Source organism: Tiliqua scincoides, chromosome 5 (genome assembly GCF_035046505.1).
Source record: "Tiliqua scincoides isolate rTilSci1 chromosome 5, rTilSci1.hap2, whole genome shotgun sequence".
In the NCBI taxonomy this organism is placed as follows: Eukaryota; Metazoa; Chordata; class Lepidosauria; order Squamata; family Scincidae; genus Tiliqua; species Tiliqua scincoides.
Genome location: NC_089825.1, coordinates 93,674,754 through 93,745,755, shown reverse-complemented (window position 1 = coordinate 93,745,755; position 71,002 = coordinate 93,674,754). Strand labels below are relative to the sequence as shown.

General features: G+C 46.4%; 3 protein-coding genes and 1 long non-coding RNA gene across 6 annotated transcripts; 1 reads left to right on the top strand and 3 right to left on the bottom strand.

The window, feature by feature from the left end:
* Positions 1-6,173: 6,173 nt before the first annotated feature.
* On the bottom strand, positions 6,174-11,709 carry LOC136652163 (uncharacterized). 2 transcript variants are annotated; one of them, XR_010794561.1, is made up of 4 exons: positions 11,575-11,709; positions 10,916-10,980; positions 6,642-6,717; positions 6,174-6,196 (listed from the first exon to the last, which is right to left on the bottom strand). It is a non-coding gene; the product is annotated as an uncharacterized lncRNA (long non-coding RNA). The 2 variants fall into 2 exon arrangements; XR_010794562.1 differs by having other exon boundaries at positions 6,196-6,215.
* A 9,043-nt stretch (positions 11,710-20,752) lies between these two features.
* On the top strand, positions 20,753-41,580 carry LOC136654321 (cytochrome c oxidase copper chaperone-like). The gene is made up of 3 exons (XM_066631283.1): positions 20,753-20,936; positions 39,939-40,044; positions 41,411-41,580. The coding sequence occupies exons 1-3, from the start codon at positions 20,827-20,829 to the stop codon at positions 41,423-41,425; spliced, it is 231 nt and encodes a 76-aa protein (XP_066487380.1). The 5' UTR covers positions 20,753-20,826; the 3' UTR covers positions 41,426-41,580.
* A 1,332-nt stretch (positions 41,581-42,912) lies between these two features.
* On the bottom strand, positions 42,913-49,222 carry CHMP2A (charged multivesicular body protein 2A). Of its 2 annotated transcripts, none has more exons than XM_066628400.1 (6): positions 49,064-49,222; positions 46,619-46,839; positions 46,353-46,532; positions 44,393-44,523; positions 43,750-43,811; positions 42,913-43,573 (listed from the first exon to the last, which is right to left on the bottom strand). In XM_066628400.1, exons 2-6 carry the CDS (start codon positions 46,784-46,786, stop codon positions 43,452-43,454), a joined length of 663 nt encoding a protein of 220 aa, XP_066484497.1. In that variant the 5' UTR covers positions 46,787-46,839; positions 49,064-49,222; the 3' UTR covers positions 42,913-43,451. The 2 variants fall into 2 exon arrangements, with proteins under 2 accessions (XP_066484497.1, XP_066484498.1); XM_066628401.1 differs by having other exon boundaries at positions 46,619-46,807.
* Positions 49,223-53,379: 4,157 nt separating this feature from the next.
* On the bottom strand, positions 53,380-67,097 carry UBE2M (ubiquitin conjugating enzyme E2 M). The gene is made up of 6 exons (XM_066628175.1): positions 66,640-67,097; positions 64,574-64,668; positions 63,754-63,792; positions 62,269-62,372; positions 61,603-61,666; positions 53,380-54,427 (listed from the first exon to the last, which is right to left on the bottom strand). Exons 1-6 carry the CDS (start codon positions 67,082-67,084, stop codon positions 54,287-54,289), a joined length of 888 nt encoding a protein of 295 aa, XP_066484272.1. The 5' UTR covers positions 67,085-67,097; the 3' UTR covers positions 53,380-54,286.
* Positions 67,098-71,002: the final 3,905 nt, after the last annotated feature.

The window sequence follows — 71,002 nt, the reverse complement described above, 5'->3', positions numbered from 1 at the left end:
TCTCAGTGACACAGAAATACCTCCGCTCATCTGCAGAACATAACACTACGTAAATGAATCAGTGGTCGAATCAGTGGTCAGTCGAAATGGCAGCCAGAATTTGACAAGTGTTCTCATCTCTGTTCTTGCCAGCTAATACACAAAGTACTTTTTTCAGCTGAGTTGCAAGATGATAAGACATGGCCTGTATTATGGTAATACAGGCCTCAAGGCAAGTGTTTTGCCTTGATTCCCTGGGTGTGATTGCCAAACCAACAATTGTAGGTAATTCTGAAAATCATTAGCATGCAACAAAAGAATCCTGTTTATCATGGTGATGGTTTATCATGTTTATCATGGTTTATCATTGGTGATGCTGCAAATGACTTGTCTCCTATCTGGGCAACCTGGGAACTCCCCTCCCACACACACTACTTTCTGTGAATAAGGATTGCATCTTCCCTGCCTGAAGCTCTTAAACTACATAAAGAAACCTCTATCTCCCTACCCCTGCAATGCATCTTCAATGCATCTGCAATGCAGGTTATTTCACTCTGCTAGCTGAAGGCGAGAAGAGAGACATCCCTTGGGAGCTGTGACCCATTCAGTGATACTGTGACATGACAACGTGATGGCCAATTACTGCGTCTGTGTAAGAGGTTAAAGATGGTGGTGGCCACTGTTCATCAATGGCCTGGACAATGCGCTGGTGAAGGCCTGGAAATTTTTATGCACCGTAATGAAGTTAAGAGTCTGGTACACTGAAAAATCTGAAGTTACGTTGTACTTAATGCATGCAGTCATAGAGGATTCAGGAGATGGTATGAAAGTAGCACCATCTGACAGGCATGGACCCAGAAGAAGGGCTGCCATCTCAGTTGCACCTGCAGCAGACATTGGCTATGATGGGAGGAGACATGCATTGATTAGAGAACAGAGCAGTTAGAGAAGGAGGTGCTGCCGCTGTAGAACACACTCGGTGTTTAGGTGCAAGAAATGTGGAATCCCCTTGCACCACAAGCGCTTTGAGGCATATTATTCACACTAACAGGTAGGTGTCCATAGAAGCCTTTTTCATAGTGGTCTTCAGTCAACATGGCCCAGTTTGATCTCTGCATTTGTCTGGTGGGTTTACCGCGGTTGCAGTTTCAAAAAATCTCCCCCAATGTAGTTGAGATTTCTACTGTTAACAATGCAAAGATGGGCCTTCATACTGTATGTATGTATGTATGTATGTATGTCAAAGTCCGTATGTCAAGGTCTTCATAGTGTATGTATAGGTTTTGTCTTAGGTAACATTCTTCTCTGGTTACTCTGATTACTTCTCTGGTTCAAATGTTGTGTTTGTGCTAAATAAGTATTGATTTCTGAACCTATAATCTGCAGTCTCTTCTGTTTTACTATTATTTTCAACAGGTGTGCAAACAAACCAGTATAGAAAACAGCTCTAAGACTGAGTGGCAGAAAAATGCACCATTCAGGTATATTTAAATGCCTGGAAGTTCTTCTGAAGGCATAAGCCTGTCCTCTGAAGTTCCCTGATAAGGATTTCAAAAGCAAACAAGACTATTTTAAATCAAACTTTTCCTGGTTTCTGTGCCACTTCATGGAGCATTTGGGTTCTGTTTCTGCACTTCTTCCTCTTTGTGATTGCATAATAGTTAAACCTAAGCTCGCTGACCACATGTGCCACAATAGCTGCTCAGAGCGTGACCTGCTTCCAGTGAAAAGTGTCATTTGAAGCAACACCAAAACCCCATCACTGTAAAACTTGGCAAAAGGTGCACAAACAAGAAGGTGGGTGGAGAGGCAAGCACAGCGAGGAGACAGAATTGGTGCTTTGCAGGGAACGGCAGCAGCAGAACAGGAAAGGGGTAGGTGGGAACCAGGACAATTTTTGTTGTTGGTAGCAAGAGGGGAGTGAACATATGCAGCTACCTCGCTGAATCAGAACATGAACCCATCTACCTCGATGTTCTTAACTCAAGGGTGTCCAAACCCCAGCCCAGGGGCCATTTGCAGCCCTCGGGGACCCCCAGTTCAGCCCACAGGGAGCCTCCAGTCTCCAATGAGCCTCTGGCCCTCCGGAGACTGCTCTCAGCATGAGGGTGACTGACCTCTTGCATGAGCTGTGGGCTCCTTCCACTGCTTGCTGTTTCACATCTGTGAAGCAGCAGAGGCAGTGAAGGAAAGGCCAGCCTTGCTTCATACAAGATCTTTTCTAGGCCTTGATCTATTGCGAGACCGTCATTCATTCATATAAGTTCCATCTCCAATATATTCATTTTTGTAAATTTATTCAAATTTGAAATTTTCCTGGCCCCCAACCCAGTGTCAGAGAGATGATGTGGCCCACCTGGCAAAAGGTTTGGACACCCCTGTCTTAACTGGATGGCAGGATCCGCTCAAGGTTACAGCCAGGGGTCCTTCTCATTCCTGTATGGATGGGGATGTCAGATATCAACAAGGGGCTTTTAGCACAGAGGGCAGCTGCTCTACCACTGAGCTCTGGCCCATCCCCATAAGCAAAGCAACAGGAGTCCACAGTGAGACATGTGAACATTCCGTTTCTTTTCATTAACCTCATGCATTCACTAGAAGTAGATAAAGAACCCGCAGGCCTTTTGCACTTGAAGGTTTGCTGCTCTCTCCACACCTCTTCACTTGAAAGGTGTTTGCTCTGTGAGGCCTAAAACTCTCTGCCTTTACAGATTACCTGGAACTCTGTAAGAGGTGATGATGCAATAGCCGATCAATTGGTTTCTGTGCCAACTCAGGGATAAGGCAGGGCATTGGCTGTCAGCCAGTGTGGTTTCTGTGGCTAGAGCACCACTTTTACTGGAAAGCCTCTACCACTTCCTCAACAAACCCAGCTCTGAAGCCTTGCAGAGTAGCATGAGTAGTGTTGTAACAGCAGGCAGCAGAGAAGGGCTTCAAGGGCTTAGCTTTCTCTTGATTAAAGATGGAGATGTGCTACACACTTGAACTTATGAACTGGGTTCACTTGTCCTGGTGTCTTAAAAGGCCATAGGATTGGGCGGTAAACCAACAATTCTCACCTCGATTACAGCCGCAAACAGTTCCTATGGAAAGGGGGAGAACCGTTGAATAGGAAACTAGACTATTTTGGTAAGATCATTCCTCCTGGTAGGAGGACAACCAGTGTGCCAAGTGACTCCAAGTGTGCTGTGAAAAGTTACCTCTTATCAAATGTTTGTCAATTTTCATCTGATCGTGAGAATCTGTCTGCAAAAGTCTCTGCCCTGAGTGACAGAAATGTTGTGGTTCCAAGCCCCTCTTCTCCCACCCAGTTAACTGAAGGATGGGACCCAGGAACCCTCCCTGTGTATACCATCTACATGTCTTAACTATTGACTAGAAAAGTGGTCACCAAACTCGCGATCGCTATGTGCCGGAAACCAGTTCCTGTTTGGACCAGAGCTTACCATTCCACCAGGTTGCCATGTGTATTCCTAGTAGATTGGGGAACAGGGATGCACCGCCCCCTGCCCCCCAATCTACTAGGAGTACCTGTGGTGACCCAGTAGAACAGTAAGCGCCAGTCACAGGCTGGAAAGATTACTCCAAACCCCAGATCTGGCCCCCTGGCTGGGGTTTGGAAGGCCCTGGACTAGAAGGAAGCACACTGTAATTAACACCAGAAGAAGCAAAAACAAAAAACAAAATCGGAAGCTATCATGGTATGCTCTCAAGGAGGATTGATTCAAAAGCCCAACAGAGAACAAGAAAGCTCCTATGTAGAGCTGAAGAAACTAGAGGTGGAGAGAAAGCGTGGGGAAGATGTCTGAATTTTGATTCCCGTCTAGCCCAAGAGGACAGAGGGCAAACAGTAGGTGCTGCAACTGCCCTCATGGTATATGCCACTACAGTTTGGGCTCTCTCCCCTTGACCAAGTACTTGGCATCATCTCGGTAGTGGAGGTCCGAACATTTGATGCAGATCTGTTCAGGCCCATAACGATAAAATGGGGAGTGCATTTCAGATGCATCTCCAAGCTTTAGGTTGCTTGCTAGCATTGTGTTTTTTTGGGTGGGGGAAAGAACAGGAAACTTGAAGGTAAATGTCTTGTGATAGCATCCACAGTTCTCATTCCTCCAAATCACAGCCTCTTCCTCCAAAACAAAGAAACTGTGGATGCTACCCTTGGAATCTTCACTGTAATTGTCTGGTAGCTCACCTCCGTTTTTTGTTATTCCCCTTGAAACACATCTAAACAGGGTGATTGTTCAGTGAAGAACTGCAAATATTTTCATTCACTTTGGCTTTTATCCTTCCTAGATTGAAAATTTGGCCTCCCGTCAGTCGTTGCCACTGAGCATGCACTGAGCATATTACTGTCAGCCTGGCTGCTGGTCATACAGGTCACCGATCTCCTGAATCAGCAATTAGGGAAAAGGGAGTTTCCACACCACATCATGTGCCTTCATCTGGAGAAGGTATTTTCTGTTTCCATCTTACTAAGACACCCTAGGAAAAGGGAAGCAGCATGAGACCAAAGTAGAAGACCAAAGCTTCAGTTGAACATATGACCTTTTAATTTGTTAAATTCACAGAAGCAAAATAAGGAACATGCAAGGAAGGGAAGCTGCACTTGAGGTTGTTCCGCCTCTGGCATTCTCTTGACCTAACAGGTGCTTGTTCATTTATGTCTAAGGACACACCCCTGTGTGGTTTCTTGACCTTAAGGAGTATCTTAAAAAAAAAAAAGCATGGTATCTTTTTCATCAAATCTAAAGACAATGCAGTCTCTAAGTTGGTCTACTTAAGTTCTCTTTTGTTATAAGTCTTACAGCTGCAACATTATGATTAATTACAGTATTGTTAGAAAAACCAAAAGAAAGAGGAGAACAAGTGATGTTCGGTGAGTGAAAACAAATACAGGGGGCCCTCCTTATTCACCGGTTCAGCATCCACTGACTTGAATATCTGTGGATGCCCTCAGAGGATCTCCTAGACACAACTAGGTGGCTTCCAGTTGCACTCGAGAGGTGTTCTGAGCCATGGGGAGGCTGTGTGTTGCCTCCCTGCGTCTCAGAAGGCCATCCAGATACATCCAGGCACTTCCTTTGGAAGGCACCTCCAGTTTGCCAGAGAAACCAGATGTGCCTTCCAGTCGCATTCTGAGGTGAGGGCAGGTGCACACAGCCCCCCCCCCCACACACACACACACACACACACTTCAGAAATCTTCCTGTACACATTTGGAAGGCACTACCAGTTTTCCAACAAACAGGAAGTGCCTTCCAACCCCATCTGGGAAGCTTCTGAGGAGGTCATGCGTGACCTCCAGAGGGCCAGGCGCAGCCCCCAGGTAAGGAATTGTAGCACCACATGGGGCCCCCACAGATTTCATTATCCACAAAATTTGGTATCCACAGAAGTTCTGGAACTGTGGATACTGAGAGCCCACTGTACTTTATTTTCTACACTAGGCTTCTTCCAGGGGTTCACATGGACTTGCCAGTTGGTTGCCATAATCCTGATTACTGTCTCCATTGAAAAGCATTGTTAGGCTGAAGGATGGTGTGATGATGGCCCATTTACAGATATAAACCTTCAGACTGCAAGACTGAACAGTCCTCAAGTGCAAATGCATGGATCAAGATGGGTTCATTCTGCGACCTTGAAAAACCACAGAGACACCAGATCAGGACCACCCATTGTATGGAACTGGAGAAAGGAAAGAGCAGAAGACTGTGGCCTGAGGGGCACTTTGCTGCATCTGTTGTTCTTTAGCCTGCAATGGTCAGGACCTCATAGTGTTTATACCAGTACTCTTTCCCATCACATGCAATAAAGAATGCATTGTTGCGGCGATCAACTTTCCCAAGGCCATAGCAATTTCTCCCTACAAAAAACCTGTCTCCTGAGCAGGTACTGACACCCCTGAATGGCACACTGCCCCAAGAATCACTTTGCCATTCCAATTTTTCCCTAAAATTCTCATTCACCAAAATCCAAAATTCTGAGGACTTTAACTCTTTCTCTGCAAAAGGGTAGAAACAGAAAGGGCCGCGGTTTGGGGAATACGTCCCAATATGACCATTTGAGATGCAAGCAGGATATTCCTCTCTGTTCGCATACTTGTTCCAGAAGGACACTGCTCCGTTCGGTAAAGATCCTTGGAATCGGACCCAATTCAGGCTTGTACCAGCAAATGAACTTGGATTCATGGTTGTTCTGTGGCCGCCTTTGCCTGGAACAGAAAGAAGAAACTGAAAGAGAAAAGGGGAAATTGCATGAAAAGGGAGGGTGGAGGATGTAGTCTTCTTGACTGCCTGAACTTTGGTTGTTTGCTGTTCTTGCTTTGGCTCAAGCCACCCACACACTACCTCCTACGAAAAAGGACTATCCATCCAAAATTCACCCTATTCTGCCATTGGCATCACTCCTATCATGTATGCATGCCAAATGGAGCAGCCTGCAAGAAATGAGGCCTTCTTGCATTGAATTGTCCTTGCGGGAACCGAGCATACCCCCCTATTCCTCCTTTGTGTAGCCCATTCATGATTGAGGGACCCCAAACACAAAAAGCGCATTATGGACAAAGTTTATCTATATTTGTTTTGGAAGCAGAATTGTGCACTTGGGTCAACGTCAATCAACTCCAGGGCCAGATGCTACCATACCTTGGACCTCACCTGCAATGTCCTCCTCCTTTTGTCCAATGATTCTTCGGCAAGTTCTGACACAACAAAGGCCTCTGATTGGCCCAGCCTGAAGAATTAAAATTGGTTGATTATTCAAGGGACATCTTGATTGGTTACAGCAACTTTGATTCAATATGAGTTAAGGCTGGAATCCTATCCACACTTTCTTGGGAGTAAGTTCCATTGACTATAATGAGACTTACTTCTGAGTAGACATGCATAGGATTGGGCTCTAAGATACACTGACTTTTCTTGAGGAGGGGTTACATATTTTTTGTTGTGGTGTGTTAGTGACAGTCAAAGAATTAAAAGCAAACTAGTAGAGCTGCCTTTTTCTTCAAACCTTTGTTTGAAATAAATACTTTTAAGGAAATACTTGATGGCAGGTATTACTTGATGCAGTAGCATAGCAAGTGGGGGTCAGAGGGCGATCTACTCTAGGTGACATGCCCAGGGCAGTGACAGCCATGCCATCTGAGCCTCCACTGAGTAGAGGCCCATGCTGCATTTGGCTGTGGATGGGCCCTCCCATCCCTAAGGCTTGGAACGGCCAGAAATTGCCACCCCAGTAGCAATTCTGTGATGCTGGCAATGATGTCATTGCATTACCACCGAGACTATGAACTGTTAGTGCTGCCTGCAACAGTGTTCTGCTAATCAGGGCCATAAACCAATCAACCCTGATAGACACTTTATAGCAGTGGCGCTCAAACTTGCACCCGCTGTGCAGCTCGAATGCGGTCCCCGTCTGAACCACATCCGAGCATTCCGGTTGGGCACCGGCGCAACATCCTCCTTTTTCAGAGAAAGGGGATGCTCTAGGCAGTCGCGTCATCTGACCGGTGTCCCAGCAAGCCGTGCAACAGGCTATCTGGGCAGACATGACTACTCAGAGCAGCCCTGTCCTCTGAAAGAGGAGGACATTACGTGGCGCCCAAGAGGAACCAAAAGATCTACTCACCGAGCTGATGGATCCACCCAAACACTGGATCCAGCCCCCAGGTCTGGGTTCACATGGCCCTGCTGTGTAGCACCAATCCAGCTCACAGTTTCACACTTCCATTACCCAGATGGACAACTTCCAATGCTAATGTACATGTTTGTAATGGAGCTTCTCTGGCAGGTTCAAATATTTATTTATTATTATTAATCACATTTTTATACTGCCCTTCCTCCAAAGAGCTCAGGGCGGTGTACATGGCTGCTCCCCTCCTTTTTTCCTTACAACAACCCTGTGAGGTAGGTGAGGCTAAGAGAAAGTGACTGGCCCAAGGTCACCCAGGAAGCTTCATGGCTGAAGGGGGATTTGAACCTGGGTCTTCCAGGTCTGAGTTCACCTCCCAAACCACTAAACCACCGTGGCTCTCTTCGTGTATAGACATCAAGCCCAATTCTTGATTTTGCCGTGGTCTCAGCTCTGGCCAAAGCCTCAGGGTGCAAGTAAGGAGACTAAACAGGGCGTATGGTAGCTGTAGTATTGGCTGAGCAGCCAGACCTCAATTCAGATACATCCACAGACCCCCCCACTATACTCAATAAGACACACCCCTTTAGAGGTAAGTACTTTATTCTAGAAAGTTAAGGGTGGTTACAAACAAAGATAGGTGGTTACAAACAAAGGGTTAAGGGTGGTTACAAACAAAGACAAAGAAATTCTTATTCTAGAGAGAATAAGAATAGCATAACAAACAAGCTTTAGCTGCATAAAAAACAATAAAAGCAAACTCTATCTCTCACCAAGCATGACTCACTTCTCATAGACGGATCATATAGCAGTATAGCAAAACGTCCCTGATGAAAAACAACAGCAAAAATGAAGGGATGGGAACTCGATTCAGGTGACTTGAGTCCCAGTTGCAAAAATCAGCATTTTTCGCTGACTCATGGAGTCTCGAGTCACCTGTGCTGATGACTCAGACATTGACTCAAGTCTGAGGCTACTTGACTCAGCACTGATTCCCCATGCATGTACACTGGAATCTGTCTAGGTGTGCTTGCTTATTTTTCTCCTTGAAAAAAGACCTTGAGCTGCAGGGAAGTTCCAGCCAGGAGGCAGGGAAGGCTTAATGTTTTGCTTTTACATCAGGCAGGAATAAGCTCTCTTGCCCATCTCTAAAGAAACCGATGGTCATTGGATGAAGGATGGGTGGTTTGGTTTTTTTCTTTGGATGAGAGAAGGCAGAAGGAGGAGCCCTAGCAGGTTCTTGTCTTGGAATTGGCTAGAGAAATCCTGGTAAGCCTCACAGCTGCTGCACGTGACCCTCCTAGCTTTTGCCGCTTCTGTCCCTGCTCTCTCACAGTCTGTCCCACCCCCTTCCGCCTTGTTTACAGATGGGATGGGAACAGCAGGAGAGTGTTTAAAGAGAACTCCAACACAGACACACACCCCAGAAGCAGTCCCATTCTTTTCATGGCTGGCTTTTTAAAGAGAACGACTCAAGTTTTTTTGAGTTGCAAAAACACTCTGGGCAACTCAGAAAGCGGAGACTCATGACTTGACTCAAGTCAAGTCATGCCTGACTTGCCCATCCCTGCAAAAAGGCACAGCCAAGTTCTAGTAGATGAGAGACTCCTGGTAAAATGGTGGATCTTTATGCCTGACTCCCAGCCCCCAACCAATTAGAAGTCAGAACCTGCCAAACCTTCTAGTTGGGTATGTGAATGGTAGCCACTTACGCATGGCATCTTGCCCCCTCCCTTCCTGAAGCTCACAGCAGCAGCTCATCATGTAATCAGGATGCCCTTGACCAATCTGGATGTCCTTGTACTAGTTATGTTAGAAGGAATCTAATCTAAAGATTGGGGTGACCACTACCACCTCACCAAAAGTCTTTCTCAACAGCTTAAAGGGCACTCTCTCATTAAACCCAGGTTGGATTCTTTGGAAAGTAAACTGACTTCAGGCAAAGGTCCACATTACTTTTAGTCATCTTAGCCACTTCTGTCACACTGCCTTCAGATAACTCACCAAGGGCCCAATTCTATGCAACCTTCCAACAGCCATGCCAATGGGGCGTGTGCTATATCCTGCTTGGGGGGGGGGGGAGGCAGACACGGAGGCCTCCTCAATGTAAAAGAACTTCCCTTACCTCAGGACTTCATTGCAGCTGCATTGGTGCTGGAAAGTTGGACAGGATTGGGCCCTGAGATACCCAGCTTAACCCCACACACTTTGCCCAGCTGAACATGCTGTCCAACAGATAATTCCCTTAACCCCATAACTTAACCCCATAACAAGTGTTCACACACACACCCCACCAGCCACTTTGAATCCTGAAAAGGGAGGGCAAAAATATTTTAAATGAATAAATGCACCATCAGAAATTACCCTACACACATACAAACACACACCCTGACCACAATCTGCATGCACATAAGCCCCACTGAAATCAATGGCCAGGTAAGGGCTCCAAATTTTATATTGGTTTATGGCCAATCCCACTACCCAGGGCACACCCACTCAAGAGCCAATCACAATGCCATTCCTCATCAACAGCCATCTGTAATAAGTCACTTCTTTCAGATCTCTTCTTAGAATGTATCCTCTCCATAAAGTATTTGCCACTACGCCTTACAGCGCAATCCTGTGCATGTCTACTCAGAAGTAAGTTCCATTAAGGAATGATTGTATATTCTTCCTCTGTCTCTATCCCCTTCCCTCCCTCTGCTGTCATCCTTGTGGCAACATCTAGATTGTAAGCTTTTGGGGGCAGGGACCTGTCTTGTTATGTGAAACTCCACGCACCTTGATGGTGCGATGTAAAGAAAGAAAACATTACACGTGGTACATTGCCACACCGACATTCCCATCCTCACAAGTGCACAGAGAATTTCAGCATACACCTCACAGAAACGTAAGGACATAAGAAAGGCCCAGCAGGATCAGGCCCAAAGCCCATCTAGTCCAGCCTCCTGTATCTCACAGTGGCCTACCCACCAGATGCATCTGGGAGCACACAAGACCACAGGAGACCTGCATCCTGGTGTCCTCCCTCGTATCTGGCATTCTGAGGTAAACAGCCCAGTGTTCACCGTTCGGCATGCAAGCAACACAATATAAACCAAAGACTCACCATCCCCTCCCTGATCACTCCTCACAGTAACACAGAGACTCATGTTGGACCAATTCTAATCTGCTTCATAGTTGTAAAAGTCTGGAAGACTGCAACTCCCAACACAGCTAAAACAAAGCAATATTTTCTTACAGTCATATAGAATCATAGAATTGGGAGGTACCTAAAAAGTCATCTAGTCCAACCTCCTACCTGTAGCAGGAAATTCTCCTACAGCATCTCAAGCAGGTGTTTGTTGAGCCTCTACTTGAAGATTTCTTGAGAGGGAGAGACATACAGTACTGTCAGTATTGCATTATAAGGGTCAGTAATAACTGAGGACTGCAGATCCACACCATTCCCACAAATATATTACCACATTCTCACCACTGTTCCCAGTAACATCGTAAACTTCCAACAAATATCATCTCCCATTTGCCTATAAAGGTTCCTAATTCCTCATCAATTCCCGAACATTTCCTCGCATTAAGCAATAAAAGTCAAGGAACTTGAGGCAAAGCTAAAGGTTAGACCAGCAATTTTCAACCTTTTTCATCTCACTGACAAGGTACTAAAACTGTCAAAGCATATCATTCGTGTTGTTTTTTTTTACAATTGACAAGGCCCATCGCACCGCTGGTGGGAGGCTCCCATCCCCAATGGCCATACTAATAAATGACCCTCCCCCAAACTCCCATGGAAGCTCCCATGGACTATTTACGGCACACCAATGTGCTGTGGCACAGTTGTTGAAAATCGCTGGGTTAGGCTCCCTGGCAAAAGAATAGGCTTCCTCTGAAACGTGAGGCCCAGCAGCTCCCAGAACTAATATAGAAGGCCAAGTTTGGAAAGTTGCAACAGACAAGCCAAACCTTGAGCAGTTAGAGAGGACAGGAGCCTGGAAGGAACCCTTTTCCTTACTGGAGTCCGATAACGTGGGCAGGCTCCTCAAGAGAGGAAGAAACTCTCTCCGCAAGAGAGGAAGAAACAGTTTCTTCTTCTGATGAAGAAGTTCATCAGGCTTCTACAGTCTGGCAAAGTGTAGCAGACTATTGGCTGCTAATTTTCCTCCGTCTGAAGTGGCAGCTAGGGATTGGTCAGTGTCTTAAAATTTCATTTCCATTAATTTTTCCTTCTTTTGGGAAAGTCTCAGTTTCATTCTCATCTTTATTTTCAGAAGGATTTGAATAATGGGAGTGTTTTTCACACTCAGTAGACACGGGCCAACACACCTTCTGTTGTAAAAGTTAGATGTATTCTTGAGTATATTTGGGGTGTTGAATCCCAAAATGGCATTGGTTTTGCCTGACTGGCTCTACTTAGAGGGTATGGTATGGTATAGCCACCTTATATACCGATTCAAGTAGCTTCCTCATGAGGAAGTCATGGCGTCCTTCCACACAAAGAAGCTGCTTGAATTGGCATATAAAGTGGCAACGCCAAAATGAGAGCGAATCAGGCAAAATTGAAGACATTTTTGGATTCAGCACCTCCAAAATATCCTAAATTTGTTCAAACATTCTTGGCAACTAAAAAAAAGTGTGTGTGTAGGCCTGTGTTACAGGTGTTTTTATCTCCACAAAGATAGATATCCTTATTTGCACCTTTTCCCTATGTAATCACCCAATTATTACTAATATATCCCTAAGGACCACTGAAATCAATAGGACTTGATCTATTCATGACAAAACTCTCTCCCTCTTTATTTCATTGGTGCTTAGCCAAGGTTCTGTTTTGTTTTTCAGTGTTATTACCTCTCCAAATAAAACCTGCATTCAAGCATCAAAAAACTTTTAGCTTCACACAACATTTAAGGTGCTTTCCATTTTCACTCATGCTCCAGAAAGTGTGGCAATTGTAATTTAAGCTGGTCACTTTAAATTCTGTGTCATGTAAATAAGAAAAACTTTGTAACAGTCTCATATAGTATATACTGGCTTTGCTTATTCTGCCCCATGAACTCATATTTTTCCCTGATCTTTCAGTTCAAAACTGGCTTGGGGAAGGATGAACCCAGATAGAAATTCATCAGGTGAAGCTTCCACTGATTCATTATTTATTTATTTTATTTTTCACATTTTTATATAGCCCTTCCTCCAAAGAGCTCAGGGCGGTGTACACAGCTGCTCCCCTCCTTTTGTCCTCACAACAACCCTGTGAGGTAGGTGAGGCTGAGAGAAAGTGACTGGCCCAAGGTCACCCAGGAAGCTTTGTGGCTGAGGGGGGATTCAAACCTGAATCTTCCAGGTCTAAGTCCACCTCCCAAACCACTACACCACCCTGGCTCTCTGATGGATGTTTCAGGGCTTCCCCCAAATAGCACTTACTATTGTCAATGCCCAGGCATAGCCCAATAGTTGCAACTAAGGCACAGTTGCCAGGAAGGCTGAACACGCAAGCAAAACTACCACTCAGTCCTTGACAAATGCATTTTGCACTACAATCTCATGTGTTCATGTGACTCACCACTTCTGTGACAGAGCAGGAGCACCACATGGATTTTCCGTCTCAGGTGCCAAAAATGGTTGGTCAGTCATATCACAAGGTACGTCAAAGGCATGGTTTAAAGAAGAGAGATGAGATCTCTGCTGATTATAATGACTACTGTATAACTTTGGAGTCATTAAGTGCTGGCCGAAGTTGCAGAACTGCTGACCACAATCACTGAGAACATAACATAGATCATGACACAGAGTCATGTCAACTCATTGGCAGGAGAAGCAACATGAGAGATACAGAAAGTGAAAATATTCCAGAGAAGGGCTCAGCATATTTAATTTGAGAAGGCAGGCAAATGACCTTGCCCTGAACAGTAGTGCTTGGTCTTGGTGGAGCTTGGTCTGGGGAATTATAGAATGAGGGAATTGCTTCTGAGAATGCATAGAGTGTATCCCTCATTCCTAGACTACCATTCACACCCATCTGAAATTAGGCAGCAGGGATTCAAGGGACCTGTAGGCAGGCTTGAACCCATCACTGCTCTCCAAATGTAACAGTGGTTTGTGTCCACCTGATGGTACAACAATATGTTCATTGTCTAAGGATAAGAGAGTATTGTCCAACAAGAAGCTGATGGGGCATACTAAGATCCAGCTCTACAGAGCTTGTGTCTTGAGTACAGTTCTGTACTGCAGCGAGTCATGGACTCGTCACTCATAACAGGAGAGGAAACTGAATGCTTTCCACATGCACTGCCTCCGACACATCCTCGGTATCACCTGGCAGGACAAAGTTCCAAACAATACAGTCCTGGAACGAGCTGGAATTCCTAGCATGTATGCACTGCTGAAACAGAAATGCCTGCGTTGGCTTGGTCATGTCGTGAGAATGGGCGATGGCCGGATCCCGAAGGATCTCCTCTATGGAGAACTTGTGCAGGGAAAGCGCCCTATAGGTAGACCACAGCTGCAATACAAGGATATCTGCAAGAGGGATCTCAAGGCCTTAGGAATGGACCTCAACAGGTGGGAAACCCTGGCCTCTGAGTGTCCCGCTTGAAGGCAGGCTGTGCAGCATTGCCTATTCCAGTTTGAAGAGACACTTGCCCAACAGACTGAGGCAAAGAGGCAAAGAAGGAAAGCCCGTAGCCAGGGAGACACACCAGGGACAGACTACATTTGCTCCCAGTGTGGAAGGGATTGTCATTCCCGAATTGGCCTTTTCAGTCACACTAGACGCTGTTCCAGAACCACTTTTCAGAGCGCGATACCATAGTCTTCTGAAACTGAAGAATGCCAGTGATGAAGGATATGATCACACCAGGATTAAGATACCCCCTGACACATCTCATCAAAACAAGAGATTCCCTATCCAAAAATAATATAGTAGCTGCAAGTTTTGATATACACCTGGTTATCTTCCATGAACATTTCACAAACTCTGGAGTACTCAATGAAGGCCAATGAAGGCCATCATGGTCATCTGGGATACAAAGCTGTGGTAAATCCCATTCACAGCTTGCTTCTGGAGACAAGAATATCCAGATTCGCTATGATCAGTGGCATCACTAGGAGGTGCAGATCATACTGGGTGACACCCTCAGGAGGATATTTTGGGAACCTTTTGGAAAATTTGTATTTATGTATAATACCATCATGTTATATATCATTGGAAAGGTAATGGTGTACAGAATGTAATCAAACAATCCAAGCTGAAGTATCTGTATCATATCAAAACTTATGGCCAATTAACCAGAAAAAGAAAACACAACTGCCTTATGCAACAAAAACTGTATTTCCTAAACTCAAAATTGACCAATGAGACCGATTGTTCCAAGAACCAATGAGCTGTTGTTATGACACAGTAGAGTATCAATGAGGTGTTAGTATGAGTCAGCTCTCATTTCCATGTATCAGAGCTAACACTAGAACTCTTCTTCAGTTGTGTCATCAAGTTGGTCACTGGTTTTTGATTGGTTAATGGTTTTTGATTGATTTTTTTGGGGTGACCTATACTGTTATATATTTTAAAAAAATAATAATACACATAATTAATGGGGTTTACACCAACCCTAGTGGTGCCGGCATCACCTGGCAGGACAAAGTTCCAAACAATGCAGTCCTGGAACGAGCTGGAATCTCTAGCATGTATGCACTGCTGAAACAGAGACACCCGCGTTGGCTCGGTCATGATGTGGATGATGGCATGAGAATGGATGATGGCTGGATCCCAAAGGATCTCCTCTATGGAGAACTCGTGCAAGGAAAGTGCCCTACAGGTAGACCACAGCTGCGATACAAGGACATCTGCAAGAGGGATCTGAAGGCCTTAGGAGTGGACCTCAACAGGTGGGAAACCCTGGCCTCTGAGCGGCCCGCTTGGAGGCAGGCTGTGCAGCATGGCCTTTCCCAGTTTGAAGAGACACTTGGCCAACAGTCTGAGGCAAAGAGGCAAAGAAGGAAGGCCCATAGCCAGGGAGACAGACCAGGGACAGACTGCACTTGCTCCCGGTGTGGAAGGGATTGTCACTCCCGAATCGGCCTTTTCAGCTACACTAGACGCTGTTCCAGAACCACCATTCAGAGCGCGATACCAGAGTATTTCGAGACTGAAGGTTGCCAACAACAAAGTGGTGCCATTGCATTTGGGCTGTGTGAATGATACTGTAATTTATTGTTTATGGTCTAGTATGGGAGGAGGTCCATCATGGGGGTGACACGATGAGCTCTCATGCCATATGACATAAAACCTGGTGATGCCTCTGGCAATGAATTTCTCTTGCCATCTCTTGCATGAGCCATGTCACCTGTGCCTGTACAGTGTAGCATGTCAGCAGGCAGATGGCAACATTTTCTCTGCATCTTCTCTGACTTGGAAATGTTTCTTGGAAACAGCCCACCTGACACCTCCAACACTGGTTTTTAAAGTTGGAGATTTTATTTATAGGGTTGGGCATAAGCAGCTGACAATAATGTTCTAATGATGCAGTTGTAGCCCAGTTGCAGTTGGCATCCTTCAGTCTCGGAAGACTATGGTATCGCGCTCTGAATGGTGGTTCTGGAACAGAGTGTCCTCTCCAGTGCGCGAAGCCTGGGTAAAGTAGGTATGGAGGATAGACTGTTATCTATGCAGCAAATCTCCCCTCTCCACATCGCTGAAATGGTCCAATGGAAAGGCAGAGGCCAATACGGTTGGTTCCAGCAGCGTCGCAGGAGTTGCCAGAACGTGACTGTGTTCAGCCATGAACTGCCTCAGGGACTCCGGCTCCGGATTTTGCCTCGAGGTTGACTCCTGAAGCCTTTTCCATAACTGGATGTAGCCACAAGGCAGTGGAGGTTTGGGATCAGAGTTTTCCTTCTCTCAGATGAGCTGCCTTCCCAGGCTGATGAGTCCCATCTACCCGGTGGCTGTTTAGTCGCCTCTAACGACAAGTACAGCCAAACTGAGGGCCTATTCTTATCCCCAGCCCCCAGGGGATAGTTGTAGCCCATGATGTTGTGATATCGAGTCCAATCTCAGCAAAAGCCTTTAAAACATATTTTCTGAAGTTGTCAATTCTCTTGTGTGCCAAGTCTTGTGTGCCAAATTCACCCTGCTTTGTACATTTAACAGCAATATTTTCTAGAAGACATTCCTGAACTTACTGACATCTTTGATGCTGTGAAGGAAGTTGGAAGGATAACCAGGGCATAGCACCTAGTGGCTAGCATCTATTACTCAGCTCTTTTTTCTGCTTCCTTCCTTTTCCTGGGCAAAATTGGGGGAAACAGGTAGATGAGTCATTGCCACTATCCGAAGCTAGAGAACCCAAACAAAAAGAGGCCACCTTGGAAAAGTCCATCACCCTGGTGAACAGAGAGCCCCTAAAATCCTGGAGATTTCCCTTAAAAACTAAACAGTAGCTAAACATGGCAGTCAGAGAGGCATGGCAAACTCCTCCTGAATGAATCTGGCCCAGGGAGAAAAATTAGCGAAAATATCTGAAGTTTTAATGTATTAAAAGGGGTGAAAGGCTTCATAGCAGTGTTTCTCAAACTGTGGGTCAGGACCCACTAGGTGGATCACGAGCCAATTTCAGGTGGGTCCCCATTCATTTCAATATTTTATTTTTAATATCATAGACTAGATGCTACCATGGTATATGACTGCATTTAGGGAAATGTTACAGACCTGTACTTTTAACAAGCTACTATGTATATTCTTTTAACAATGACAGGACTTACTCCTGGGTAAGTGTGGGTAGGATTGCAGCCTAGGATTGTTAAAAATTTTCCTGCTTGATGATGTCACTACTGGTCATGACATCACTTCCGGTGGGTCCTGACAGATTCTCATTCTAAAAAGTGGTTCCCAGTGCTAAACATGTGAGAACCACTGCTTTAGAGCAATAGGGAAGATAATTGCAGGTGACAAGAACAGTGGGGCTTACTTCTTAGTAGACATGTCTGGGCTTGAGCAATGTAAAACAGTCACACTGAACCCATTCCAGGCCTTAATGAAAGACGTATCATTTTACTATAATACAATACATAATGAAGATGAAGGAACACACATTTCAGTCCTACTGCATATATCTGGTTGTCTGTGGCTCTAACTTCCAATGTACTGCACTGTTTCTTCCTTGGAGAGGTCATGCTGTATAAATGTACACAGAGATTATGAAAACGAACATCAAATTGTAGTACAGAAACATCAATGGGACTCTCACTTGCTGCCTCATAACTGATGGAAATCTTTATACACTTACGTTATAAGGACGTGCTAAGGGAATGGCTAACCAATCACATAGGTATTCTTTGATGCTTCTGGGGACTTTCTGGGCCAGTCACTACTTCTTAGCCTGACCTACCTCACAGGGTGGTTGTGAGGATAAAAGGAGTGAGGTCATGGGTCCCATCCAAAGCTTCTTGGAAGAAGGGTGGTATATTAAATGTGAAAAACATATTCATAACATATAATTCACACTCAAGTGCAAACCTGCCCCTTCCTCTTCCAGAATGGAATGACACATACAGAGTTCAGTGATCTATTCGCTACCTGATAATTTTATTAGATTTATTCTCCACATCCTCCAAGGCACCTTGGGTGGTCCACAACTCTGATATCTTCTGAAGATATCACATATATCTTCAGAAGCAAATCACATATAAGTTGAAGGAAGTCTTGTGTGCTGCTTTGAATGCCTCAGAAGAAGAGGAAGATACATCTCTGCTAAAGGAAGTTACAAAAGTGCCCAAACTGTATGTGCACAGGGCAGATCCCAGGACAATGCAAAACTTTAAATAGCACAATAATCACAAACATGAAACAGAAAAGTAAAGTACAGGCCCCTTTTTGCTGGTACAGGTCCCTTTTAACCACTAGAGGTCGCTGCAGTCCCCTAGAAAAACCTATATTCCTGCTGCATCTCCCTAGTTCAGTGGTTTTTTGGGGGGGCGGAGAGAATCTTACAACCCATACCCACAATCACAAGGGCAGTGACAACACACTATGTTTATATAATGCACATCGACGTCAATTCTTCTAGTCTTCTATCCTCCCTTCCCTCACTGTTTTTCATTCATGGTGTTTGATGGTGGTGTAGGAAGCTGAGTAGCAGACTAGCTAGGTAGACCACAGCTGCGATACAAGGACATCTGCAAGAGGGATCTGAAGGCCTTAGGAGTGGACCTCAACAGGTGGGAAACCCTGGCCTCTGAGTGGCCCGCTTGGAGGCAGGCTGTGCAGCATGGCCTTTCCCAGTTTGAAGAGACACTTGGCCAACAGTCTGAGGCAAAGAGGCAAAGAAGGAAGGCCCATAGCCAGGGAGACAGACCAGGGACAGACTGCACTTGCTCCCAGTGTGGAGGAGATTGTCACTCCCGAATCGGCCTTTTCAGCCACACTAGACACTGTTCCAGAACCACCATTCAGAGCGCGATACCATAGTCTTTCGAGACTGAAGGTTGCCAACAGTAGCAGACTAGCTATAGCATACCAATGGCCGAGGGGGCAGTCTGCCCTGGGTGCAGGCCTAAGGGGGTGCGCCAGCATGCCTATCCCTCAAATGCCTGATAGACCTGGCCTGTTCTGTGGAGAACCTCAAGGTGGAGGCCAGGTCTACCTGGCATTGAATGCTGGGTAGACCTGAACTCTCCCAGGTGATAGCGAAGTGGAGGCCAAGTCGGTCTACCCCCTCACAACCCTCCTCCACCCTGGTTTTTAGTTTCTTTTGAGTTCTATTTTATGTCATCAGCCTCTTTATGTTCCTCATATTCATCATTGGGCAGTACCAATTCTAAATTGCATATATTTGAACAGATTATTTAAATCAGCAATCGAGGGATTGCTGCCTGCTGCCTTCAGATGGTTCACTGAGATGCCCAAACACAATCGCAAGCACCGATAGAGACACACAACACTGATGGCATACAAATGCATGCACACATGTACACACACAAATACAAATGTATGCCCTGGCCACACTCTGTAAGCGCACCAAACTCAGTATTGGATTATGGCCAATTCCATTCCCAAAGCACCAATACATGCATGTTTGCGCACAATGCCTTTCCACACCAGCAGCCCTCCATCACCAGAGTCAAATGCACAGCACCACAGCGCACCAACATTCTTACAATCACAAGCACACCAAGAATGTCCACATGTGCATCACCTCATGCGCCACTCACAGAAACAATCTGACATTCCCAATTCAAACAGCACAACACAAATTAAAGACCCCTATATCTGTGCCCCCATCTCATCATTTACTTATGCTGATCGATCCAGGATAACCCACATGTAAAAGGAAACAATGGAACACTTATGCACACCAAACGCACGCTGGCATCAGGGCATACTGGCTGATCCAGGGCTGAGCCATTCTCAGGACGCAAACTGAAGCATTTAAAGCATTCTCTGAGCATGCACAGAGTGACTTTCCTGCACCACTGAGTAATCACACTGAATAATCACTTCTGGATTCAAGAGGCAGGACTTCCAGGCTTGAATGCATCAGATCTGGAACATGATTGCACTCGAGAACCTCTCAGCCTCACTGCATGAACCTATTCTATGGCAGCCGTGCAGGAGTGACACAGCTACAGACCCTGCCAAGACCCCGATGCTCATAGACTCAAATATACATAACTACCCCCAAATAACCAGTCACCCCACAGCCTCCAAGAGCCACAGAGTCCAGCCCTCCACCTCCTTCCTCAGAGACGTGACTGTTGATCCTGTCCGGCTGTTGGATAATCAGCCCCTTTGGAGGAAATGGCTGGTGTGTGAGTTGTTCACCATTCCCCGTAATGCTTCTGTGGCTGATTCTCCCACTAAGTTGTGGGTTCTGCAGCGTAACAGGGCCTGTCAGTCTCACTCATTGATCCCTGCTGTGCCTGATCTCCTTGACCCTGACTTTTGGGCATTTCCCGGTCACAGTACCAATTAACTGAGACGGTGGGTTCCTGCTGCCTCGTTGCCCCAGCCCAGTTACAGGGGGCAGGAGGGAGGCTATCTCAGCTAAGCCTCTGCAAATTAAACCTCGCTGCGGCTGCCGCTAGTACATATCTCAAATACCCAAGATCCATCCACCCATCATCCATCCACCCCTCCCGCCTGATTGGGCAGGGCTCTGGGCTGCCTCCAGCCAGAGGAGTCATCACTGCCCTTGATCAGTGGAGACACTAGCAGGCAGACCCAGCATGGCAGAGAGCTCCAGCCAAAGGGAGGCCCCTATAGAGGGAGGAGAAGCCCCCGATGCCCCCACAGAGGAGCCCCCATGCGCTGAACTAAAAGCTGCAGCCGATAAATGGTGAGTTGGATGAGGGCAGGGGTGGGCAGTCAATGCACGAGTGGGCAGTGGCAACGCATCAGTACTGAGCATGATAAGCCTGGGGAGATACTAGTTAAAATTAGAAATGAGGACCTCCAAGGGGGGGAGCAATGTGCAGTGGTGCACACTCTATAGCACACTCATGCTATAAACAAGTAGTTGTGGGGTGTGGGAACAATGTTGGAAGCTGTGGGGTAATTCTAGGTCAGACACGACGGGTTGGAGCTCCGTCCATGGATATTTCCATATGGTATGCAGGAGATGGTCAGGATGCCCAGAGGCAGAAAAAGCTGAGGTTGGGGAGGTCATGAAGGCATCCAAATGTTCTCTGGAATCTTGCAAAGCCCGTATGGACCAGGCAACACAGAAATGCAACTTATAAGAAGAGGGAAGTCACCCTTGCAGCATCCCCTCAATGCCCTTGCAGCTCACATGTTGTCCAGGGGCTAGCCTAAAATGTTTCAGCACATTATGCAGAAATATACATGGTGTTCCAACTCCCCACCCACACAGTGAATAAGCAAAGATAACTGCCAATTTGTTAATCAAGGTACAACATCTGCTGCTTAAGGCCACTGTGTAATTCTGTCTCATAGTAAGGCTAGTCCTGAGCAAACATCTCTTAAAGATGTGCCGACTCACCTGTTTTTGGCAAGGGACAATTTTAACAGTCATCGTTGCTCTCTCATGCTCTCTTTCACCCACTGTCACATTGGATCGCCTGGTCTTGCTTGGGGCTTTTGGTTTCCAAGAACTTTCTCTCTTGGCTTCACTTTGGTTTTCCAAGTGCTGTACGTCTTTGCTCAAAGTCAAGCACTTTGCAAGACCTCAGCTGCTCAGTTAAATCATTTGCTAGACCAGAGCTGCTCCTTGGAGAAAAAAGTGCAAGACTTTAGTAGCACAATCCTAGGTATGCCTACTCAGAAGTAAGTCTCTTTATCTTCAGTGGAGTTCACTCCCAGGAAAATGTGCATATAGAATTTCAGCCTAGACCTTCGTCAGCAACCTAAAATGAATTGGGAAGAAAAATAAAAGCTTAACTCTGTCTGTAAGCCTGAAAAGAATGACAGGAGGACAGTGAACAATCTGGGAACACCAGATGCTACCACATTACTGATACCAAGCCAGTGTCCTCCTGATCAGCAACCTACATAGGAGATCACAGTAAAGTCCACATGAAAGCAGGATACATAAATATGTTTTAATCCAAATCAGAGAACGCTTTATCTAAACAAGAATAGAACTAGTGAAGCAACTGAATATTTTTGCTTCCAGCATATACCTAAGAACAAGAGCTGAATTAATGGAACTTTTAAACAGAAACTCTGGCTTGAGTTAGACTGGAGGGTCAACCATTGCTTCCAATTCTAGATCACGAGGATTCATATTGCTGCTCATATCCTGGGTTGCATTTGCACAGACGTGTGTAGGCCCATGCACGGAATAAGAGTCTTTTTTGGTTTGGTTTTGTTTTTTAACCATATTACTGGTCATATGGATCATCTGAATAACTATGAGCACAATCCTATACATCTCTACACAGAAGTAAGTCCCACGGAGTTCAGTGGGGTTTACTTCAGTAGGGCTTACTCTTAGGTATGCATGTTTAGGATTGCAGCCTTAGGGCCCAATCCTATTCAGTCCTATCCTATCCAACTGTCCCATGCCGGTGCAGCCACAATGCAGGAAACAAATGTTCCCTTAAGCTGGAGGAGGCCCCCGTGATTGCACCCTTACAGCAGGATGCAGTGTGTCTCGATTGCACGGCTGCACCAGCGCTGGAAATAGGATTTGGCCCCAAGTCATTGTTATCTATGGTTCAGGATCTGGCTGACTCATTGTGAGAGTCAGCAAAAAAGGTGGTGCATAAATACTGAATAATAAATAATAATATGGGCAGCTGTGGAGAAATAAATGAACAGCATAGTGGGGAAAAAAGAAACAATATAAAACCATAAAGTTCTCTCTTAACCTAGGCCAACTTCACTGGTGCCAGTTTTCAAGTTACACAGAACTCTTTATGAACTCAGAAAGTTCATAGGCACAAAAGGACCACATCCAAAGCTTATAATAAGCAGCAACCAACATTGGTTGAATAAATGAAATTACAGTACCTGTTATGTATTTATTATGGCAATTTCATTCACACACTACATGTTTTTGGTGTACCCCCCTAAGCCAGTGTTTCTCAAACTGTGGGTCACGAGCCAATTTCAGGTGGATCCCCATTCATTTCAATATTTTAAAATGAATATATATTCATTTTAATATATTAGACTTGATGCTACCATGATATGTGACTGCATTTGGGGAAATGTGACAGACCTGTACTTTTAACCAGCTACTATGTATATTCTTTTAACAATGATAGTCAATGGGACTCACTCCTGGGTAAGTGTGGGTAGGATTGCAACCTAGGATTGTTAAAAAAATTTCCTGTTTGATGATGTCACTTCCAGTCATGACATCACTTCCGGTGGGTCCTGACAGATTCTCATTCTAAAAAGTGGGTCCCGGTGCTAAATGTGTGAGAATCACTACCCTAAGCATTTTGCCCTAAGTATACACCTAAGAACAGTAATGTGCAAATAAGAAAAACACATGAGAGTCCAAATTTTGTGGCAGGTAAAGCTCCTGCTCAAGTGGATGTTGGTTCACAAACCTGGGTTTTCTGCAATAAGATAAGTGGAAAAGTTCTTTTCCAGGAGACCATCACAGTCTAGTCTGGTGGCTTGAGTGTTGCATATGGAATGTGGTTCAAGCCCCATCCCAGCCAGAGTGACTCAGACTTTGTTAGCCTCAGGCTCCCATCTGTGAGATGGGCTGAATGAGAAGTCACAGAAAAGATGGCGAAAGACTTTCCCCATCAAAAGTGCTATACAAAACCAATGACTGGAAGAGAAAGGCCCATATACAACTCTGTCTCCATTGTCCACCTTTGCTCAGATGCATTAAGACTGAGTCTTCTTATCCTCAATTAACTCAAGCAGCTAAAGCTTGGCCAGGGGGATTAGAGCATAAGAAGTAAATCCTTCTGTTGGGCCAAGGGTCAAGATCATTTCTCCTAAGGTATAAGGCCTCAAAGTCCTCTTAGAGACCATCGGCTTTTTCCATTCCCATTGTCAGTGAGTGCATCACATATTGCCAAGAGGCTCACCTTTTTAAAAGGCAGGTCCAACCAAGCCTAACCGTTTCACTCCAGGTGTGTGGGAGTAGCTGTGGCAAAATTACTCCACACATGCTTATCTGTCTTGATAGCAAATTATTCTAGCTGATGCCTGAATTTGAAACAGGTTGTTAGGGCTGAATGCTACCAACCCCTGCTTCTTGTAGAAGCCTAAATGAAATCAGGGCCAGCCTTAGGAGCTGTAGGGCTCAATGCAAAACATTTGAGTGGGGGCACCCACCAGGGTGAGCAGCTGTGGTGAGGCACCCAGCAGTGGCGTCATCACCAACTGCTTCTAAGGGGGCAATTCCAAGCCAATGGGATCCAAGGGCAGGCGGGAGAGAGGGCCATCCAGCAGCAATGCTCCACTCAACCAATTCTCCTCATGACGCCTTGGCATGGAAGATTCCACGCGGGAGCCTCAACTACAAAGTGAGGTGTCAGCTGCAGGCGCTGTGCTTGCCACTCCAGTGTGGGGCCCCTCCAGGTGCAGGGCCCAATTTGGCCAAATTGGTCAAATTACCCTAAGGCCAGTCCTATCTTGAGTGGTCCTTTTCTAGCTTTGAGAAAGAAAGGAGTCAATAATTCACTAGACAAGGGCTTTAGGAATCAAGATCAGTGAGCTTTATCACTTTGCTGTATTTTTCCATTCCCCGAGGCCAAACAGCAGCTGGGAGACGTGTGTCTTTGACAGAGGGTAGGAAGAGTTAAACACACACACCCCATCATTAATGCACCCAGCAGTCAGCCCCCAGTGGCCACAGATCCATTCCCCCATGTAAAGTGTGGTTTGGACCTTGTTGTTTGGGGAAGGGGCAGAGAAAGAAGGCGAGGAGGCATGCATCCAAGAGTCTTGCACTTTGGAGATAATCTCTGCAATTTTCTCCAACCTCCACCCACGTGCTTCTCAACCCTTTCAGTGATATGACTATGGTTTTATAATCCCCTACTACAGGGGTGCCGAAACCCCGGCCCTGGGGCCACTTGCAGCCCTCGAGGCCTCTCACAGCGGCCCTCAGGGAGCCCCCAGTCTCCGATGGGTCTCTGGCCCTCTGGAGATTTGTTGGAGCCCACACTGGCCCGATGCAACTGCTCTCAGCGTGAGGACAACTGTTTGACGTCTCAAACTGTTTGACGTTTGACGCGTGAGCCGTGAATGAGGGCTCCCTTCACTGCTTGTTGTTTCGCGTCTGTGATGCAGTAGTGGTAGCAAAGGGAAAGCCAGCCTTGCTTTGTGCAAGGCCTTTTATAGGCCTTGAGCAACTCAAGCCCTTCATTCATTCATATAAGTTCCATCTTTAATATATTCATTTATGTAAACCTATGTAAATTTATTCAAATTTTAAATGTAAATTAATTCTTTTTTCCCCCCCAGCCCCTGAGACAGTGTCAGAGAGACAATGTGACCCTCATGCCAAAAACTTTGGACACCCCTGCCCTACTACACTCAGTACTGTCTGCAAGGCTAATCCTAATGTGACTGCAGAAGGAATTTTCTGATGGGAGCTGCTGGTTTGGAACTGCCAGGCATACAGGCTAGAGCAGGGGTGTCAAATATAAGGCCCACGGACCCGATGCAACTACCAGAAGCTCTTTATCCAGACCCCTTGATAATTGGGCTGCCCCAGTACCACCCTTTCAGCAGCACCGCTTCTGCAGAGGCTCTGGGAGGGAGAGACGGAAGGAGGCCTCATGAGACAAGGAATTCCACAGGGGCCGATCGAAAGGAGTGAGAGAGGGAAATGCTGCCAAGATGTTGGGAGAGCCCAATCATCACACAGACCACCCTTTCAGGAGAGCCACTTCTGCTGAGGTGTCACTTTGCAGACTACTGCTCAACTTCTGAGCTGCAAAGTGATGACTCAGTAGAAATGGTGCTGCTGAAAGGGCAGCCAGCAGGATAATTGGACTCTCCCAATGTGATGATCGGCTCTCTCATATCTTGAAAATATGATCAAAATTTGCTCATTTTCTCTTCTGTCATTTGCAGCTAGTGCATATTTCTGGCCGTCGGCTTAACGACATCAACTTCATGCTTAATGACATCACGTCTGGCCGTCAGTAGGCATCATGAACGCTACTCAACCCCTGTACGAAATGAGTTTGACACACTGAGCTAAAGCTTTAAATGAAGATTAAGTTTTAAAGCAGGAATGATTGGCAGGAGAAGAGAACAGTAACAAAAATTACAAGTGTCTGCTATGGAGCACACCTATGGGGGTGTGATGTTCACATTGAGTTCCACAATGAGACAGATTTATCACTATACCACTGGTCTAAAGATGCTTTCCCTTTCCTCTATGTTATCCTCACAACAATCCTTTGAGGTAGCATGGACTGAAAAAGAGTAACTGACCCACGATTTCCCAATGACCTGCATGGGAATTTGAACCCAGGTCTCTCTAACCCTAGTCTGACATTCTAAACCAGTTCACTGCACTGGCTTTCCCAAAGAAATTTCTCCAAATGTTGTGATCTATGAGTTTGCTCTATATTCCATCTCTCCCCCACACAGAACTTCTTTGGTGGTAGCACCCGAAATTGTGGAATTCCACCCCCTTTTTTAAAAAAAAAAACTCTGATGGAGGCCTTCATCAGACACCTTGTGTCAGCAAGTTAACACAATTTTGATGAAGCTGGCATTTAGTCCCTTTTTATGCATACACTGCAATTTTAGCATCCCCCGCCTTGACAGGTTTATATTGAGAAGAGAAATCTTGAGTTGCCCATTTGCCCAACACAACCCTGTTTCTCCACCTTTCTGCTTTTCTTCTCAGACAGATGGATGGCTAAAGTTAATCTCCGGTCATTTAAAGGCCACTAGTCACTCCTACCCCACCCCCACTGAGCTCTTCCTGGGTACACATTTTTTTCCCCTAAATTCCAAAGGTTCTGACATCACCAGGTTCTGACATTGCAATTTCACATATTGAATGCATCCAGTCTGGCAACTTGTGTTCATCGCATAAACAAACACATAACGGGATAAAATATTGCAATGGACACCCCTGCCCGACCCCAGTGGTGGCTCCAATCTGCACGGTCAGCACTAATGCAGGGTGACAGGAACACCCTGTGACTTGCCATCTGCTAGGCCTGGCTGGCGGGGGTGGGGGGGAGAGTTACAGCAGCCACTAATGAGGCCATAGGGGTTTTAATCAGTAGGGGACCAAAAAAAAGATTACATAACTGGGGAAGGGAGAGGCCGTCTGGAGCTCTTATTGATATTTATTCAGTCTCACCAGTAGCCTAGAGATGGAAGAGGAGAGTACATGCAGCTCTTGCCGAGGTCAATGAAAGGACAGGATGAATAACAGAACAGACAAGCCATGCCTCCCATTCAGCATGAGCTCAAAGGACAGCTCAGCACAGTCCCCTTCATCGGAATTTGTAGAGAAAAGACAGTGCAGGCATGTATAATGAGCAATTAGACACAGGCTACTCCATCTCAGCTATATCTCCTATCACAACTAGACCAGCTCAGGGAGAATAAGTCTATCAGTGGCTACTGGCCATAATGGTTATGTAGATCCTCCATTTTCAAAGGCAGTATACCTCCAAATATCAATTGCTCAGGGAGCAACCAGAGGAGAGCACTGCTATGGTCATACTTTGTTTCTGTGACTTCTGGAAGCCTCCGGCTGGCCACTATGAAATTGGATTTGATGGGTTTTTGGCCTGATCCTAAGGATTGCCAGCTCTGACTGGAGCTATTCCCAGAGCAATTTCCTCCCAGTCATGATGAGAGATTGGAAACTGCTGAAGGCCCTGTTAAAAGGATAGCTTTCAGAAGTCACCCAATGCTGATTCCTGGGTTATCTTGGAATGTCTGCAATCCTAATGATCCAGTAAGGCTCTTCTTACATTTTCAAGCAGTGGGCCAACAGCTGGTGAAGTGAAATAGGTAAACAAATGAGTTGTCAGCTGCAGAGCGGCCTTACAATGAGTCAATGTTAAACAGGTGCCTTAGGGGGCAGATTTCAAGATTTCACTAGAGGCAGCAAGAACAGAAGGCACAATGCATTGTGGGCAGTTCACCAGTATAAGCCATGAAATGAACAAGAACCATGCAAAATCACAACTTCATTTCAACTGGGTTTGTGCAGGAGAATTCATCCCAGTGAATTGCTCTTCACTGTCATGGGTGATGGGGAAAGGGATACTATGGAGTTGTTGCTTTAGCTGTCTTGAACTAGTCCTCATGAGCTGGGAGTTGTTTTATGGAAATGTGTCCTCAGATATGAATTCTTTAAGCAAACAGCTGACTCCTTGTGATATCAGCACTGGCCTACTTTACAGGATTGTTGTAAGTATTCCTGCATTTGGGTTTGAGAAGTGTTATGCTGTGTGCTTAGAAGGCAAACTGACTCAACTGGGTCTGTTCCCAAAAGAAAGGGTCCAAAGCGTTGAGCAGGCCCCAGGAAACTCAGTTTCCCCACAAGAGTGGGCTGTTTTGGTTCTGAACACTGAAGCAGGTTTACCAATTACAGTACAAACAAGCTTTACTGAGTTCACATCTCAGCCAAGAAAATGGCAAGCTAAGCCATTAATAAAACTGTAACACCCCATCCATTCACTCAGTTCAGCGATTCTCAAGCTGTGGGAAGTGACCCAATTTTTTGTAGGTTGTAGGACTGATGCAGCCAGGAAGCCAGAAGGCACTCTAGGCATGTTGCACCCCGAATGCCTTGCAACTTCCAAGTAGGGCCAGCACACAACCCACTTTGTGGGGCACTTTGCATGCCAGAATGCCTTGCAGCATTGCATTCTGGGGCATTACCTGGGAGCCACAAGGCATTCAAGGGTGCAATGCAGCTACCATGGCCAACAAAGTGGTTTGCAGCGGTAAAAAGTTTGAGAACCGCTGACTTAGCTCATATGTACCCTCCTGGCCTGACAACTACAGTTGCAACATAAGCAGGGAGAATGACAGGATGGAAAAACATTCTCCATCCATTCATCCACTCTCTTTCACTCTCTCGCTAATATGTACTGAGGCCAGCCAATTGTTGTGTATGTGATGGAGTTGCTGTCTTCTGGGAAAAGAAAGCCAGCTCCTTGGGATCTCTGCCAGCTTTTTTTAGTACCCTGTCTTTTAAACTTGTGGGCAATGCCTTTCACTATAACTGTCCCTCATTGGCTATCTGTTCCTCTGGGCTAGTCACACTGGTTCTCTGGGGAGGGGGGGGGTCTTCTGATCTGGTCTAAACAGGACCTCTTCCACTGGAGCACAAAAGAGAAGTTGGGGAGTCTCAGCCACTCTTCTCCCTTCCCATCTCCTGACCCCGTATCTGCAGGACTTGCAAAGAGTTTTTGCAACATCTGTCTCTCAAGAGCTGCAGGTTTCATCTTACTGCTTCCTCTTTGGCTTTCCCTGTCGTAGAGAAATGTATTTCTGAAAGAGTTTCACTCTCACACAAACATCTTACAATGCTACATTTCTGCAAAAACTACTTCCAAAAACTGATTGACAGTTCAGGGTTTATCATAATGGCAGCACTTTAGTTGTCAATATGTCTATAGCAGGGGTGTCAAACTCATTTCATACGGAGGGCTGCATAGCATTCATGATGCCTGCTGAGGGCAGGAAGTGATGTCATTAGGCAAGAAGTGATGTCATTAAACAGGTCATAACCAAAAATAAACACTTTTTTCTCACTTAGGAACTCATTAGCTGCAAATGACAAAAGAGAAAATATATGAATCTTGATCATATTTCAAGATATGGGAGAGCCCAATTTTCATGTGGGCTGCCCTTTCAGCAGTAATATCTCAGCACTACTCAGCAGCTGAAAGCCTGAGGGGCCGTATAAAAAGCGTCCGCGGGCCGCATCCGGCTCCCAGGCCTTATGTTTGACACCCCTGGTCTATAGCATCTATAGACTTGTGGTTCTCAAACATTTTAGTACCAGGACTCACTGGAAGTGGTGTCATTAACCACAAAATGATATCATGGCCAGAAGTGACATCATCAATTTAGGATTCAAACTACAATCAGCCAAAGGTCCCCTTACGCAGGGTGCTGGTGCTGTTATTTTGCATAGCTCAGAATTCAAACATTCCAGCTCAGAAGTCAAAGCAGAATGAAGACTTGGATCCTTCTCCAACCACATAGCCCTCCCCCCCTTCCAGTGTCCCATCTTCTCCCCTTTCTCCCACCAGGTACCAATCCTGACCAGCAGCAATACCCTGTATTTTCAATGGTAGCTGAGCTAAGTGCTACGTGACCCACCTGAAATTGGATCATGGCCCACCTAGTGCATCCCAACCCTGGCACAGACCATGCAAAGAAAATAGCAGCATTTTGATTCCAATGAAACAAAGGCCCCAATCCTATCCAACTTTCCAGCGCTGACACAGTTATGCCAATGGAGCAATACACTGTGTCCTGTGGTGGAGGGGCAGTCACGGAGGCCTCCTCAAGCTTCCCTTACCTCGGGATTGCATTGCAGCTGCATCAGCAATAGAAAGTTGGTTATGACTGGGCTCACAGAGAAAGAACTATATAAATCAGGGGTGCTCAATAAGTGGATCGCGATCTACCGGTAGATCGCGAGGCAAAATGAGTAGATCGCGGAGTGCCGACCCCCCCTTCAGGTGCCTCTGGGAGGAAACGCCGGGAGTAAGGCCCATTGTACTCAATGGGGCTTACTCCAGGTAAGTGTGGCTAGGATTGCAGCCTCACAGCCTAATCCTAGGCATGTCTACTCAGGAGTAAGTCCTGTTATACTCAGTGGGGCTCAAGGTACACCAACATACATTGTACACATAAATGTTATGTTATGATGGCGCGAACATTGTAAAAAAAACTCTGGTAGATCTCCGGGCCTTGCTGGGTTTCAAAGTAGCTCTCGAGCCAATAAAAGTGTGAGCACCCCTGATATAAATACTGAAATACAGTATTGTTAGCACTGTTAATAAGGGTAAATCTTGACTAGATTGACCTGGATCAATCCCATCAAATCAATCCATTTCCTGGACTGAAATGTATTTCCTGCTGGTTGACCACAAACCAGAATGCAAAAGTGACTCTTGAACACATTACTACTCATATTAATGGTCATCTTGAGATTTAACTGCCTGTGTTTTTTTTTATAAGTAGGTGGAATTTCACTGTTTCAGGTTCATCAGGCAGGGGTGGGGAAGACAGTCAGCATCCCTAATGGTTGGGCAAGATGTTGGCCAAATTCAGCCCAAGTTGAATGAGAAAATGTTTTGAAAGAACTGAAGAAACAGGTGTGGCTACAATAGTTTGTATATGTGCCTGGCACATTATCAAGTCATAGTTCATCACTTTTACAGTTATGCATGCACAATGGTGATATCTACCCTGAGGATAAATAAATGCAAAAAAGCAGAAGGAGCATGCAATTCCTACCCAAGGGGACTATCATAGAATGTTCAAAGGGCTTTGGAGATTATCTAGTCCAACCCCTGCTCAGCACAGACAACTGCTACAGTATTTCTTTAGCACCACTACAGTAATCCCAGAAAATCCCAACTGGGGTTTAGAATGCACTGCCAACAGGGTCAGCTGAAGACCCCCTAGCAGCCAAGGCAGTATGCCAAATGCTTCCCCCTTTACCCAGTGGTGTACCTTCCCCTCTCTACCACTTCTCCTCCTCCTCCTCCCTGGATTCTAAAAAGAAACTGGAAAGGAAGTGTGGAGGAAATGGAAGTGGTAGGCTAGGCTAGGTTTCTTTCACACTTCCTCCTCTGTTCCTCTCTTTCATTTCAAGTCCATGGAGCAAGAGAAGGAGGAGTGGAGCCAAGCAGGCAGGGGCAGGCACCACTTGCAAACCCATCACCTGAGGCAGCCTTCTCAGCCTGCCTCATGTTTGGGCCAGCCGTAACTTCCAGTTCGAGAGCTTTCAAGTAGGTTCATCTCTTACTCCCGAGAATTAACTGAACACATTGTTCTCTTGCAAAATTAGCACCCTCAACCCTACATGTGCAACAGGATGGCCATAACAACATCTGGGTTGGTTCCTGAGTTATTTTATTCTGAAGAGGTAGTCCCAGTTTACCAGTCAAGGTTAGAGAAAGTCAAAAGGACCTGGAAAGTCAGGCTCTCAGATCTCTGCCGCCATCTAACTCTCTTTTTAAAGTAGGATTATTATAGCTGCAAAGGAAAAACACAGAAGCTTCACAATTGCAACTTGCAAGAAAGAACTAGCTCGAGCCAGTACTGTACACATTTGCAAACCCAATGCTGGTATGTCAACTTCCTTCCTTGTCGCATGGTCTCCAGTAGACCTGATGGGAAGTGACAGGCAGTGCAGTGAGAGCGGGCAAAATCCTGTCTCTGTCCGGCAAAAGCCTCCCCCTGTCTGGCACCTGCCCAGCCACGTGGCGCTCTCAGTTCATCCTCTGCCAGCAGCACATCCCTGACCCACATTGGGCTCTTCCTGCTGTGTTTCCATGGCAATGGGTTTTGCGTGGAAGCACCTGCCTTCGGCCCTAGTCCTATCCAGCTTTCCAGCACTGATGCAGCTGTGCCAATGGGGTGTGCACTGCATCCTGCAGTGGGGGGGGGGGGGACACAGTCCTGGAGGCCTCCTCATGGTTAAGGAATGTTTGTTCCCTGATCTCGGGCTGCATCAGTGATGGAAAGTTGGATAGAGCTGGGCCCTAAGTGTGCCAGTGCATGCAAATGTGCATTGCGCAAAAACTCTGATCAACAGGCTTTCAGTTCTTGCTACTGTTAACACCACAGAGCCCCCCTCCATAAAAATGTGGCAACTTTCATTTTTTAGTCCCTACCTTCCTGGCAAAGGGGTTGTGGGGAAAGGATTCCCCAGACTCTGTAACCCCACATAATAATAATAATAATAAATACAGGTATTTATATACCGCCTTTCTTGGTCATCAGATTTCTCCTCAGACTTTATTCAAGGTGGTTTACGTAGGCAGGCTGATTAAATCCCCGTAGGGATTTTTACAATTTGAAAGAAGGTTCTTTCTTTCAAGAACCACTACATTCAGGTGTTTCATTCCGATCTGGCTTCACATTCTGGCCTCCATCCTGCCACGCTCAGAGCAGATGGAATAGCTCGGCTTCAGCTTGTCAGCTGCTTCAAGGTCGCATGGTGCCGGTGGCCTCGAACTGGCGACCTTGTGGATGTTATCTTCAGGCAGACGGAGGCTCTACCCTCTAGACCAGACCTCCTGCCCTCTAGCACTGCTCCTTTGGGGCATCCTCCCCACCCCCGCTGACCTAAAATAGCTTCAAGGCGTCCCGCCATCTCAATGCTCTCCCAGTCTCCCAAAGCTGAAAGGTTGGCAAGCAGTGGACTTTTCTTCCCCTGCATTTGCTGCACTAACCCGGGCAACTCAGCAGTGGAAAGGGGAGCGGGGAAGGATGTTCTGGCAGAGCCTGACAAGCCAGCAGGCAAGGGGAGTGCTGACTCAGCACTTGCTTCATTAGCGCCAGACAGAGCGGGCAGCCACACGGCAGTAATGGGGAAGGGCTGGCCCCACATGCATAACCCCTTCCCTGCCATGGCGTTGTCAAGTGCGACTCCACCCAACCCCATGGAAAAATGGATCCCATCCAAAAATAAAGAAAACCACACCCAATCCAAGCTGTGCAACTTTAACCCTTGTGATTCTCTTTCCAAGGGCCTGGTCCTATTTAATTAGTACTAGCTTCATTAGCAGACATAGGTGACAGGTTGCCCAGATCCTGCCATTGCCCATCTCTTAAAGCAGTGATTTTTGATGTTTTTCATCTCAAGGCACATTGACAAGGTGCAAATGTTTTCAGGACACACCATCAATTTTGGGGGGAATTGACAAGGCACACCATGCTGCTGGCAGGGCGCTCCTGTCCCCCAACAGTCCTACTAATAAATGACCCTGCCCCAAACTCCCAGGCATACCTATGGACTATTCATGGCACACCAATTACTATTGTTTCGGAAAGCAGCTTATCCTTTCTTGTCACTATCAACTCCGCTGCCATCACACTTCTTCATTCGCTTTAACACTAGGATCTCCATCCCCTTGTTTCCTAACCTCCTTGTCCCAAGACTTTGAGCAGTTAGTTTCTGAACATTCTATTACATCACAGCAGTTCAACCAATAGCTTACATATACGAAACAGGTAGTGCTGGCAGATAGGAAACAGGCTAGAGAAAGACAGGTTTTAGCCTACCTGTTAAAGCACAGTGATCTTGGTGGACTGTACAGATGACCAAGACCAAGATGTCCAAGCAGTGGTAGGAGGCTCAGCTCCAACATGAACTTTTCTTGCACTAGAAAAGGCCCTCCCAACTGCCTTGACCCTCTTACTAGTACTTGCTGTGTCGCCTCTAGCCTCCCAATCTGGAAGTAACTGGCAATGACATCATCACCAAATACTTCCAGTGGTATTTGCAATAGGTGGATCAAGTAAAGTGGTACGGCAGGGGACTAACGTTGAGAAAAGCTGCACTAAAGTCATTGCAATCTGTCTGGGGTTGCCAGTCAATGCAGCCAGACACAACGAGTGTTGCCAAGTTGCAACCCAGAGAATATGCATGCAGTGAGAGACAGGAGAGCTGTGGCTTCCATCAGCCATTTAGCCATCAGTCCTGATGTCTACCCTGCACTCCCCCCCCCCATTTCTGTAATGAGCAGGATCTACTGCATCCCTTCTGTGAGTTATCTCAACGCCCTATAGACAGGGTTGGTAGTGTGAGCTAAAAAGGGAGGGGTGTAATAGCCCTAGCAGCCCTTTCCCCTTTAGAAACAGTGACAGAGGGGTTAACATCCCAGACCATACTATAGCCAGTGATTCCAGCCAAGCAGGGACAAAGCTGGGACCTCGAGGCTCTTTCTGCCTGGAATTCACTTTGTTGCGGCACAGACAGGAAAGAGGCCAGAAAGAGGAGGAATGTGAGGAGCAGAGGCAGCCAGGAGAGGTTGAAGAAGCAATACAGGAGGAGACCTGGATCATGGCATGGAGTGCTCTCTTGCCGTGCTAGCACAAAAGGGTGGTGCCATCTCTGGCCAGAGAGGCTTGCTCAGCCAAGTTGCGGTTGTGCTTTCATTCAGCAAAATGTTTGGCCTGATGCTCTCAGTGTTGAGCTGACCCCACCTGGGTGGCGTCAGAGGACATGGCATTTTGTGCCAGTCCCTTTAGCTATAGGGGAAGAGGACTCAAGAGAAAAGCGACACATGAACAGATCAAAACCAAATCCAGAGAATTGCTTTTTACAAACTGCATATGGGTCAGTGCTCATTGTGCTGGTCATCTACATGCAGGCCAGGGACAACGTCACAGCTCTGGCCTCCAGGTGACCACACTTAGGGCACAATCCTAACCAACTTTCCAGCACTGGCATAGCTGTGCCAGTGAGGCATATGCTGCATCCTGCAGTCACAGAGGCCTCCTCAAGGTAAGGCAACATTTGTTACCTTACCTCAGTTGCATTGCCCTTATGTCAGTGCTGGAAAGTTGGTTAGGATTGTGGCCTTAGCCAAACTTATCCTTGGTCTTGTTAATGGTCGCATTCTATAGTAGGGGTGTCAAACTCGTTTCATACAGCAAAGCCAAGTAGCATTCATGGTACCTGCTGAGGTCCGGGAATGATGTCATTAAGCAGGAAGTGATACCATTAAACAGATGATGGCCAGAAATAAGCAGGTTTTTTTAGTTTATGCTATTTTGTCAAGCACCATGTATTTTGATGGTGCTGTATTATTCTCAACACCTTCTTAAACAGAAGATGGGCTAGATCAGGGGTGTCCAAAGTTTTTGGCAGGAGGGCCACATCATCTCTCTGACACTGTGTCAGGGGCCGGGGGGGGAGAATTAATTTACATTTAAAATTGGAATAAATTTACATAAGTATTCATAAATGAATATATTAAAGATGCTTATATGAATGAATGAAGTTTCCTTTGCTGCTGCTACTGCATCACAGAGATGAAACAGCAAGCAGTGGAGGCAGCCCTCATCCCACAGCTCACGTGAGAAGTCAAACAGTCGCCCTCACGCTGAGAGCAGTTGCATCAGGCCAGTGCGGGCTACAACAAATCTCCGGAGGGCCAGAGGCTTATTGGAGCCTGGGGGCTCCCTGAGGGCCACATTGAGAGACCTCGAGGGCCGCATGTGGCCCCAGGGCCGGGGTTTGGGCACCCCTGGGCTAGATAGAAGGGCCAGCTTTTGAACCAGCCCATGTGACTGATCCACAGTTCTGGTCATGTGTAGCCTCGCCTGCTGGTTTCTGCATTTCAACCCCCTGTTAACTGGACAGGAATTGGATCTGTGATCCAGCTGTGATCTGAACACCTTGGGCACAATCCTGCATATTCAGTCAAAACTAAGGGCACAACTGTACATTTGGAAATATATGTACAAGTACGGTAAATAATTTTTGTAACTGGAAAAGCTGCTTCAGGGCATGGTGACTGGGACTGCAGAAGGGGTGCTTAAGCCTTTCCTTGACCACTGTTTTTCTGCTTAAAACCCCAGCTCCAAGCAGCTCCTCCCCTTCAGGGTCTGCATGCAATGTGAAGAAGGGAAATAGGAAAGGGTTAAACATGCAGGAAAATGGTTAAGCAACACCATTCCCCCACACCCCTCCAGTCCCTGTCGCTTCCTTCCTCAGTAACTTTTTTATTATTAAAACCATTCATCTATGATTTGTAACATGCCCTTTGCGGTAATGTTCAGGACCAGTGGAATGGGATTCCTATGCAACATGTTTACTCAGAAGTTAGCCCCATACAGGTCAAAGTGAACTTCTTCCCAGTTAAGCATATACATCTTAAAGATTGTAGCATTATTCATAATTAACCTTTACTGATGGGTGACTTTTCTCATTCAAGCCAGACCTTTGGAGCCTGGCTGGGTTCAGGGAGGCACTTTGTACTTTCTCAGAGACACTTTCATCTATAAATATTTCATGCAATTCAGAGCTTGAATGATTTTTTTTTTTAATTTAAAAAATAAAAAACCGTTTTTAGGAGAGATCCTTGGCTCTACCCAACAAGCAGCTCACCTTGCCCAGTGTTTTATCCAGGTCACTAGTTCAGAGGCATGAGGAAAGAACTCCTTTGGATGGGGCCAGCCTCAAAGGAAGCTAACTTGAGCCAAAGGAGATTAACCTTGATATACTTAGAGAAAACGTGCAGGCAGGACACCAGAATGAATGAAATGCACTACTACAATCACATTGGCACACGGAAGCAGAAGAAAGTGCAAGAAGCATTTTGCTAATCCCCTTCATTCCACTAAGTGTACGGGAATGAGATTTACCTTGACAATTTCCAGCTGGCTGCTGTGGGAGGACAACAGCCAAGCTTCCAGCCTTGCCTATTTCTTCTATTTTACAGAAATTTTCTATATCGAAATCAGCAAATCAGGTACTTCATATCATAGAGCAAGACTTCCCAGAGCATGCACGGCAACACCCCAGGGCCTTGTGATGGTTGTCTGCTTCGAGCACTGTGAACGACTACTCGGAAACACCAACAAAAGCATGTTCATTTTGATTATGGAATTCAGACAGCAGATTAGTCTTCAGCAATTAGCCAGTGATTTAGCTCCATGCCTGGAAAAAAAACACTGCACCTATAAACCCTTAACATTCCTGTGGGCAGGGCCTAGGAGAAGGGGCAAAGGGAATGATTTGTACCCAGGCCCAGGGTCAGAAAGGGGGCCCAGGAGTCAAAGGAGGGGGCCCAGAAAGTTCCTGGGATCTGACATTTTCCTATCTCACCTGAAATTGCTGCCTGTGCATGATGCTAGAGGCACAACTGTGGCAACTGCTGCTGCAAGCCATACACACCGGGCCCAGGAATGCATCTATGACCCTCCTTAACACAGTGTCAAATCTGGCAAGAAACAGGTCTGCAATCGTAGCTCTTTGGCATGTGGATCCGATAACCATGAAGGAGTGTATAGGAGCTCAGGGACCCAGCTGTGGGGCTACAGTGGCTGAAGAAGTTCATTTTGCATACTGTGCATTCTGGTGTGATCCCAAATATGAAGATGCTAAATTTTCTGCAGTGGCTTTTCTATATTTCAAAGATTTTAAAGAGACTTAGGAGTGTGTTTGGTTTTCCACATTACTTTATCTAGGTGCCGGTGCAGCATGTTCAGGTAGACTTGGGCTCCGCATCAAGAAGCCTGGTAGACCTGGGCTCCAATGACTATCCTGACTGTCAGCACCCTCACCCTGCCCTATTCTGCCCTCTCCTTCTACCTACCCCCATTGCCCTCCTCCTCCTTTGGGAAGGGGCCCAAAAGAAACTTTATACCCCCTGATAAAATTCCTCTCAGAGGCCCTGCCCGTGGGTCTGTTTGCTGTTAGCAGCGCAGAACCAGTGTTCAAAAGTAGCCACCTTTGCCTCCATTTTGTGAGCCATCAATACACCCAAGTCTCTGGAGCTGCAGTTACATCAGAAGCAGCCCACTCTTCACTACTGCTCTTATCTCCGACCTGCAGGCCTAACTGCCATGGCTTTGAGTAATGAGCTGGCTGCTGCTAGCAGTGTGGCATTCAAGTGAGCAATTCTTCATGGGGCTGCCCTGTTTTTGTTCCCCTTTCTGTGCTTCTGCGTAACAGGCAAGGAAAAAAAATGAGAGGACAAAGATCTTCCCAGCACTGCATCTGCCTGCTGAGAAATGGTTCTGATGCTTTATTTCAGCCAGCTGTGCAGTTATTTGGAACACAGGAGGCTTGCCACAATAAAACACAGCTAAGGTGCCATGTGCTGGCTCTGGTCCTCTGCTGCCACCAAGTGGCCACTTTGTTTAATAACACTGGCATGAGAAGGTACAGGATAAAGTAGTAAATGGAAAACTTACCATGAAATGGCAGGAGAGAGAAGGGATGTCACCACTTGGATAGAAGGCTGGACAGGGAAGAGAGCCTGAATGCCTTGCCACCTTTTAAAAACTAATTCCATGTTTGAGATCATTAGAAAAGGTATTAAGAAAAATACGGCTGATGTTATAATGCTGTTGTACAAATCAATGGTAAGGCCACACCTGGAGTATTGTGTCCAGTTCTGGTCGCCACATCTCAAAAAGGACATCGTGGAAATGGAAAAGGTGCAGAAGAGAGCAACTAAAATGATTACTGGGCTGGGGCACCACCATTATGACAAAAGGATACAGTGTTTGGGCCTCTTCAGTTTAGAAAAGAGACACCTGAGGGGGGACATGACTGAGACATACAAAATTATGCAGGGAATGGATAGAATGGATAGAGAGAGATGCTCTTTTCCCTCACATAACATCAGAACCAGGGGACATCCACTAAAACTGAGTGTTGGGAGAGTTAGAACAGACAAAAGAAAATATTTCTTTACCCAGAGTGTAATTAGTTTGTGGAACTCCTTGCCACAGGAAGCAGTGATGGCATCTTGCCTAGACACCTTTAAGAGGGAATTGGATAAATTTCTGGAGGAGAAGTTCACCACAGGTTACAAGTCATGGTAGGTATGTGCAAGCTCCTGGTTTAAGAGGTAGGCTACCTCAAACTGCCAGATGCAGGGGAGGGCACCAGGTGTCTTGTTGTCTTGTGTGCTCCCTGAAGCATTTGGTGGGCCACAGTGAGATACAGGAAGCTGGACTTGATGGGCCTTTGGCCTGATCCAGTGGGGCTCATGCTCTTATATTAAAATTCTCTCCTGAACCACATACAAAATTGCTGATGTAATTAAATGTTTGTGTATTCAGACTGAAACTCGTATGGCTAAACGTGGAGAAGGATCCACTTCATAATATGCTATGAGAAACTGTAGGAGATTCTCTTCATTCTGCCCCTGCACACACTGAAGCCTTGCAGAAGATTCACTGCTTCTATTCATCTTCACAGCGTAAAAGAGAAAGGGGAAGAGGCATGCAAGGAGCTGCTAGAAGCGTATCTCTCCTGTCTGCGGGCACTGGGCACCAGCCCCCAAGATCTAGAAAGCAGCCCCATGGTAAGATGCTGCCCTCTTCCACTACCACTGGAATGTTGGGGTTGGGATCAACGGAATGGCTGATAGTGCAGCATAAAGGACTGAGCTGAGAATTAGAACTTCCCGATTTGAATTTCACCTTTGCCATGAGTACACTAGGTGGCCTTAGCAAGCCTCTCCCTGCAGCCTCAACTACATTAGGGGATAATACCCTGGAGAGTTGTACATACTTATTTTGCTGTACTTATTTTCCTTACATGTGAAGTGGAAGGCAATGCTGAGACTTGGGTTAGTATACAGAACAGCAAGCTGCATTGAGCAATCAGAATAGGGCCACTTATTGGAACACAGAACCACTTTCCTACTAAGCTATACTAACCAAGCAAGTGGCTTGCAATTAGGTCATTTCGTTGGGCAGGAGTCCAGGACTTCATTCTTCACCCCCAACTCTACTCTCAGACCAGCCCTCCAAGAAATCCAGTTACTGACCAGGAAAAATAAAATGCACATGTGGGGTGCTATTAAGGTCCAAATTTCACTCTACCCCACACATAATCGCATCTTAGCAAAGGGCTCCTGGAGATGATTGAGGTCATTAAAGCTTTTTTAGACAGAACTCCTTTACCAGAAACCTTGCTCTATAAAAAATGCAGCTGGTAAATCTTTCTTGGTAGGAAGATGAAGGAAGAGAAAGAGCTTCACCTGCTAAATTTCTCTCTGGCTGAGTCAGACATGAGTCCTACTAGTAAAAAAAAAACCTGGCCCAAGATGCAAGTAGTCCCATGCAGTATTCAAAGCAGCTTACATGGGCAGGTTAAACCACCATTTTTCAATGGGGTTTTACAATAGGTCCTTTGAAGATTCACAGACCACCACTCACTCACCAGGTATTGTCTTCACAGTGTGGTCCTCTTTTCTGGCTGCATGTCATCAAGCTTCAGCTGGACTCGTAAAACAAGCCCAGACAGGTCCTCAAGGTTGTTTCCGTTCTTGCAGGAAAGCCAGCCAGCACACTCCCCCGCACTCTCACTGTGGTAATCTGCTCATTAACAAATCAGCTCATTAAAGAGGGAGAGCCCAGCCATAACAGGTCCAGCAGCTGATCACAGCCTGGCATTCTGTCTCCCATTCAGAAACACAACCATGGATCCTCCTGCTTAGCTTTTCAGGCAGCACTGCAAGCTCAACCATCAGACCCCACCCCCTGCCCATGCATCTTGCAGTTAGTGACACTCTGCCCCATTCATGGTTGGCATCAGGAAAAGGCATGAAATGGAAAGGGGTGAGGGTAGGAAAAAATACAGACACAGAACAAGGGCATATTAAGCATAGAAAACCACAGCTGCATCACCTTATGGCTCAGGAGGCCTTCTTTTCTTACTTACAGGTGCCAAGTTCCTGAAGGACCCATTCTGCCAAGTCTCCTGGCTTCCTGCAGCAGCTCCATGGCACTCAAGGAGCAAAGATCCAAGCTGGGCTCTGCCCGAGGACAGATGCAATGGTCCCTGAGGGCACTGGAGCATGGCTTTCCAAGTGCAATAAAGCCCCTGTATTTTACACAGGCTGGGCCTGCATTAGTTACTGAGTCACTCTCATTATTCCACTCCTGCCAAGGTGTTCCTGACACCCCTCTGTACCACCCCACCCCATCCTCAGGACCTTCTTCATCCCTCTCTTGGCTGAATCTACTTCCATTATGTATCATTTCTACAGCACCTTAAAAAAGAAGTTTGCCAAATACTTTATGATCTTTCCTTGCTTAAGTAAATCATCCTCTAGGGCAGAGTTGCAAATTCATCAGCATTTTCATGCAGATGCTGGTGATCTAGTCCTGGCACCACCATTCCAAACAGCGTACACATCCAGACCTCCAAAAACATTTCAGCTGGGACTCTGGTGCAGAAGCACCACAAAAACAAAACAATTGCAGGAGCAGCAGCCTCCACAGACTAATGGAGGCTCAGCAGGACTGAGGTGGCCCACAGGAGTTATATACCTGCAGACACAAACAAATGGAGGAATTTAGCAGAGTGAACTGATCCGGAAAGACGACTTCTCCTTCCAGTCTATTCCCAAATGGAGCTCAGCTGTGACTCTCTTTGCAGCACTGCATTGCTCACATTTTTTAGCTCAGCATCCCTTTTAAGCTCTACACCTTCTAGGAGTCTTCCAATAATCTGTTTTAACAGGAAATGTTCCATATTGAAAGACACCCATCTTTGATGGGGGGGGAAAGATCACAGCACATATATCGGATTTTAGAAGTGGTCTCCCTTGCTCTTAAATCCAGCACCCCCACTACATTCCTTAGCTCCAACCCACTGCTTCAGCTGAGGTCAGTGGGCCCAATGTGGCCACTGCGCATATAAATCCAAAGGACAGAAATGATGAGTTCCTTCCTCCTGATGCGGCATGCTGAGTTCTACATTTAGGGTTTTAGAATGAAAACCTATGTGCGTTTGGTAAGTGACCCTTTTGTGCTATTGCATTTCTGGGAGTGGCTGATGACTCCACCAGGATCCCCCACTCCAACAGCATCATCTTGGGCTGCCCGCACAGACCCCTGGGTCCTGCCACATGACTTGAGAACCTACCTAGTGCCCAGTACTCCCATCTCACCAGGTACAGTTTCATCTATGCAGAAAAATGTAGCACATCAGCATAGGGGTGGGATCAACCAGTGTGCTCTCTCTGCCCCACCACCATAAGTTTTGTCTCCCCAGGACTGAGTTATATAACAGTGTTATAGTGCCTTCCACATCTGGATCTACTAATATGACTAGAGTATAGGAAAGTGAGACACACAACAGCCACACAGAGATATTTAGGACCAGTACCACTCAACTTAAACTCTTCATCTTCAACAGACAACACCATAGAGACTTTCCATACAAATCTACACCTTTATTACAAGAGACAGCTGGACACAATGTTGAGGCCCACCTGTCTCCAGGGGGCAGGACCGTATATAAAGCTTTAGGCCAGGAAAAGTGCTCAAAAGTCTTGCGCCGCCTTCACGAAGGGACAGAAGGGTCATTGGCCAAGGTGCTGCCTGCTATTCCTCTTCCACCCCACCAAAGAAAGAACATCAGGGACAGTACAGGGATTAATCACCCACACCCTGCCCCTCCACTCAAGAGAGAGCACGTCCCAGCCTCCAAGCCACCCAGGCTCGTGGAATGGAGGCCTGTGCAAGCCCCAAGAAAAAGAAACACACACCCTTTGTCCCCACAACACTGCCGGGTGACATCAGAAGTCCATTTTAAAGGGAAGGAGAGGGGGAGTAAGAGCACTATATAGGTTCTTGCACCACCTCAATTTAACACTTCGCTGCCCCTCATCACCCCTGCAAGCCTGTGGGGCTCTACTCCCTGACACAGCAGAGGTAGTTGTGACTTCAACAGCCACACAAGGGGAGGAAGAGCCCACTAGTCCCGCCTCAGGTTCTTTAGCCGCTCCTCCAGGTCAGCGTCGGCGTCAGCGAGGGCTGCCGAGGCCTCAGCCTTCTTGCCCCCTGCAACACTCAGAGAGCCACCGGTTGAAGGCAGGTCTGCAAGGAAAAGGGGGGGGTATGTGTTAAGTTGGAATAAGAATACTTTATTTTTACACAACAGCACAACATACACCTTTCTTTTCTCATTTTCCCACCAGCCCAATCAGTGTGATCTCTTGCTTTTGCCAGACCATTCCTTACACCCCTAATTTCCACCTTATACAGATACTCACTAGACAGCTCATCCGTCAGCGTCAGACCCAGTTCATCTAGCACCTGGGAGACCACGGCATCACTGTGAATGGAAAAAAGAGTACAGAATTCATCAGAAATGACACATCTGCCTGTTCACCCTATTCACCTCCCCAAGGTTTTATCTGAGAGTCAGGCAGAACATGCACAGTTGTGTTCTAGGTCTGCAGAGCTGGGAAGGATATCACAGCCCAAATCCTACCACTTTCCATCATTTCTCTCAACACTACCTGCAGCAAACCCTGCTAACTGGGCAAAAACTTATAGCGGTGTTCTCTCCTATTTAGTGGGGGGAGGGGGGAGGAACTATCCACTCCAGCATGACGTCTTTTCCAATGATGTTGCTGGTGTCTCTTCTGTATTATTTAGATTGTGAGCCCTTTGGGGAAAGGGAACCATTTACTGATATATTTTTATTATGTGAACTACTCTTGTTGAAAAGAGGTATATAAATAATAATAATATTGTCATGTATTTGCTTCTTTCACCACAAATACCATGTTTTTGTCTGAACCAGAAATGCTATGCACATGCAGTGCATATATATGCACACTTTTTTCCATGTGCATGATCAGAAATATAGCAGCTTCCCCCCCCCCCCACAACATACACACATGCATGTACCTCTCCTCCTCATCTTCCTCGTCTCCCATGGCATCATCAATGGCATCATTCATCATCTCCTCTTTCATGTCCATGATCTCCGACTGCTTCTCAAACTCCATCATGATCTTCTGGATCTGGGGCAACTTGAGCTGAAAGAAGCCAAAAAGAACGGGTTGCTACACCATCCCAGAAAGAGACCAGCAAACATCTAACTGCCTGCCATGCTTGTGAAACCAGCAGCAGATTTAAGAACCTGAAAGAACACACTCGCATCCCTAAACATTAAAGTCTCTTAGTGGAAGCTCCCGAGATTTCATTTCTTTTAAAAATGAAAGTGCAAAGAGAACAGGCTTCAGTTCAGTGGTAGAACAGACACTCTGTATGCATAAGGCACAAGAGCCAGACCTTGAGATCTCTGGTTAAAAGGTTCTCAGTAGCAGGAATGAGAAAGGTTTCTGCCCGAGATCTTAGAGAAATGCTGCCAGTCAGAGCCTGTAATACTAGATGCACCAGTGGCCAACACTGCACCAAGTCATATGGTCGCGGTGATCCATGCCCTAGTGATGTTGAGATTAGACTACTGTAACATGCTCTATGTGGGGCTGCCTCTGAAGACAGTCTGGAAACTTCAATCAGAGCAAAATGCAGCCACCTGCGTGGTTGCTGGGGCTCATCAGGTCGAAGCAGCAATTGGGCCGCTGCTTCGGAAATTACACTGGCTGCCAGTTCGTTGCTGGGCTCAATTCAAAGTGCTACTTTTGACTTTTAAAGCCCTTTATGGCTCGAGACCAGGGTATTTGAGTGACTGCTTTTGTCCATATAATTCTACCCATCCTCTCTGGTCATTAGACGGTGCTCCAACCAGCAGAAGTGAGGGGGAGGCAGCTAGAATAGGGCTCTCTCAGAGGTGGCTCCTTGTTTATGGAATTCCCTTCCCCTAGAATTAAGAACAGCTCTGCCTCTGGAGACCTTTCAGCGGGGCCTCAAGGCATTTTCTATAGCAGCACATAGGTTGTGGAATTCCCTCCAATGGATGACACAAATGAGCCAGATGTTGATGTCTTTTAAATGCTTTGTAAAGACCTATTTATCCTGGACGGCTTTTGATTCACAATTGACTGTTTTTATCCTTCTTGATCTGCTCACATTAACTTGTTTCTTTTAAAATTGTTATTGTTTAATTGCTCTACCATTTTGTGAGCCTCCCCTGCTGGTATCTGTCGGGACCAAAGAGTGGGATAAGACTCTTAAATAAAATAAATATTACTCCATTGCCAGATCAGGTCTTCGACCTACTCACAAGCCTATCTTACTGACTTTCCAAGCTCTAAAAGTTCCAGTCCTCAACTCTGCCCTGCACTGCCTTCTGTAGTAAAGAAAATACCAAATGACCAAATGTATACTGAAAAAAGCATGCAGCCAAATTATGCAAACGAAGCAAACCAATTTGCTCACAAGATATTCTTATAATTGAACTTGGGTGCCTCATCGCAGAATACTAGATGCCCATATACTCTACATACCAGAGTGAGAGAACAACCCCTGTAGTTCCTTCACCCACGTTAATGGAAATCAAAAGTGCAAATCCAAGAACCTTCAGCTCAGTTTTATCCATGCTAAAAATACATCAATTGTGTTAGTGTTTGGGAGGAACAGGTGGAACAAGAGATATTTCCAAGCACACTAGAAACTTTTTAGCTTCCCTTTAAGGGTTCAGTCTCTGTACAAGCCTTTTAAAAAAAAACCTTATTCAATACTTTCAGTCTAACCCCCACTACCAGTCTCCACTGTTTATATCCTTTCATCAAGCTTCCTCTAGCAGTGAAGTTTCCCCCGCTTGAGAAACCTTATCTTCAGATCAACCCTTCAGAATGCACACCTTGTTGCAAGGAAGGAAATTGGCTTAGCCCTAACAACCTGAACTCACTCTCCAGACCCCAAAGAGCCTCTTCGATGAAAGAGCCTGGAATCAACTTACCTGCCTGTTCATAGTGGCCATGGCTTTGGTGACACCTTTCATTGCCTGAGCCATGGAGTTGTTAGATTTGAGGGTCTGTATCTTGAGTGACACTGCCTGGATGTTGGCCCGCATCATGATGAACTTCTTGACATAGCGTCTCGTCCGCACCAGGTCTTTGGCCATGATCTTCACAGCATCCTGCACCAAGAAAAGCAGGTTAGAGATGGAAATTCAAATGTGGCTTTCATGTGTCAGATGATCCGCCTTTTCCCCTCCCAGCTCACCATCTGTCCTTGTTTGGCCATCTTCTTGATATCGGCAATGATCTTCTTCTCCTGGCCTTCCAACTTCTGGCGCTCACGATCCATCTCTCGCATGGCACGGTTCAGCGCCCGTTGATTTTGCCGCAGCATCTCCTCCGGAGTCTTCCGTCGCCCAAAAAGCAGATCCATTGTGGCAGAAGATGGGTCGGCCTGGCAAGACAAGGAGTTCAGGAGATGGGAACCTTTGGACAGAAACAAACATTTGTCCCCATAATAGGGAGAAACACTCAGGTGTAAGAACTAAAGCAAGTTCTAATAATTAGCGCACAATACATATTATTATGTCTCTTTATGCTGCAAGCTTGACCAACCAAAAACAATCTTGGAACAGGGCTATACAAATGGGAAAGATATGCAAATGACTCTCCTTAATTGATCCCACTGAGTTCTAGGAACAAAGGCTGCAATCTGAGAAATACTGAGAAAGGGGAAAGGTAGCCTCCTTTTCAAAGTTATGACCTCCACTCTAAGAGGCGGTGGGGGGGGGGGTAATATATCCCAGAAACACATTGTGAGCACATGTACATGCACACACTGCACCTTTATACTGTATAAGCCCTCAGTCTATTTAAAGATAACTATTTTCTTCTCTGTTTCTCTTAGTGCACCTATATTTTTAGCCATAGCAAATTGTTCAAAGCCTTTGGGAAAGAATGGGCAAATCCAATCTAAACAGAACAAACACCTAAGGAGTTAACAGACCTGCAGGGTTAGTGCTGCTCATAAGACATGCCAGACATGAAACATAACCACTTGCTGGCCAGTCTGGGGAACCTTTCAACACTTCCAAACTCAGTGCAGTGCATCTTCACGGGACTGTCTAATAGCTTCCCCCGACAACACAATGAATACAGTACTTCTGCGATTCTTAAAGGTAGAGTGCAGGGGGACAGTTGTGACTCCGTATAATGAATCTAAAACAAACCAGGTAAATGGTTTGTAAACATAGCCAGACAAGCACATTGCCATATACATTTATACCAACTGACAACTGCTGCATTTTCACCAGCATCTGAACATTAATGGTGCAAGGGACAAAACCTCCTAGCCACTCAGGAAAAAGGCAATTAAGGGCCCAATCCTATCCAACTTCCCAGCAACAACGCAATCTCAATGCAGCTCCAACGTAAGGGAACAAACATTCCCTTACCTTGAAGAGGCCTCTGTGAGTGCCCCACCATCACAGGAAGTAGCAAATACCCCATAGCTGTGGCTGCATCAGTGCTAGAAAGTTGGATAGGCTGAGCCCTTCGTCCATTCGTTCCCAAACTGTGAGCTGTGGCTCCATGGGGACCTGCGGGAACCAGCCAGGGGAACTGGAGTCCTCAGGAAAAACCCGCCACCCTATACTGTGTATAGGATTGTAGCCCTAATGGGGAGCCACAGCCAATGGCCCAGTAGGTCAAGGGAGCCACCAAAAACTTTGCGAACCCCCTGCCTTAGTCCCTTTATAACGCTACCCAACAGTGGACTCTTTCTTCTTAAGTGACAAAGGACAGGGAAATGAATGGTGAGACAGCATCACCCCAGCGTATGAGGCCAGCATATGGTAGTCAGCCTGGATACCTTAAAGAACAGCTGGGAAAAATCCCAGGAGCACCCGTTGCTATGGTGGCTCTTCAAAACAGGGTAACAGCCACTAGAAGGGTGCAGTATTTTCTCAGCTTTTAACAAGACTACCACTTAAAATACAGAAACATAAGAAGGCCAAAGTCCCATCCAGTCCAGCTTCCTGTATCTCACACCAGACGCCTCTAGGAGCGCCCAAGACAACAAGAGACCTGCATCCTGATGCCCTCCCTCACATCTGGCACTCTGAGGCAGCCTACATCGAAAACCAGGAGGCTGCACATGCCCATCATGGCTTGTGAGCCGCCTTGAGTGCCCTTTGCTGGGATAGAAAGTCGGGATATAAATTCTATAAATAAATAAATAACCTGTGATAGACTTCTCCATAAATCTGTCTAGATACCTTTTAAAGGCATCTAGACCAGACACCATCACAGCATCCTGTGGCAGGGAGTTCCACAGACTAATTCGATGCTGGGTAAAGAAATATTTTCTTTTCTTTAATACAGGGGGGATGTTTTCCAGGCTCACCCACAGGGGAAGAAAAAACGTACATGAGAACACTACTCAGAGATTACTCTGAGGTTACTAGGAGTAGTAAAGATGCCAAGAAACCAGATCCTACCCCTTGGCAAGGGGGAGAGCAAGGGAAGAGAATAGCCCAGCCACAGCCTCACACCCAGAGCCCCCCCCCCCCATGAGCCCACCACCCTCCTCCTTCCCACCCTGGAACCTCAAGGACTCTCCCACCTCCCTCAATGGAGGGGAGGGACCAGAACAGGCTCCTCTCTATGATACCTGGGCCGACAGATGGGACCCCGCCCGCTCTCCCCTTACCCAGCAACAGCAGCAAATGTACAGATCCTTGTTATTTCCTCCACTCTCCTCTTCCGCCTTGGCCGGCTGACGTCACGGGAGGGGCATTCTCTCGTCACGGTCACGCGGGAGGCAGTAAACAGGAGAGGCTTCCTTGGGGCTTTGAGAGGAAAGGATAAACCATGGACATGAAGCCCTAGAGTGTCTCTCACAAGGCCAATTTAAATCATAGAGATGGAGAAAAAAGCCTAGAGTGTGTCTCTCACACGCACACAATTTAAATGCGACGCCTACCATAGAGCGTCCCGGGAAGAAGAGAGACCGTCTCCTGGGGCTGAAGAGGCCCTTCCTGCAGCAGTTTACCATAGAGAGGAAGGGGCAGCTGGGGAGTGATTCAGCCCTGCCAGTCTGTGCCTGAGCGCCAGTGGAGGCTCAGCTCTTCTTGGGGGTCCCAACAGCCCAGGCTGACTGTGATGGGAGGAGGGAAGGGGAGCTGTGGAGCTTCCAGCCTCCCCCATGGGGGTGGAGCAGTGCAAGGAGGGGAGCCTCAGTGCCAAGTGCAGGGCTGGGTGGCTTCTGTGACCACCAGGGATGTGTGGTGGGTGGGGAGGCAGGTGAGGCAGAGCCTCCCCACTGGAGGCCTTTGAAAAGTGCTGCCGCCGTGTGAGGCACGCACAACCCGCGCGCTTGGTGCGTGGGTTGTGGTGCTTGGGTGCCTCACACGGCGGCAGCGCTTTTCAAAGGCCTCCAGTGGGGAGGCTCTGCCTCACCTGCCTCCCCACCCACCACACATCTCTGCTGACCACTGCAGAGCCCTCACCTGCCTGGTGCAGCTCCTGCTGCCCAGGGCCACCTCCTTGAGCAAGACCTGCCCTCACTTCGGTGGTTCCCAAACTGTGAGCCCTGGAAACCAGCCAGAGGAGCTGCGGAGTCCTTTGCAAAACCCACCACCCTCTACAACACATAGGATTGTAGCTCCAATGGGGAGCTGCAGTCAATGGCTTAGTAGGTCAAAGGAATCGCCAGCCAAAAATTTTGGGAGCCACTGCCTTACCTCGTTGCCTTCAAGACACGTTTCAGACCCTCAGGCAGTGGTCTTCAGCCTTTTCAGGCCATGACTTCCATCTATACCACAGTGCATTTTGAACCACTGTGCCATGGTACACTGGTGTGCCTTGGGAGTTTGGAAGAGGACGATCATATATTAGTAAGGCCATTGGGAGGTGTGAGTGACTGGCTGGCACTGCAGTGCAACTTGTCAATTGTCAAGACACACCATCAGTTGTTTTTGTTTTTTTTACAATGTCAATGTCTTGCCAGTGTGCCAAGATCTATATACACACAGTATCTATGTATAGTATGAGACTGGAGATCCCACCATTGATTCCCCCCTCCCAGGACACTATCTGCCCACCCCATCCCCATCACTCCCCACTCCCCACCCATTACCCCCTCCCAGCACTGTTCACAGTAACCAAATATTCCTCTTAGAGAAAGCAGAAATAGTTACCCTGAAGCCTGGCACTAGTAAAAGCCTTTCAGCACAATTGCTAAAGACCTGAGCAGGACTGGTACAGAGTTTCCTGCTGCCTGAAGGAACACACCAGATGTCTCCCCCTTTCGCTGGTGGTGCTCTAGAATCCAGAAGTCTTCGATGTTTTTCATTCCTGTAGGCTGCTGTGACCCCACAAGTGAGGCTTTGTGACCCCATTGGGGTCCCATCCCCAAAGCGAATACTGCCCTAATGGAACTGATCACACATCTAGGGGAGCCAAAGCTCATAAAACCTTCTCTCCATATCCAATTCTCTCATACCCAGCCCCTCTCTTTTCCAGAAACTATATTAAGCTCTGGCTGTACTGGTGCCAGGCTGCTGGAGGGCCTGGGGCAAAGACCTACAGTGACTTTCTCCAGGAGGCCCTCCTCACGCCCCGCCCTCATCGCAGATGGCTCCAGACCTCACCTGCTACCCAAATTCTGACACCACCCTAGTTCTACATTGGTCCGGAGAAAGTCTCAAACAACTGCTGCATACCAGAATGCAGCCTGGAACTTTTCAGACAGGCAGCTGCACTTTTGGGAAACGGGCAAACACCTCACATCCTCACTGGTGCTGCTGACTCAAGGTCCTGCTTGCAAATACCCAGATCTTCGTTCAAGCCCTAGCCACAAAAATTTAGTTGCTGGAGCATGTAGTACTAGCACAATGTATGAGACTAGACCACTTTAAACTACGTTAAGAGTATCAAAGAAGCCTGAATAATTCATAAGAGGAGCTTCTTGCATTGAGAGGATAACAGGGAGCACAACTACACATAAATCAAGAAGATTCAATATTGCACAGGACTACCATGGGACTCAATTGTAGCATATGGCTGTCATCACACTGTACACAGAAACTACATTATTCATAATAAAGAAACACAAAACCTAAAATATTGCAAACAATCAGGAACCAGCAGAAGATGTGAGGATCTTACTATAACAACAACAAAAAATCTAACTTCCTAAGAGGAAGACAATGAAAGCAAGGGGATATAGTCACCAAGGCAGAATTTAATAGGAGGAAAGCTCAGCTTAGTGTTGGGTCCCATAGCGGAGGACAGAGTATGGCCTGCACAAAGGATCCGGCCAGTGTGCAGGAAGGCTTCAAACTTGCACACACAGATACCCACATCAGCTGTCACTGCTGCACCTCAAGGGCAAGAAAGATGAAATCTTTCAGCAGAGGCTTCCTCCAGCAGATGCATCAACATTGAGCCAGAGCATGAGCATCTAAGGTCAACTAGGCAAAAATATAGATGAGAAGGGCACTTGCAGATACCCCCCCCCCCATGCTTGCACCAAAGCAAATTACTGCCATTAACACACAAGACTTCAAATCACACCCTGGAGAGGTACTTGAGTTTCCCATGGGGACCCATGCCTACCTATATATTTCTGCCCCAAACCTGCTGCATGACACCACCATACCTACTTATCCTTCCATAACTCTGTCCTGCCACTTAGGATGTTTTTGTTTCTAGTAAGTGAGGTGAACAGAGAATAGATCTGAGATCCGGCCCCTCAATTCAGGAGTAAGGATTTGTACCAGAGATCACAGCAAGCTCAGGTTATAGTTCCATCCTCTTAACACTTGAAGATACTCTTGAACTTCCATTCAAACATTTAATTGACATGAATGAAATGCACATTAGGAAAAAAAATACATGACTCTTTGTTCAAAGACCACCAGCTCCCTGCTCATAATTAGATGCTCCTTACTCCTGAATTAATCTTCACAGGACAGCTGAGTGTTTGATTCCATTAGTATCTTATTACTGATAGTATTTTTTAAATAGTTATGTAAAACCACTTTGAGAACTGAAAAAGGGGTGTAAAGTATTTTAACAAAACAAATGGTTTTTACTTTCAGTTTCATTCACTCACTAAGATTTTCTACAAAACTATCCCACAAGCAAGCCAACTAAGGTTTGGTTGTACTGGTTAAAACTGAAATTGACAGAGTGCAGCTATACAGAGTTGTTACTCGACATCCCCAGATTCTCCTTTAAAATGCAGATTCCTTAATAACTGTATCCCAATAGTTACACTGTTTTCCTCCCTCACACTGGAAGCCCACTGTGAGAAACAAGAGAAGCAGCACTGCACCCAAATTTTGCTTGGGAGCACAAGTGTACTTGATGCAAAATTCTCAAGAAACAGAACTAGATGCAGGCACAGCATGCAAGCTTGTTAAGTCCACAAAAGTGTATGTATGCAGTTTTGGGAAAGACAGGCTCTGTTTTGCTATCTGTAAAATGGGAACTGGGGTAAACGCTATGCTTGCTACACAAAACAGCAAAGAATGCTTTACTGTTATCAGGTGCTATGCGAAGGCAAGGAACACAGTGTAAATATAGCCTTCGCTAGGAAGGTTTTCTTAGCTGCAAACCTTCTGAGTCTTAAAACCCCATCCAGTGATCAGAGAGAAAACCAAAACCTTCCCTTTTTGTATTTCTGGAGTTGTTTTTTTATAGAATGAGTCAGGTCCTTTAAGACAAAACATCCCACATCCTTTATGCTTCTCCAAAAAGGTCATGTTCCTATAGCATCTCTCCTGCACACACTTCAAGTCTCATTCTTCCAATGTTAAGTCCCAGGGAGATGCTTCAGTTTCCTCCCCAGTGATGGAAGGAACACAAAGAGCCTTTGGCCTACAAAGCTGGCCCATCTAGGCTAAAGACTATTTCATCCCCATTACTCTTGGATGTCTTTGTCCTTCCCTCCTCCTCCCCCACCAGAGCGGAAGAAAGCAGCAAACAAGATAGAGAGAGAGAGGCAAGGGGCAAACTGAGTGCACTAACATTCCCCTTTAATCACCCGACACACTAGAAGTACAGTGGCTTTATTTTGGCCAGGGGCTCGCAGGAGTCACTGGAGAGGCAGAGAGAGTTCATTGCTGGGCAGGCCCTGGTGGACACAATGGAAGCAGCACTGCCCCACTTACATGTTTATTACTATTTATTAGCACTGGTTGGTTTGGTTGGTTTTTTTTATTTTTCCTTAAAAACCAGACACACAAGTGAGTTGATTCTAAAAGGAATATTCCAGGCCTGACCCAGCCTCCCCAGAGCCCCAGCGCCTGGGGCAGGGCGGAGGTGGCTGAGCACCCCTCTCCCAGCCTTCCAGACCCACCCAGCCCTCGACAGCCTCCCCCGTGTAATAAATAGTTATGCTCAGAAGCCTTGGTGCCCAGCAGGGGAGGAGGAAAGGATAGGCAAGTCGCCTGCAGATCACGCAGTGCAGTTGCACTGCAGGCAGGGGGCGCCAGAGCACAGAGGGAGCCTTCTGATCTTAGCAGCAAAACCACAGCCCCCAGAAAGGCAGACTGGCACCAGCATGGGGTCCCATGCACCCAGCCCCATGGGGCAGGTGGCTACTCCAACATGGTGGAGTAGAGAAGCAGCAGTAACCTCACCCCTCACCTCACAGCAGCACATGGGGAGAATGGCAAGGGAGGTTTGAGGATTTGGTGAGGCAGCAGCTGCTGAGGCCCCAGGCTGGCAGTGGGCAGGATGAAGGCGAGCAGCTGGGGCAGGGAAAGGGGGGAGAAGAGGATGGAAGGGGGGGCCCTGCCAATTCCTGACTCCTGTGCCCCCTTGGTGGCTGAAGGCAGCGGTGTTGGCAGAGTCCCTTAGGAGAGCTAGAAGGGAGATGAAGGGGGCAGGGGGAGGGCAGGTTTATGCCCGGAGCCGGTCAGTTCTATTTGAGGCAGCGCTCAAAGTAGGTGGAGCCAATGTAGCCGCCCCGCATAGAGCGCTGGACATTCTGCTCAAACAGGCGTCTGTTGTTCTGGAGGACTTCAGCAGCCTCTTTGTTCAGGGGGTCTTCAGGGTTTGGCTCCTGAGAAAGGGAGAGAGAAAACAACTTATTAAACAGCAACATCCCATTCCTACTCCACTGCCAATTCACAGAACTGCTTGAGGGGCCCCTCAACTTCATTCACCATCACCCCAATTGCTCGTCGCCACTCAATGCATACTGGCCTGTGAACCAACAGGCACGTTGGACCTTCCATATTCCGTGCATCTGTAACTATAATGGGCAAATACAGAATCCTGAGAATTGACCTGGTTTCTAAGAGCAAGTTTCTAGGTGCTTCTGAAATAAGCTGGAAAGTATACTGGCAGCACTTGGTGAAATCTCAGAAGCTGCACGAGTACCAAACTGAACTTTCAGTGGTTGGTATGCAGGCTAGCTCCTTGTCCCTCTCCATGGCTAGCAGAAGCAGAATAAACTGCTAGAAGTAAGTACGTCTATCCACACTTATGACTGACTTACTGAAACATAAGAACAGCCCCACTGGATCAGGCCATAGGCCCATCTAGTCCAGCTTCCTGTATCTCACAGCGGCCCACCAAATGCCCCAGGGAGCACACCAGATAACATTGACCAGATAACCAGATAAACAATGTAAGTGGAGTTTCTTGCTCAGCACTCATGAACTGGCAGTCCCAAATCAATCCTGCCTTAGCTGCTGGGTAACACAGGAAGCTGCTTTCTACCAGGTCAGACCTCTGGTCCTTCTAGCTCAGTATAGTCTATGCTGCCTGGCAGTAGTCCTTCAGGATTTCAGGCAAGGTTTCTCCTAGTCCTAACTGGAGATGCCAAGGATGGAGCCTGCTACCTTCTGCATGCAAAGCTGCTGCTCTTCCACTGAGCCACAGCCCCTCCTGCTGACAGTATCCAGTTTCAGAAAAGCACCGCAACACCAATATTTTAATTTTTTTAACACATTTCTGTGTTCCTTTTGACCCATTTTAAGGAACCATCATGGCAGCTTAGAGTCAACAAACAGAAAATCACAACAGGAAAACAATTTTAAAACTTAGAGTTTAAATTAAATGAACAGCAGAAAACTGTACAAAAAGCAAACAGAACAAAAAAGATTGACTGCCCACCTTAAGCAGAATCAAGTTCCATCAGGCCTTAAGGGGAGGAAATTCCACAAGACAAGGTGCCGCTACCGAAAAGGCCCTATCTATCTATCTATCTATCTATCTATCTATCTATCTATCTATCTATCTATCTATCTATCTATCTATCTATCTATCTATCTATCTAAGAGATTTATACCCCGTCTTTCTGTCCAATGAAGGACACTCAAGGCAGCTTACAATTAAAAAACAAATAAAACCTAAAATATACATATATAGAAAGACATTAAAAACAAAAAAACACAATAAAAAACCTGGATCCCAAATTAAAATACATTTAAAAATGCCATGCCCCCTGGTGTCAGCCTAAAAGGCCTTCCTAAATAAAAAGGTCTTAAGCCCCTGCTGAAAGGACTCTAAGGAAGGAGTTGTCCTCAATTCCAGGGAGAGGGAGTTCCACAGACTGGGAGCCACCACCGAGAAGGCCCTCTTTCTAGCCGCCATCCCCCTCACCTCCGTTAGTGGTGGCACAGTCAGAAAGGACCCCTCTGATGACCTGAGAGGATGGGTCGGATTATATGGAAGGAGACGATCCTTCAAATACCCTGGTCCTGAGCCATATAGGGCTTTAAAAGTCAAAACTAGCACTTTTAATTCAGCCCGGAAACAAACTGGCAGTCAGTGTAGCCGCCGAAGCAGTGGCCCAACTGAGTCGAACCGACAAGCCCCAGCAACCACACGGGCTGCCGCGTTCTGTGCTAGCTGCAGTTTCTGGACCGTCTTCAGAGGCAGCCCCATGTAGAATGCGTTGCAGTAATCTAATCTGTTAGTCACTAGGGCATGGGTCACCGTGGCCAGGTCTGAGCGACCCAGGTATGGTCGCAGCTGGCGAATCAGCCGAAGCTGGGCAAAGACTCCCCTGGCCACTGCCGCTACCTGGGAATCCAGGAGCAGCTGCGGATCCAGGATTACCCCCAACCTGCGGATTTATTTATATCCTGCATCCTCAACAAACAAACCTCCAGTAACAACAGAACATAGAGCAGAGCCTTCAGTGACAAATGCAGAGTGCACGTAGGTTTCACAAGAGGGGACATAGCCCTTCAAGTATCCTGGACTCGTCAGTAGGGCTATATGTTGACATGTTTGTTTCTGGTGAATAACACAGGATTACAGCCTAAGTCTTACTGAACGCAATGGGCCTGCTTCTAAGTAAAATAAATAACACTGTTTTCAAACACCTCTATGTATAGGTAATAACCAGTACCCTGAATTGAGCTCAGAGGCAAACTGTAAACCAGTGCAGCTCATGAAGCATACATATAATGTGTTCTGACTAATGGATGCTCAGGTTGCTGCAATCTGGAGGTGAAGTTTCCAAACCATTTTCAAGAGCAGCCTCAAGTAGAACACATTGCAGTAGGCTACACAAGCTTAACTCAGGCACCAATTGCTGCAGTCAGATCTGCCTTGTTCAGCAAAGGCTCAGCTGGCTTGCGCCTGCCTCCTCAGGAGCATTCCCAAACTGCAAATCTGACCCTCCAAGGGGAGTGCTATCCCATTCAGAATGACATTATGGGAAAATTTGCATCCGAGTGCAGATACCTCACATATGGTCCAAGTTACTGGCGAACTGCCCAAAATGATGCTCCAGCTATAACAGAGAGGTTGTGGTAGGTTACTGCATGAGCCACCACCAGTATAACCAAAAGGCTCTTGGTGCACTAAGGCCAAGACAAACACAAAAACCACATGCTCAGGTGTATTATTCCCACAGGATCAGAAGGGGCTAAAAAGCCAGAGTCCAATCTTGCTTCAAAGGGTAGGAAAATTCACCAGCTAACAGACCACAGAACAGGTCCAACTGCAAACTATGGAGGCTTTTATAAACAAGGTCCTACAACTTGCTTTGCACTGAGACAACTGGTAGATAGCCAAATTACACCTATTAACATATTGTATGTACCCTTTTCATCAACACAGCCAATGAAAACTTTGGCTGAAGGACTCTACTTCCTGATGCAATTCCTGTTCAATGCAAAGGAAACACCTTCCAAACACCAGCTGTGATAAGCAACTAGAAAAGCAGCACACTAAGAGCCCGTTTATATGATCAATAGAAATCAAGAAGCAACACCTTACCCATGCCACTATCATCACTTTATCCTGCCAGTTATATGAAGTGACCCACATCCTGTATCAGCTAATCCTGTGACATGAAATAGCCTTTAGCCCCTGTGAACAAATAGCTTCCAAACTAGCTCATCCAGGGGCAAGATTTCACAACTTATACCAAGCCCCATCCTACCATAACCAAGAAGAAAATTATCTTTTTGCACCATGGCAGCTGCCCTTTACAGGGAAGCAAGCACAAAATAAATCTGAGGCAATAATTCACAGACTCCTCTTTAAGAAACTCCCCAAAATCCAGAAGCCGACAGAAGAGAGTCTATTGCCTCAAACTACTTCAGCAATCAACAACAGCACAAGAGTCACCATTAGGTATTCTATCTCTTGAGCACACATTTGGATGGGTCAGGCACAGAGGTTTGGGCCCACACTACCGCAGTAAGGCCTGCTTGCCTCCTGGGAGACAATGCGTTACACCCTCTTTCTTTGCACTCTTCTGGCCATAAGGCAAGCAAAAGCTTTTACAGCTACAAGGACACATGATCTCCCACCTCTCAGTACAAACAACAAGAGCACAAATTTGATAAAAGAGTCAGGTTCCCCACTTTCTGTGTAAATATTTGCCAGCTGTTTTATCTTTTAACACACATGATGGTGCTTTATCCCCACCCCCCAAAACAAAATAATAATAAGTCCCAAGACACACAAATGATAACAAGGGTACGCAAAGTCTGTCAATATAAGATGTACTGTATAGTGAATAATCCTGCTTCCAAGGTCATAAGTGAGAATGGGCCACAGCAACAAAACCTACAGCAGATCTCTCCAAACCCCAGTCTGTGTGTCAGATCTGGGGTTTAGGAGAACCCTCCCCCACCCACCCGCCATGAGCAATGCTTCCTGTTCCAATATGTCATGGCTCTTCATCACACCAAATTGGGATGACGTGACACTCCAGTCAGTTGCATCTGCCCTGAAATACAGGCACTATGCCTGCTGGGGCACTGCATCATAGATATGACTGACCAGAGCATCGCATCATCCCATTCTGGGATGGGCCACAGCGCGCCAGAATGGTAAGTGCCAATCGTGCTGGGGAAGGCATTCCCAGTACACAGAAGTCTGCAGTTTGGAGACTGCTGATCTACAGCAGGGGTGCCCAAACCCCGGCCCGGGGCCACTTGCAGTCCTCAGAGGTTCCCAATGGGGAGCCCCCAGTCTCCAATGAGCCTCTGGTCCTCCAGAGACTTGCTTGAGCCCATGCTGGCCCAACGCAACTGCTCTCAGCATGAGGACGACTGTTCAACCTCTCACCTGAGCTGTGGGATGAGGACTTTCTCCACTACTTGCTGTTTCACATCTGTGATGCAGCTGTGGCGGTGAAGGAAAGGTTGGCCTTGCTTTATGCAAGGCCTTTTATAGGCCTTGAGCTACTGCAAGACCTGCATTCATTCATTCGTTCCATCTCTAATAAATTCATTTATGTAAATTTATTCAAATTTTAAATATAAATTATTTTTTCCCCCGGCCCCCCGACACACTGTCAGAGAGATGTGGCCCTCCTGCCAAAATATTTCGACACCTCTGATCTACAGTATGGACAAGAGCATGAACCCAGAGAAACTGCCATCCTGGTTGCCTTGCCAAGATACCCATACAGAGCAGAGTAGATAGCAACCAACATTTAAAAAAAGAAGTTTTAAAATCTGAGTTAGCCTTGTTGTATTAAGTGCCCCTTAAAGGTAACCTGGCTTAAAATATCTTAATATAATACAAACTGCTCTTAAAACGGAATCCATGATTCTATATGAAACACAATGAATTAAAGTCCAATTCTCTACATCAGTGTTCTTTAAACCTGGGGTCACAAAGCCTCAGTTGGATTGGGCAACTTAAGGAACAAAAAACTATCAAGACCACTGGACCAGAGCACCACCAGGTAAGGAGGGCAGCAGCTGGTGTACCTTTTAGGTACAAGGAGATTGTGTCCCAGTCCTGCTCACCTTCTTAGAAATTGTGCTGAAATAGTTTTCACTATTGCCAGGTTTCATGATAACTTTTTCTGTTCTCTCTAATGAGAATATTTTGTTAGTATTAGTTAACAGTGCCGAGAGGGGAGGCAGAATGAGGGGAGGGAGTGGGTGCCGATGGGGATAGGGATAAGCAGATAGGGCCCCGGGACAGAGTGGGATCAACAGTTTCATACTTTTATATTTACTGGAGTCATGGCATGAAAAGGTTTGAAGACCAATGCTCTATATAAAAGAATGAAGCAGAGGCAAAAATGTGTATTCTGAGGTTAAGCATTTATAAAATGGCATGAAAGATAACAGAATATATTTATTATTGTTGTGTTTCTCCAAGTGGGGGTTGGGAGTGGGTCCTGACCTGATTTCTGGTGGATCCTGCAGAGCCTTCAATGAAAACATGGGTAATGGAAAGATCAGATAACTAATTGCCTCAAGACCTGAGGCTATTCAAGAATCAGATAGATGCTAACTGCCCTGCAAAGAGTTGAGCTCCTGCAGTTTGCAAGCTTGTGTAAAAAAAGGAAGATAAATGTTGAGTCTTTTTCTGGTGTGTTTTTTTACCAAATCCATCAATGCCAGGTAGTGGGGGAAGGTGAAGGCTGGGTCACATACCTAAGCCCCTCTAGCCTAGAGGCTATTTAGCAGAGTTGCCTCATTACAAGAAATAGATCAAATTTTTTTGCAAATAAATATGACTTGTAAATAAATAAAAACACTGCTTTGTAGATCACCTTTTTTAAAAGTCTTGTAAAGCTAGGTGGATTCTGATACAGTGTCATTTTAAGAAGTGGGTCCCAGTGCTAAAAAGTTTTAGAACCACTGTATTATTGTATTAACTGGTGAATATCAAGACTATCCACCAAACAGCATGAACATTTTTCATATCATGGAGAAACCCTCTTTCGCTCAGGAATTACTAGCTTTGAATTCTAGAAAATTCTGTTCCCTTTGGCTGCAATCATACGCACACTTACCACTGAACTCAACAGACTTCTGAATAGACCTACATAGGATTGTGCTAAGTCTTCAAATAAAAATACTTAGGGCGCAATCCTAACCCACTTTCCAGCACTGACATGAGGGCAATGCAGCTCCAAGGTAAGGCAACAAACATTCCCTTACTTTGAGGAGGCATCCGTGAGTGCCCCCCAACTGCAGGATGCAGCACACGTCCCACTGGCACTGCTATGCCAGTGCTGGAAAGTAGGTTAGGATTTGGGTCTTAGTTTCCTTACATATGCAAAGTGTTTCATGCAAGGAGAGTGCCAAACAGGAATTCTTAATATTATTATTAAAAATACTTATATACCACTTTTCAACAAGAATAGTTCACAAAGCGGTTTACATAGTAAGATAAATCTAATGATTCCCTGTCCCCAAAAGACTCAACAATTTCGCCCTTAAAGATTCTATGGCATGAGGGTTGTACAACCAGAGGTTTTGGATGATAATCCTGGGTAGAATCAAGGCTCTACTTGATTGCAAACAGGTGTGTTCCACTTATTATGCACGCTTGTTCGTGAGACATGTTAGAAAACTGGCGACTTGATTGACAGTCATTCATTTTGGCCAGGAGGCTGTCGGACTCCACAAAAGCTTTACACACTTCAGGGCTCTCACAATACTCTCAAGCTCACTGCACTAAGGCAATTCCTCGTCTCAAGTTATTCTTGTAAACTGGCAGACAGCAGGTAGTCATCAGTACACACATCCCACTCAAATACAAACACTTCCTGTATAAAAAGAATACATCTCCCCCACTCCCTTGCCTCTGCCCCAAGCATACCCAGTCTCACACTCAACACCCACAGGATCTTGGTGTACATATTTCATTCTATTTTCTGTGTCATTTCCTCCCCACTCCCACATCTACATTCTCAGCTCAGGTTGCAGATGGATGAGTTTCAAGAATTAATTTCTAGAAGATGCTCCTCTCCCCCACGCTCCCCCTGCATACACTTTCACCTCCACATATACTCACCAAGAAGAGATACTGCAGGCCATAAATTATAGAGTTTATTGTTAGTACAGGCTTCCAGTCCTCTCTGTGAGACAGAAAACAAAATTAGAATGGTGATGGGGAAAGAAAACCAACCTCCAAAGAAATAGCACCAAAGCAAAGTGTAGGGTAGGACTGAAGACCGGCTTCAGCCACACTGCCCAAACACAAGTCAAAAATGTAATTTTAAAGAGGGTTGGGACAGTCTCAAGGTCACAAATACTTAAAGAACACAACTGTTAAAAGGTACATACTGGAATTCCATTATCAAACCAATTCTCACAGTCCATGATAATGCCCCACTAACAGGTCTCATTTCTGACAAATTTATCCCTTTCATTTCATTTTCTCCTTGTGTGCTTTCAGCAAATGCCAACATTAAATTCTCAAAGTAACCAGTAGACTTTACAAGAGGAAGACCAGGAAATGTCCCTGAGCACATAGGAAATGTCCAAATTGTTGGAATGTCTCACACTCAGTCAAGAGGCAACAAAACAAAAGAGGAAAGAGATAGCACAGTGGAGAAATGACTCACTTTACAGTAAAAAAAAAAAAAAAGAGTTCATCAGAACTAGAAAGATGATACAATAAACAGGAATGGGGAGAAAACGGGAGCATCCAAATAGGACAGCAATCAAAACTCCATACCTGAGGATATTTAGGCAGACGTTGCCTTCTAAGTCTATGTTGGGGTGATACACCATGGTCTCACACTTCACCTTGGGCGGGTCATGTGGGTAACCTTGCCCCACCTGCAGGTCACACAAAACAGATACAGATGTCAGCTCTCTCATATTTCCAAACAGAAATTTTGCCAAATTTTGACAAGTCAGCCAGCCTGTAGGGACCTGGGCATACCATTACTAGGAGATCAAGTTCTCTCATATTCCATAATGATCCGATGTGCTATGCTCTTATGTACTGTGTCTCCTCTTTGCCCAAAACAAATGCCATAGTGAAGGGGGGAAGAAATATCTTTACACACCACAGATTAGGATTCTCCAATATTGCTATCTATAAGCAAGACATGTCCAGGATGTCACCTATTACCACTCAATCCCCAGCATCCTCCCCACCTGTTAATTTAAAGGAAGTGATGGAGGTGGTGGCGGCGGCAGCTACTTTCACCTCCATCTCCATCCACCACTGGAGGCGGTAAGACACGTGACCATTCACTCACTCAGAAGGCACACAAGAAGAGAATACAGCAACACACTGTGGAGAAAACAGTGGAGCCATCAGGTAGATGGCAGACTAGGGGGTGGGGTGATGGGCAGCCATGGAGACGCCCTGCTCAAGCTTCCCCAGTACGCTGCTCAAAGCAATCTTTTTTGCCAGCCTCATGAATGGACTGCCCTGGCTCAGACAGCCACAGTGGTATTGCAAAGTGTTGAATATAAACTGGGGAGACCCAGATTTGACTCTCCACTCAGCTATGATGCTTACAGACTCTCTTGGGCCAGTCACCCACTCTATAAGACCCAGGCTACAAATTATACAGAGTGAGGCAATAGAATTCTGAACTTTTCCACTTCAGACTCTAGGTGGGTTCCTATATTTTTAAATCCTCTCTCCCCTCCACCCAATATAGAGCAAATAAACACACTGGAGGAAAAGTTTAGCACACACTTTTCCTTAATTTCCTCATTTACTAGTGAGGTTTCCTGCAGGGAGTCAGGACTGCCCTGAAAACCCCAGCAGGTGGCAGGCAGCAGTGACACGAGCTATTCAAGGGAGCTTGCACCCTCACTGCTTACTCCTCCTCTCTCCATCCATAACCAGGCTTCCTCAGAGATCCCTGTAATGACTCAAGAGCCACTGAGGAAGCCCATTTCCTTGAGGGGTAGAATGATGAAGGACCAACTCTCTTGTCTGACCACAGAGGGAAGAGCACACAGGAGCCTGCTCTGTCTCACCGACAAGGTTGAAACCAATTGGTCATTTACTCCTCTTTCAACCACCCACACTGCAAGAGTTTGTTGAAGTTATCCCTATAATATGGCACGGCGGCCATAAAACAGCTACTGACTCTAAATTATCCTGACTGTATGGTTAAAACTAGCTCCTACAGCCCCTTACACAACCTATTCGAAGACTGGGGCCAATACAAAGAAAGGCAGGGAGATTACTTACCTTAAAACTGAAAACAAACTTCCCACCTTTATAGAAGCCCTGTAAGAAAAGATTTAGAAAAATTATCAGTGAATTTACCTGCACGTGGAAGAAAAAAAATGGTTCCCATAAAAATTAGCTGTTCAAAGTCTTGAAGCTAGGAAACTATTGTTGCTAAAGACATCTGTAATGTGCATGGAGAAAGCCAAACTGTACAAAATAAACATACTTACATAACATACATTTAATACCCAACATTTGAGTTGGGAGGGTGTTTGAATTCCTTCAATCTACCCACTCCAGAAATATGGTAGCAGAAAGAGGCTGGACAAGTAAATCTTTATGGTGTAGCAACATCACCACCAGGTTGGGACAATACAGAAATAAAAAACAAAACACATGACAGGATACTATTGACAGAGAATGGAGCACTACTAATCACTGGAGTTGCTTGGACACAAGCCTGGGCACTATCAAAATCCATCTGCCCCCAAGGGCTAGAAATATTTTTTAAGTAATGGAATTTCTTAGAGATCCTGCTTTTCCAAGACATTCTATGCACAAGTAAAACCACTGAAGCAAAAAAATCAACCAGTTGTGCGCACCACCTGCCAGTCCAGTGATGATAGGTGGAGCCAAGAGCTCTAAAAACAATGGACCACTATCATAGTTTGTCAGCTGGTACAAGCTACTTCCTTGTTCCAGACTGACCATAGAGCTAGGCTGTTGTGCAACAGCTCCGCCATAGCCACTGGAAATTTCCATGATCAAAACTGAATGACAAGTTTCAGGAGACTGCTTCTGGCTGGCCAGTTCCCTCTCCTCACCACCAGCCACTCACCTCATCAGGGCAGATAACTAACTTGAAGTTGAGGAGATCATCCTGGTCTGAAAAGTCTATTTCACATGTTTTCGGCAAATTCAACTCATTAATGTCTGGAAGGAAAAGAAAGGAAGATGTCAGTTTGCAAAGGTGGTTCAGTGGAACTAGTGATCAGTTCAACAGGAAAGTAACTGACTCATCTCACACCCAAACCAATCTTACTCTTTCTTCAAGGCAACATGCTTTGAAAATGGACAGCACTGTTTTGCTTTGTAAACCTTATAAAGGGAAGACCACTAACCACCCCACAGGAATGACCCTTCTGAACTATAAGCTGACAATAGCATACTAAATCCTGCACAAGGAGTTCATGTGCCTAAGGACTGGCAAATACCAACAACCAAGGTAAAAAAAATAAAAATAATTTCCATTCCTTTTGCTCTGTGGCAGAAAGGCTTGTTTTAGGAACCAATGCACTGAAAGAGATACAATTCTGGATAGTGCCCTAGACTTGGGTGTAAAACTTCATTCAGCCATGAAGCTCACTGGCTGGCCTCAGATCAGGCCTTCCTTTCTCTCTCTCTTTCATCCTAACCAACCTCATAAGGCTGTTGTATAGATAAAATGGAGAAAACCCCATGTATCATCTTTGGCTCCTTAGAAGGCTTTGAAAAAAATTGAATCAGCAAATGCACAGCTTAAGCAAGGGTTCAGCCATAAGGCTCAAGTTAATCATAGGCAGCCCGAGGCACATGCAGAGTATTTTTTCCTCAACTACTGAGTAAGCACAGAGCTTTTGCAGTTCAAGAGAGAACAACTAGACTGCAAAGACAGGAATTCCAAATAAGGCAGGCACCCCAACACTTCTGATGCACAGGAGCTCAGATAAACTAATCAGGAAGTCTCCAGGGCAAATGCAGGAACTAACCCAGGAACCATAGGCAATATTTCCTCTGCAATATGAAGCTAGCAAGCCTCGCCTGCCATACAGTGATTTGTCACAGAAACAGCAACACCAGCAGTGTGTGTGAACAGATCTGGAAGTGCCACTTGAAAGGCCTCACTCAGTGTTTCTCAACATTTGTCCTCCACTGTACCACTTCGTGTGGCTCACCTATTCAAAGTATCACCAGAAGCAACTGCCAGTGACTGGAAATAGTGACCAACAGTAACCAAAGCAAATCATTGCCAGTTACATCTATGTTAGGAGACCAGATGAGATGTGATGAACACCAGTAAGAGACTCAGGGTAGACAGGAGGGTTTTTTCAAGCACACTTTTGAACGCTGCCCATTGAGCAGTCTCCTGCCACTGTCTGTTGCATCACATTCTTGGTCATGACAGCAGCGGTCCAGGGGTCCCACAAATACCACTAGACACCACCTCAAAAGGGGAAGGCTTTTTCAAGTGCAGAAAAGGATGCTTTGAAGCCTCCTGCCACTGTTTGTTGTGTCACCTTCCTGGTCCTGCTGGCAGGGGTCCTGTGAGTACCACCAGCCACCACCACAAGTACCACCGGTACCACCTCAAGATGGGAGGGTTTTCTGAGCATGGGAAAGCATGCTTTGAAGCCTCCTGCCACAGCCTGTGGTGTCGCCTTCCTGGTCTCATGGCAGGGGTCCTGCAAGTACCACCAGCAACCACCTCAAAGTACCACCAATACCACCTCAAGATAGGAGGGCTTTTTTTGGAGGCAGAAAAGCAAGCTTTGGAGCCTCCTGCAACTGCTTGTGGTGTCACTGCTGGGGGGCAGAGGTCCAGGGGTCCTATCTGTACCGCCAGCCACCACCTCAAGTGCTACTGGTACCACCTCAAGATGGGAGGGCTTTTCACAAGCATGGAAAAGCCTGCTTTGGAGCCTCCTGCCACAGCCTGTGGTGTCGCCTTCCTGGTCTCACTGCTGGGGGCAGGGGTCCTGTGTGTACCACCAGACATCACCTCAAGTACCACTGGTACCACCTCAAGCACGCGCACCCCCAGCCACCGCCTCGAGGCCACTGGGGGCACCGGCTGGGCTCCTCGCGCTCCCTGCGCGGGCGGCAGTGCCCCTGGAGGAAGAGCTGCTGGGGCTCCCCGCGCCCCACCTTTCTGGATGCGGAGCTGGGCGGCGGAGGCCTTCTTGCTGGAGCCTTTGGTGCCGCCGGCCGATTCCTCCTCCTTCTTCTGCTGCTTCAGCGAGAAGAGCTTGATCATCCTGGCTGAAGGGCTGCTGGTCTCCGGCCTTCCGGCCCGGCCTCTCCCACCTTCTACCGCGGCTCGGGCCGGCCCGGCGCAGCCCAGCCCAGCCCGGGGCTTGGGGGAAGGCTCCCGAGGCCTGGCCTGGCCTGGCCCGGCGTGGCCTGCTGGGGTCGGGCCGAGAGGGGAGGGGAGGGCGGGGGAGAGGAGGGAAGGGAGCGGGCGGGCGAGCGAGAGGAGAGAAGGCAGGGAGGGCTCCGGCAACCGGCCGCCGCCGCCGCGCTCCCCACTGCGGGCTCTGTGTCTCAGGCGTACAGCAACGGACAGCCCCTTCGGCCCTTCCCGGAAGACCATCGGCAACTTCCGCCTCCCGGCACTCAAGCCCCGCCCACCCCTCCGCCGGAAGCACTCGCCACTCCCCGCCCCCACCTCAGTAGCAGCTGCCTGCAGCCACGCCTCCTAGCGACAGTTGGAACGCTCCATGTGCGGGGGAGGGGGGAGTAGAACTGGGCGGGCACACCTTCCAGTTAAGCAGGGGGCAGCCACTGAACTGGGTGCCTGGAGTTAGGGCAGGCAAGAGGAAGTGTTAACCGGTGGAACTCCTTGCCACGTGGTATGGGAAGACATTGTGCAGGGGATGGGTGGAGGGATGCTCTTTTCCCTCCTACACAACACCAGGACCAGGAGACAACCACTGAACTAGGGTGCCTGGAGAGTTAGGGCAGGCAAAAGGAAATAACTGGTGGAACTCCTTGCCACATGGTAGGGGATGGGTGGAAGGATGCTCTTTCCCTCTCACACACCAGGACCAGGGGATAATCACTCAAATTGAGAGGACAAAATATTCTTTACCGAGCATGTAATTAGTCTGTGGAACTCCTTGCCACAGGATGTGGTGATGATGTCTAAAAGGTGACTGGATAGATTTCTAGAAGAAAAGTCCACCACAGGTGATGTGATGGATATGTGCAACCTCCTGGTTTTATAAGTAAGCTTACCCCCCCCCCCCCGCAATGTCAGATACAAGGGAAGGCACCAGGATGCAGGTCACTTGTTGTCTTGTTGCTCCCTGAGGGATCTGGTGGGCCACTGTGATACAAGAAGCTGGACTAGATGGGCCTTTGGCCTGATCCAGCAGAGCTCTATGTTCTTATGAGTGGCTTTAAGAACATCACAACATGGCAGTTGGAAGAGTGTGATGGCTCTTCCCAGCTTGTATTTGTGCTCCTGCCCTGCCTAGGGCAGCATTCAAATAGTCACCAGGAATAGTGGTTTGTGTGCAATGGTTTCTTCATATCAACCTAAAACAGTGTTACTCAACCAGTGCTACAGGTGCAACCGGTGGTACTTGTGGTGGTGTAGACATGGGAGCCCTGGACACCTGCTGTCCAAGAACGCAACACAACAAACAGCGCTAGGAGGCTTGACTCAGCAGGCAGAGCTCCAGAGCATGATTGCTGCACTCAAAAAAGTCGTCCCATCTAACCTGAGCCTCTTATTGGTGATCGTACTGTCATATCTGGTCTCCCAAACCACAAGTAACTGGCAGTGATGTCTTTGCCAGTTACTTCCAACAGCACTTTGAATAGGTGGACCATGTAAAATGGTATGGCAGAGGACAAACACTGACCTAAAACATTTACAGGTTAAATACCTCTTATCTAGACAGCTTGGGATGGGGAAGGTGTCTGGATTTCAGATTTGTCTGGATTTTTGGAATAATTGCATAAATATGAGAACTGATTCCTCTTTTCACTGTTTATCCATGTAGTGTCTGCTGGCCTCTTTGCCACTTTTCAACCATGTCTGTACAGGTACACACCAGAGTAGAGAATAAGACTTACATCCTGAACCTGCATTGAATGGGGAAATAAGCCCACTACCTGCTAGTAGCATTCATACCTTTTTTTTTTTAAACATCTTGGACAAAAATGTCTGGATTTCAGAATAGTCGGGATTTTATTTATTCATTTTATTTGAAAAATTATCCTGCCTTTCCCATGCCAAAGCAAATGCCCAAGGTGGCTTACAAAGCTTCATAATAGAAGTAATCTACCTGTATTTAAGACATTCCAGCCACACTACTCTAGTACTCTATGAACCACTTGGGTGCTTAGAGCAAATATAAACACTTAAGAATATTTGTTAAGCTGTAATAGCAGTGTTTTGCATCTTTGGGCACACAACTAGTCTGCTAATATGTTTGCCATCCTATTTGCTTACTAATCTGGTAAATACTACCAGATTAGTTGTGTTGTAACAGATGCAGTACCCCTCTAAAGCATTCTTTCTACCTTTCACTGGTTTTCAGAATAAGATTCTCATGTAGAACACTGATTAGGTCACACATTCCATATTTGCCTTGCTAATTCAGTTAAACATACCATTACCACATTACATGATTTGCCTCTCCCCTGCCATGGTTTAGAGAGGATCAGTACCTGGCATACTACTTTTAAAATCAAATACATGCAAACTAAGATCAGTGCTTATCTCCATGACTAGTAGAAATTCAATTTTGTAAAATTGAAGAAAAGTCTATTTACAAGTCACCAACTTCAGTTTGACAGAGCTTTTGTTTTTGAATCCCTAGCAATATCCACTCATGGCAAAACACTGACACAGGCCTTGCAGTGTTTCTCAACATTTGTTCTCCACCATACCACTTCACATGGTCCACCTATTCCAAGTACCACCAGAAGTAAGACAACATCATTGCCAGTTATTTCTGAGTTGGGAGGCCAGATATGATGTGACAAACACCAGTAAGAGGCTCAGGGTGGATGGAAGGACTTTTTCAATCACAGAAAATCTTACTTTGGAGCCTCCTACCACTGCTTGTGTCATGTTCCTGGTCTCGCTGCCAAGTGGCAGTTGTTCAGGGGTCCCACATGTGTCACCAGACACCACCTCAAATATCATTTGGTGGCAACTGTACCACTAGTCTATCTGGATCAAAACAATTCCTCAAATGCTATGTAGGACATAAGTTTAAAGAATACTTTCTTCAAGTATCAAATTAAGGGGAAGGCCTTTGCCATCTCTGCCAATAGTTTTAACCCAAGGGTGTCAAAAGTTTCACGAGGGCCGAATGGCACTCATGATGCCTGCCGAGGGCCGGAAGTGTTATTGTTAGGTAGAAAGTATTGTCATTAAACAGGTCATAACCAAAAATAAGCACTTTTTCCTCACTTAATTCATTAGCTGCAAATGACAGAAGAGAAAATGCATATATCATATTTCAAGATATGGTAGCCCAATTTTTGTGCGGGCTGCCCTTTCAGCAGTAACACCTTAGCACTGCTCAGCAGCTGAGAGCCTGAGGGCCGGATAAAAAGCTTCTGCGGGCCACATCCAGCCCCCGGGCCTGATGTTTGACAACTGTTTTAACCTAACAGCACATTTTGTTTTTCTACACTTGACAAAATTCCATTAGTACATCTATAGATGCAGAAACAAATAATTAACACAGAGGTTCTCTATTTTAAACTGCTCTCATGGAAGAACCCAAGCAGCAACCGGCACTGATTAGTAGGGGCGTTTGTTTCTGGCAAGATGGGATTTCGGCCTGAAAGTCTTAGTGAACACAATGAATGCGCTTACTTATGAATAAAACACCTTCATCCAAGCTAGGGTATTCCTCAAAAATCACACTTCAACTAGTTCCTTGTTTTCTTAGAAGGCAACTCATGACTACATGCTTGAAAGAGAAAGCTTGATAATGCAGTATTTTATAAACAGCTAAAGATGGCAGAGGCCTTGATGCATTACTTCTGACAAATTTCTACAAGTGGAAAACAGTCCTGGTAACTGAAGGAACCAGGACCATTCATGCTTGTAGTACCCCATTACTATACATCTGGTAGTCCTCTGTGTCTTCATACCAACTTGAAGGTTCTCCTCAGAAGTCCATTCCCATGTCATCATCACAGCCCTGTGTACTTAATATTCTGTAAACTCACTCCCCAAATCCTACCTAGAGAAGCTCCCATCTACATTCCCACTCCAGAACCTTTTTCTACATGCTTGCCTCCACCCTTCATGCCAGACAAAATAATGATGCCTCCACAAAAATTTGCAACCAAACCAGCCTATAAACCACCAAGGGACTGAGGTTCTCTAGGTTTACTATTCTCAGTTCCCAATGGAGGCAGAACAAGATCTGAAGCACCTTGGTATGCAAAGGAAATTGAAACACCTGGATCCTAATTTGGGACTCTCAAGAGCTTGCAAGTAATCTAGCATTGGCTCTATATGCACACTTCTTTTGTT

Excerpts from the sequence above, each read along its gene's own strand:
- LOC136654321 (XM_066631283.1), top strand. The coding sequence starts at position 20,827 with ATGGCAGAGAGCTCCAGCCAAAGGGAGGCCCCTATAGAGGGAGGAGAA. Across the intron at positions 20,937-39,938 it reads AAAGCTGCAGCCGATAAATG|CGTAAAAGAGAAAGGGGAAG; the intron begins GTGAGTTGGATG and ends TCATCTTCACAG.
- CHMP2A (XM_066628400.1), bottom strand. The coding sequence starts at position 46,786 with ATGGATCTGCTTTTTGGGCGACGGAAGACTCCGGAGGAGATGCTGCGG. Across the intron at positions 46,533-46,618 it reads TGGCCAAACAAGGACAGATG|GATGCTGTGAAGATCATGGC; the intron begins GTGAGCTGGGAG and ends TTCTTGGTGCAG. Across the intron at positions 43,812-44,392 it reads GAGGAAGATGAGGAGGAGAG|TGATGCCGTGGTCTCCCAGG; the intron begins GTACATGCATGT and ends TTCCATTCACAG.
- UBE2M (XM_066628175.1), bottom strand. The coding sequence starts at position 67,084 with ATGGTCTTCCGGGAAGGGCCGAAGGGGCTGTCCGTTGCTGTACGCCTG. Across the intron at positions 63,793-64,573 it reads TAGTTATCTGCCCTGATGAG|GGCTTCTATAAAGGTGGGAA; the intron begins GTGAGTGGCTGG and ends CTTTTCTTACAG. Across the intron at positions 61,667-62,268 it reads GTCTGCCTAAATATCCTCAG|AGAGGACTGGAAGCCTGTAC; the intron begins GTATGGAGTTTT and ends TCTGTCTCACAG.